This window comes from Balaenoptera physalus, assembly GCF_965194825.1.
Source record: "Balaenoptera physalus genome assembly, chromosome: 3".
Taxonomy (NCBI): Eukaryota; Metazoa; Chordata; class Mammalia; order Artiodactyla; family Balaenopteridae; genus Balaenoptera; species Balaenoptera physalus.
Genome location: NC_138890.1, coordinates 109780344 through 109852432, shown reverse-complemented (window position 1 = coordinate 109852432; position 72089 = coordinate 109780344). Strand labels below are relative to the sequence as shown.

The following is a 72089-nucleotide window of genomic DNA, read 5'->3' as shown; positions in this document are numbered from 1 at the left end:
ACAGAAGGGGAGCTTTGTGGGCTCAGAGGAGAGCACAGCAACTGGTATGTGGCAGGCAGGACAGAGTGAGACCTACAAAGATGGTCTGTGCCACAGCACTGCACACCCCAGCCTGAGATGGGTGACCACCGGTGCGCACAGGGGCTGGGTGTTGGAACATAGGGTTTGGAGAGCAGACCCAGAGAGGGGACTGCTGTTGGCTGTGAGGAGACAGCCTGAAGGGATGGGAGTGAGGAGCTCCACAACCAGGAATGGTCCTGGAGGAAGCCTGAACCACCACAGAAGTGAAGCGTCACTGCTGAGTGAAGCTCAAAGGGCAGGCCGCCATTGCAGCCTCTCTCCTCACATGCCAGCCCTTGCCTCCAAGGGCAATGGGGAGGGCTCCTGCCGAAGTCGGCTCACACACCCCCATAATTGCCCCCACCACACCCCTGTGACCCGCTGCTGCCTTGGCTCCCTCCTGCTTGACAGGCTCATGCATTCCAATTGCTACCCTGCACCCTCCCACCTGGGTGGCCCACTTGCCCCAATCACCACCTCAGCTCGTTCCCACCTGATGGGCTCACATATCCAGATAGTCACCCCGGGACCCTACCGCCTGGGCAGCCTGCTTGCTCTGATTGAAGCCTTAGCCTCCTCCCACCTGATGGGCTCGTGTGCTCCGGCAACCTCTGGAGCAGACTCCAGTAGGAGGTACACACACAGAGGTGGGGCTAAAACCAAAGCCGAGCCCCAGGGGCCATGTGACTAAGGAAGAAGAGCTGAAATCTCTCCTCATGGTCGTGTGAACCACAGAGTTACACATCCACTGACGGCTTCAGAACATCTGAACAGACTACAAGTGCACCTGCAGCTGAGATGGGTCTGACTTTAGCAGCTGTGAGCTTTGTGGTCGTGTACACATGGGGGTTGGGACAGGGAGAGTCTGAGCTGCCTCCATAGCTCCCAGAGCAGGTCCAGGGATACAACTACTGCAGACCTGGGACCTGACTTCAGTGGATCTGTGCTGGTGGCCTGGTGAAAATAACGCCTAAGAGTCACCAGGGCCAACTGCCAGCATACTCACAGTTAAGATGGGACCAAGAGCAGTGCCAACAACAGTGTACTATGTGAGCCTGCACGATGGTGAAAGGGAACAAAAAGAGAACATTCACAAGTAACAGCTCCAGAGGAGGAATACTCAGTGGCTTCTCCACCAGTGGAAGTGCTCCATTCCCACCTACCCTGCACCACAGATCATAAACACACCTAAGAAAAGATCTGGGGACCTCTACTCCAGCAACTAGGGAGCAGACCCTGTCCCTGACAGGGCAGTGACAACCAGAGAGCAAAGGGAAGGCCCTGCTCAATATCCAGGGTAGGCTTTGGTCACCACACCACCAGTCAAACCACCTATCAAGGGGATAACAGAACAAGCCTCTGGACCAAACTCACCCACCAGGGGGCAGACACCAGAAGCAAGAGGAACTATGATCCCTCAGCCTACAGAAAGGAGACCACAAAAACAGTAAGCTAGACAAAATGAGAAAACAGAGAAATCAGCTGCAGACGAAGGAGCAAGATAAAATCCTACAAGAACAATTAAATGAAGAGGAGATAGGCAATCTATCTGAAAAAGAATTCACAGTAATGACAGTAAACACGATCTAAGATCTTGGAAAAAGAATGGAGGCGTGGTTCCAGAATAGATAAGAAATATTTAACAAAAACCTAGAAGAACTGAAGAACAAACAATGATGAACAGTATAATAACTGAAATGAAAAATACACTGGAAGGAATCAATAGCAGAATAACTGAGGCAGAAAAACAGATAAGTGATCTGGAAAACAGAATAGTGGAAATCACTGCCATGGAACAGAATAAAGAAAAAAGAATGAAAAGAAATGAGGACAGTCTCAGAGACCTCTGGGACAACATTAAACACACCAACATTTGCATTATAGGAGTCCTAGAAGGAGAAGAGAGAGAGAAAGGGCCTGAAAAAATATTTGAAGGAATTATAGTTGAAAGCTTCCCTAACATGTAAAAGGAAATAGTCACCCAAGTCCAGAAAGTTCAGAGAGTCCCATACAGGAAAAACCCAAGGAGAAATATGCCAAAACACATATTAATCAAACTAACAAAAATTAAACACAAAGAAAAAATATTACAAGCAGGAAAGGAAAAGCAATGAATAACATACAAGGGAATCCCCATAAGGTGATCAGCTGATTTTCCAGCAGAAACTTTGCAGGCCAGAAGGGAGTGGCAGGATATGTTTAAAGGGATGAAAAGGGAATACCTACAACCAAAAATACTCTACCTAGCAAGGCTCTCATTCACATTCAATGGAGAAATGAAAAGCTTTACAGACAAGCAAAAGCTCAGAGAATTCAGTACCACCAAACCAGCTTTACAGCAAATGCTAAAGGAACTTCTCTAGGTAGGGGGGGAAAATAAAAGAGAAGACACAATTAGAAACAAGAAAATCACAAATGGGAAAGCTTACTGTTAAAGGCAAACATACAGTAAAAGCAAGAAATCATTCATACACAAACATGATATTGAAACCAGCAACCATGAGAAGAGGAGAGTACAAATGCAGGAAATGGGAATTGTATTTGATATTAAGAGACCAGAAACTTAAAACAACCTTGTGTATATATAGACTGCTTTATCAAAAACTCATGGGAAATGCAAACCAAAAAACAGTAGATACACACACAGAAAAGAAAAAGCAACCCACACAACACTAAAGATGATCATCAAAACGCAAGAGAAGAGAACAAAAAAGGAAGGGAAGAAAAAAGACCTACAAAATAAACCCAAAACAATTAAGAAAATGGCAATAGAAACACATATCAATAATTACCTTAAATGTAAATGGACTAAATGCTCCAACCAAAAGACACAGATTGTCTGAATGTATACAAAGACAAGACCCATATATATGCTGTCTACAAGAGATCCATTTCAAACCTAGGGACACATACAGACTGAAAATGAGGGGATGGAAAAAGATATTCCATGCAAATGGAAATCAAAAGAAACCTGGAGTAGCAATACTCATATCAGACAATACAGACTTTAAAATAAAGACTGTTATAAGAGACAAGGAAGGGCACTAAATAATGATCAAGGGATCAATCCAAGAAGATATAACAATTGTAAATATATATGCACCAACACAGGAGCACCTCAATACATAAGGCAAACGCTAACAGTCATAAAAAGGGAAATCAACAGTAACACAAAAGTGGAGGACTTAAACATGCCACTTAAATCAATGGAAAGATCATTCAGACAGAAAATTAATAAGGAAACACAAGCCTTAAGTGACACATTAGACCAGATGGACTTAATTGATATTTATAGGACATTCCATCTGAAAGCAGTGGAATACGCTTTCTTTTCAAGTGTACACAGAACATTCTCCATGATAGATCACATATTGGGACATAAATAAAACCTCGGTAAATTTAAGAAAACTGAAATCATATCAAGCACTTTTTCCAACCACAAAGCTGCGAGATTAAAAATCAATTACAGGAAAAAACTAAAAAACACAAACACATGGAGGCTAAACAATACATTACTAAATAACCAATGGATCAGTAAAGAAATCAAAGAGGAAATCAAAAAATTCCTAGAGACAAATGACAACGAAAACATGACAATCCAAAACCTATGGGACACAGCAAAAGCAGTTCTAAGAAGGACGTTTTATAGCAATAAAATCTTACCTCAAGAAACAAGAAAAATCTCAAATAAAAAACCTAACCTTACACCTAAAGCAATTAGAGAAAGAAGAACAAACAAAACCCAAAGTTAGTAGAAGAAAAGAAATCATAAAGATCAGGGCAGAAATAAATAAAATAGAGACGAACAAAACAATAGCGAAGATTAATGAAACTAACAGCTGGTTCTTTGAGAAGATAAATGAAATTGATAAACCTTTAGCCAGACTCATGAAGAAAAAAGGGAAAGGCTTCAAATCAAGAAAATGAGAAATGAAAAAGGAGAAGTTAGAATGGACACCACAGATATACAAAGGATCATAAGAGACTACTACAAGCAAATATACACTAATAAAATGGAAAACCTAGAAGAAGTGGACAAATTCTTAGAGAGGTACAAACTTGCAAGACTTAACCAGGAAGAAATAAAAAATATGAACAGACAAATCACAAGTACCAAAATTGAAACTGTGATTAAAAGTCTTCCAACAAACAAAAGTCCAGGACCACATGGCTTCAAAGGAAAATTCTATCAAACATTTAGAGAAGAAACTCTTCCTTCTGAAACTCTTCCAAAAAACTGCAGAGGAAGGAACACTTCCAAGCTCATTCTATGAGTCCACCATCATCCTGATACCAAAACCAGACAAAGGTAACACAAAAAAAGAAAATTACAGGCCACTATCACTGATGAACATAGACCCAAAAATCCTCAACAAAATACTATCAAACCAAATCCAACAACACATTAAAAGGGTCATACACCACAATCAAGTGGGATTTATCCCAGGGATGCAAGGATTCTTCAATATAGGCAAATCAATCAATGTGATACACGATATTAACAAACTGAAGAATAAAAATCATATGATCATCTCAATAGATGCAGAAAACGCTTTTAACAAAATTCAGCACCCATTTATGATAAAAACTCTCCAGAAAGTGGGCACAGAGGGAACCTACCTCAAAATAATGAAGACCATATATGACAAACCCACAGCAAACATCATTCTCAATGATAAAGACCTGAAAGAATTTCCTCTAAGATAAGGAACAAAACAAGGATGTCCACTCTCACCACTATTATTCAACATAGTTTCAGAAGTCCTAGCCACAGCAATCAGAGAAGAAAAATAAATAAAAGAAATCCAAATTGGAAAAGAAGAAGTAAAACTGTCCGTTTGCAGATGACGTACTATACACAGAAAATCCTAAAGATGCAATGAGAAAACTACTAGAGCTCATCAATGAATTTGGTAAAGTTGCAGGATACAAAATGCACAGAAATCGCTTGCATTCCTATACACTAACAACAAAAGATCAGAAAGAGAAATTAAGGCAACAACCCCATTTACCACTGCATCAAAAAGAATAAAATACCTAGTAATAAACCTACCTAAGGAGGCAAAAGACCTGTGCTCAGAAAACTATAAAACACTAATGAAAGAAATCAAAGATGACACAAACAGATGGAGAGATATACCATGTTTTTGGATTGGAAAAATAAATACTGTGAAAATGACTACACTTCCCAAAGCAATCTACAGATTCAATGCAATCCCTATCAAATTGCCAATGGCATTATACAATGGAGAAAAGATAGTCTCTTCAATAAGTGGTACTGGGAAAAGTGGACAGCTGCATGTAAAAGAATGAAATTAGAACATTCTCTAACACCATACACAAAAATAAACTCAAAATGGATTAAAGACCTATCGATAAATGTAAGGCTGGGTACTATAAAACTCTTAGAGGAAAACATAGGCAGAACACTCCTTGACATAAATTGCAGCAAGCTCTTTTTTAATCCACCTCCTAGAGTAATGAAAATAAAAACAAAAATAAACAAATGGGACCTAGTTAAACTTAAAAACTTTTGCACAGCAAAGGAAACCATAAACAAAATGAAAAGACAACCCTCAGAACAGGAGAAAATATTTGCACATGAAGCAACCAACAGGGGATTAATCTCCAAAATTTACAAACAGCTCATACAGCTCAGTATCAAAAAATAAATAACCCAATTGAAAAATGGGTGGAAGATCTAAATAAACATTTCTCCAAAGAAGACATATGGATGGCCAAAAAGCACATGGAAAGATGCTCAACATCACTAATTATTAAAAAAATGCAAATCAAAACTAAAATGAGATATCACCTTACACTGGTCAGAATGGCCATCATCAGAAAAATCTACAAACAATAAATCCTGGAGAGGGTGTGGGAAAAAGGGAATCCTCCTACACTGTTGGTGGGAATGTAAATTGGTAGAGCCACTATGGAGAACAGTATGGAAGTTCCTTAAAAAACTAAAAATAGAGCTACCAAATGACCCAGCATTTCCACTCCTGGGCATATATCTGGAGAAACAATAATTCAAAAAGATACATGCACCACAATGTTCACTGTAGCACTATTTACAATAGCCAGGACAGGGAAGCAACCTAAATGTCCATCAACAGAGGAATGGATAAAGAAGATGTGGTACATATATACCATGGAATATTATTCAGCCATAAAAAAGAATGAAATAATGCCATTTGCAGCAACATGGATGGACATAGAGATTCTCATACTGAGTGAAGTAAGTCAGACAGAGAAAGACAAACATCATATGATATTGCTTACATGCGGAATATAAAAAAAGGGTACAAATGAACTCATCTACAAAAGAGAAATAGAGTTACAGATGTAGAAAACAAACTTATGGTTGCCAGAGTGTAAGGGGAGGCAGGGGGATAAATTGGGAGATTGGAATTGACATATACACACTACTATGTATAAAATAGATAACTAATAAGGATCTACAGTATCGAACAGTGAACTGTACTCAATACTCTGTAATGACCTATATGGGGAAAGAATCTAAAAAGAAAAAGAATTGATATATGTATATGTATAACTGATTCACTTTGCTCTACAGCAGAAACTAACACAACATTGTAAATCAACTCATTCCAATAAAAAAATTTTTTTTTAATGAAATTTTCTTTTTCTACAAGCTTTTCTATTCTTTCACTTTTTCTTTTTTTTGATAAGCATCATATTTATTATACATTTTTCCAGATTTATTGATATAATTGACCTGTAACACTGCTTAAGTTTGTGTACAAAGTGTTGATTTGATACCTTATGTATTGCAAAATGACTACTACCATACTGTTAGCTTACACCTCCATCTCATCACATAATTACCATTGTGCGTGTGTGTGTGTGTGTGGTAGGAACATATAAGTCTCTTAGCAACTTTCAGGTTCATAATACAGTCTTATTATATAATCACCATGGTGTATATTAAATCACCAGAACTTATTCATCTTATAACTAGATGTTTATATTCTTTAACCAACATCTCCCCATTACTCTAAACCCTAAGCCCCTAAAAACCAACATTCTAGTTTCCATTTCTACAATTTCAGCTTTTTCAGATACCACATATAAGGGATATCATATGGTATTTGTCTTTATCTGTCCAACCTATTTCACTGAGCATAATGCCTTCAAGGTCCACCCATGTTGATACAAACAGCAGGATGGTTTTCTTTCTCATGGCTGAATAATATTCCATCGTGTATTTATACCCATCTTCTCTATCCATTTATCTGTTAATGGACATTTAGGTTGTTTCCATATCTTGACTATTGCAAATAATGCTGCAATGAACATGGGAGTGTACCTATCTATTTGAGATCCTGTTTTCATTTCCTTTAGGTATATACCCAAAGTAGGTTTGGTAAAACATATGGTAGTTCTATTTTTATATTTTGAGGAAACTCCATACTGTTTTCAATAGTAGCTGTACCAATTTACATTCCCATAACGGTGCACAAAGATTTCCCCCTCCACATCCTTGCCAGCATTCGTTATCTCTTGTCTCTTTCATAATAGACAACATCACAAATTTTGAAGTTTTGTGGTTGTGATCTGAATTTCCCTGATGATTACTGATGTTGAGCATCTTTTCATGCACCTGTTGGCCCTCTGTATGTCTTACTTAGAAAAATGTCCATTCAGTTCCTATGCTCATTTTTAAAATTGGACTGTTTGTAATTTTTCCTAGTGAGTTGAGGTTTTTTTTTTTAATACATTTTGAATGTTAACCCCTTATCAGATGTATGATTTGCAAATATTTTCTTCCATTCTTCAGTTAACTTTCATTTTGTTGCTTTTTTTCTTTTGCTGTGCAAAAGCTTTTTAGTTTGATGTAGTTTGACTTACTACTTTTTGGTTTTGTTGTTTAAGCTTAAAAATATTTGCAAATCATACATCTGATTTCCAAAAATCTTTGCCAAGACCAATGTCAAGGAACTACTTCCCTATGTTTTCTTCTAGTTTTATGTTTTCTTCTAGGAGTTTTATGTTTTCAGGCCTTATGTTTAAGTCTTTAATCCATTTTGAGTTAATTTATGTGAGTTGTATAAGGTAAGAGTCCAATTTCATTCTTCTCCATGTAGTTATCCAGTTTTCCAAACACAACTTTTTGAAGAGACTATCCTTTTCCATTGAGCATTCTTAGCTCCCTAGTGAAGTAATAGTTGACCATAAATGGGAGCATTTATTTCTGGGCTCTCAATTCTGTTCCATTGATCTATGCACCTATTTTTAATAACAGTCCATACTGTTTTGATTACTATAGCTTTGTAGCATAGTTTGAAATCATAAATGTGATGCTTCTAGCTTTGTTTTCTTTCTCAAGATTGCTTTGGATATTCAAAAACTTTCATGGTTCCATATAAATTTTAGGGTTATTTTTTTCTATTTCTGTGAAAAAGCTGTTAGATTTTCACAGGGATTGCACTGAATCCATTGATAGCTTTGGGCAGTGTGAACAGTTTAATAATATTCTACCAATCCATAAACATGGAATATCTTTCAATTTATTTGTGCCTTCCTCAATTTCTTTCATTAAATCTTGGTTTTCAGTGTACAGTTCTTTCACCTACTTGGTTAAAAATGTATTCCTAAGAATTTTACTGTTTTTGATTCTATTGCAAATGGGATTATTTTATTTGTCAGATAGCTCATTGTTAGTGTATCAAAACACAAGTGACTGTTGGCTGATTTTGTATCTGACAACTTTACTGAATTTGTTGATTACTTTTAACAGTTTTTTTTTTAATGGAGCCTTTAGGATTTTAAATATATAAGATCATGCCATCTACAAACAAAGACAATTTTGTATCTTAATTTCTGATTTGGGCCTCTTATTTCTTTTCCTTACCTGATTACTCTGGCTAGGACTTTCAGTACCACAGTGAATAAGGAAAAGCTTTCTTTCACTACTGAGTATGATGTTAGCTGTGGGTTTGTCATACATGGCCTTATTATGTTGAGACATGTTCCTTCTATACCAGATTTTTGATCATTTTTATCATGAAACAATATTATATTTTGTCAAATGCTTTCTCTGCATATACTGAGATAATCATGATTTTTTTACCTTATATCCTAGGAAAGTAGTGTGTCACATTTATTGATTTTGTATGTTGAACAACCCTTGAATGCCAGGGTTAAACCCTGCTTTATTATGGTATATGATCCTTTCAATGTGCTTTTGAATTTGGTTTGTTAATACTGTGTTGAGAAGTTTTATTGATACATCTATATTCATCTGAATATTGGTCTATACTTTTCATTTTTCTCTGTGTCATTATCTAGCTTTGGTGTCAACATAATTCTGGTCTCATAAAATGAATTTGGAAGTGCTCTTCAATTTTTTGGAAGAGGTTGAGAAAGACTGGCATTAATTTTTCTTTAATTGTTTGGTAGAATTCACCAGAGAAACATCTGGCCCTGGGATTTTCTTTGCTGATATAATTTTGACTACTGATTCAATCTCCCTACTAGTTACTGGTCTATTCAGATTTTCTTTTCCTTTACGATTCAATCTTGGTAGGTTCTATGTTTCTAGGAACTTATGCATTATTTTAGGTTATCTAAACTGTTGGCATATAACTGCTCTTAGTAGTCTCTTATGATCCTTTGTATTTCTGTGGTATCATTTGTAATGTCTACTCTTTCATTTTTATTTGAGTCTTCTTTCTGTTTTTCTTAGTTAAAGGTTTGTCAATTTTGTTTATCTTTTCAAAACTGTTGCGCTTTTCTGATATCTATTTCATTTATTTCTGCTCTGATCTTTGTTATTTCCCTTTTCTGCTAATTTTGGGCTTAATTTATTTCTCTTTTTCTAGTTCCTTGAGGTATAAAGTTAGGCTGTTTTAGTCTGTTTGAGATCTTTTTTCCTTTGTAATATAGGAATTTATCACTATAAAACTTCTTGTTCTAAGAATGCTGCTTTTGCAGCATCCCATAGGTGTTGGTATGTTACGTTTCCATTTTCATTTGTTTCAAGATATTTTTTGATTTCCCTTTTTGTTTTCTTTAACCCATTTTTTCTTCAGGTGTGTGTTGTTTAATTTTCATATAATTTTAAATATTCCAGCCTTCCACCTGTTTTGCTTTCTAGTTTCATAACACTGTTATTGGTAAAGATACTTGGTATGATTTCAATCTTCTTAAATTTGCTTAGAGTTGTTTTGTGACCTACTGTCCTAAGATCTATTCTACAGAATATTCCGAGTGCACTTGAGAAGAATGTGTATTATGCTGCTGTCAGATGGAATTTTCTGTATGTATCTGTTAGGTCCATTTAGTCTAGCTCATTTCCAACATTTCCTTATTGATTTTCTGTCTGGATAATCTATCCATTGTTGAAAGTGGGATATTGAAGTTCCCTACTATTATTCTAGTGTTGTCTATTTCTCCCTTCATCATTGTATTCTTCAGCTCCACAATTTCTGTTTAGTTCTTTTTATTATGACTTCTCTTTCTTAAACTTCTCATTCCATTCATGTACTGTTTTCCTGACTTTGCTGAATTGTCTTTCTATGTTTTCTTGTAGTTCACTGATTTTCCTTAAAACAGCTGTTTTGAATTCTTTATTGGGTAAACTGAAGATCTCCATGTCTTTGGTTCAGTTACTGGAAGATTATTATAACCCTTTGGTGGTATCATGTTGAATTTTCACATGAACCAGATTTTTGTAATGCTGTCTTCACATCTGAAGTAGCAGATACCTTCCATCAGCCCTAGTAGATATTCTGAGACTATATCAGACCTTCTGTAGGTACACCTGCCCCACAATTCTCGCTCCTTCTTGTTGAAGAATTCTCAAGTTTTTATGACTTGTCTGGATCCTGCTATACATCATGCTGAGTGCTGACAGTATCTCTTTTGTTCCCAAAGATGATACTGATGCTCAAGTCTTTGGTCTTTCCCTGGCCTATAGATTTGGGTCAGTTTTCTGCTCATGCTCACTAGCCATGTGTCAAAGTTTGTTCTCATTTTCACTGTCTGGTGCATGCACAGGGAGCCAGTCAGAGGGTGGGTGTGTATGTGGGCGAGGCACATGGAGCACTGGACCAGTTGCAGTGATTTGCAGGTAAAGCATTCCTAGTGGTTTGTGTGCAGACTTCTTGATGGAGTTCACAACATAGTAGTATCCACATGTTTAATACCCTCTGAGAGTCCTATCTGTCGCTCCCCTAGCCGCTTCCTGACCCCACTCATGATGCTCATGATTCAATACTCTTAATGGATCAACAGAGAAATGAGCCCCTTTGGCAGTGTCCCACACAACTGGAGAAGCTGGGTGCTCACTCACATGCTCTTCCTTTCCCCTTTGAGAGAAATCACATGCTGAGGAGTATCTCTCATGGCCCTAAGTTGTGCTGTCTTGTGGGAGGGATAATGTTGGTAAAATCCACCTGTTTCTCTCACCCACTCCAATGCATCTAACTCATACTTTATTTTGGCCAGGGTACTGGCACTTCTTTGGAAACCTGGACATCCTCAAAGGCTCCCTCATCCATGGGTAATTATCTAAGACAGTGTTTTCCAGTGGCTCCTGGACTGCAGCTGAAAAGGCCCATAACTGTTTCAGACGCCACTACAGTTTCCACAGCCGGGATCAAGGTCTGTCTACCTATTACCTGAATCATGGGAAGACAAGACTTCTCCTGGTCCCTTGGTGTATCGAACTGATCACGTGGTTTCCTCAAAGGCACTTTTGTTCATGGAAGGATACTGATTTTTGTTGTTGAGGGGGGAACAAAATGAAGATAGTCTTATGCCACCATGATGCTGACATTATCGTCCCTGCTTTTCCTTTACTCTTGAAAAATCATGATCATTAAAACCTGCCATTCCATTATAAAATGCAAAATTTATATTCCTTAAACATTTTCCCTAAACATTGTAACAATAAACTCAATTATCTGGGTCTTTCTCCTAAATGATAGGGAAGCTTATTACAATCTGTTGGTTCATAATTTAGAAATTAATTTTGGTTCCACATGGCTAAGAACAATTGCGTCTTATAGTGAACACAATGATTATGTTTGTTAGAAATGTAGAATCATAGTTATCTCTGCTTCTATCAGGTCAGGGGAAATGTTCTTGTCAAGGCTGTGGTTTCCTACCTCTTGTTTTTATTTCCTTGGCAATTCGTAAACTGGTCTATTGTTAACCAGTCCATCTGGTTCAAGTCCTTTTCCCCTGCTTTGCATGTCCTTTTCACAGATCATCGAATAGACTGTTTCTAGTTTATGTGAATATTCAGACAGAATTACATAAACAGCAGTATCCACAAGGGATCATTTTATTCCTACTGCTACTCAGGACTATATATACATAAATTATCATAGCAAAACTGTTCTAAATATTTTTAAAAATTGAGAAACTACAATATGCACCTTTTAAATATTTGAGCTTAAGCTGCATTCTTTACATGCTCTACAGAAACTACTTTAATCCTTTTGTTATTTTATAATCTCAACTTCGAATTGGTCCATGTACCCAGCACTTGTGTGTTTTGTCTTGAATACTACTGCTACATAGCTTTACCTCTGATTTGTCCCGCTATAAGTATTCTTCTAATGTTCCCTGTACTATACTGTCTTCTGGTTAAAAATAAAACATCGATTCCCTGCTAATGCTGGTACTCAGTAAGCCACTCAGATAAGACAACTCACTCTATCCCACATCACCTGGTAACCTGTTTTATAGGAATAAGTGGTTTTATGGAAAATGACTTGACTATAAAAAGAAAAATACAAAAAGTTGAGATATTAAACTGGGTTATTATTGAATATTTTAAAAAATCAAGTAAAATAAAATTAATAGGAAAAAGTAATCTGAAATTATTTTTTTACTTGCTTAATTATGTATATAACTGATTCATCTCTAGCTTCCTATTCATGTTTATTTATTTAATTTCAAGGTTTAATCCCAATAAATAATTCATATCCTTAACATTGCAGGATTATTCTTTTCTTATAAGAAAGGGAGATTTCCATTGGAGTTTTTAAAAACATATGCTCTGACCCTTACCAGTTTCAAACATATTTTTAACATTTAATATAACATGTTTTATAGTCTTTAAAAAAAAAACTGTAAACTTGAAGCTTCTGCTTATACTATTTTGTTAAAAGGAGTCAATTATTAAGTAAAACCATGAGGTCTTACTATGTGACAGTGACTGTGATAATAAATTGACAATATATAATCTTTTTATTCCAGCTTTACTGAGTTACAAATGACAAGTAAAATTTTAAGATACTTAGTGTGCAACATGATGATTTATGTATGTACTGTGAAAGGATTCCCACCACCAAGTTAATAAACACATCCATCACTTCATGTATTTGCCTCCTTTTTTAATGTGAGAACACTAAGTTCTATTCACATAGCAAGTTTGAATTATACAATACAGTATTATTAACTACACTCATAAGGTTATACATTAGATCGTCAGACCTTATTCATCTTACAACTGAAAGTCTGTACCCTTTTAACAGCCTCTACCTATTTCTCACATCTTCCAGACCTGTCAACCACCATTCCACTATGTTCATAGGAGTCTGACTTTTTTTGGTTCCATGTATAAGTAATACCATGAAAGTATTTGTCTTTACCTGTTTATCATATTTCACTTAGCATAATGCCTTCCAGGTTCATCTATGTCATCACAAATGGCAGGATTTCCTTCTTTTTAAGGCTTAATAATATATGGAATATGTGTGTGTATATATATATTCACATATATACAAGATATATATGTGATATATCATATATTCTTATCCACTGATCCATTGATGGACACTTAGGCTGTTTCTTGAGACTGGCTATTGTGAATAATGATGCAATGCTGCAATAAACATGGGAGTGCAGATATATCTTTGATGTCCTATTTTTATTTCCTGTGGATATATTCCCAGAACTGGGATTACTGGATCATATGGTAGTTCTATTTTTAATTTCTTTAGCAAACACCAATGCTGCTTTCCAAAGTGGCTATACCAGTTTACATTCCCATCAACAGTGCTCAAGAGGTTCCTTTTCTCTACATTCTTGCCAGCACTTGCTTTCTCTGGTCTTTTTAATAATAGACAACCTAACAAGTGGGAAGTGCTATCTCACTGTGGTTTTGATATGCCTTTTCATGACGATTAGAGACATCTAGCAACTTTTAATGTACATGTTGTCCATTTGTATGTGTTACTTGGAAAAATGTTTATTCAGGTTCTTTGACTATTTTTAACTGGGTTATTTATTTCCTATGAAGTTACTTGTATATTTTGGATAATAACCTCTTATCAGACATGTGGTTTGCAAATGTTTTCCCCCATTCCATAGGTTGCCTTTTCTTTGTGTTGATGGTTACCTTTGATGCACAGAAACGTTTCAATTTGATATAGTCTCACTTGCTTATTTTTGTTGCCTTTGTTTTCATTGTCAAATCCAAAAATAACTGCTAAGACCATTGTCAAGAGGCTTACCCCTATATTTTCTTCTAAAAAATTATGGTTGTGGGTCATAGGTTCAAGTCTTCAAACCATTTTGAGTTGACTTTTGTGTACGGTGTAAGATTGGGATCCACTCTGATTGTTTTATACATAGCTGTTTTCCAAACACGATTTGTTAAAGAGCCTGTCTTTTCCATATTGTATTCTTTTGACTCCTTTGTTGAAAATTAATTGAACATATAGGCATGGATTTATTTTTGGGTTCTCTTCTGTTCCATCGATCTATATATGTGTTTTTAGGCCAAGTGTTTTTGATTACTGTAGCTTTACAATACAGTTTGAAATCAAGTGTGTGATGTTCACAGCTTTGTTGTTTTTTCTCAAAATTACTTTGGCTATTTGAGGTCTTTTGTGGACCTACATGAATTTTAAGACTTTTTTTCAAATTTCTGTTTAAAATGCCACTAGAATTTTGATATGCACTGCATTGAATCTGTAGATCACTTTGGGGAATACTGACATTTTATCAATATTAATACTTCCAATTCATGAACACAGAATGTCTTTCCATTTATTTTTGTCTTTTTCAATTTCTTTCATCAATATTTTATACTTTTCTGTCTACAGTTCTGTCACCTCAATGATTAAATTTACTCCTATGTATATTATTCTTTTTTGATGCTAAGTGGAAGTTTTTCTTATTTTCTCTTTATGACAGTTCATTGTTAGTGTATAGAAATACAAGTGATTTTGGTTTATTGATTTTTATATCCTGCAACTTTACTGAATTCTTTATTAGTTCTAACACTTTTTTCATGGAGTTTTTAGGGACTTCTCTATATAATTGACATCTACAAACAGACATGTTTATTTCTTTTTGGTTTTGATGTCTTTTATACCTTTTCTTCTTGACTACTTGCTGTATTTAAAACTTTTAGTACTATGTTGAATAAAAATGTCAAGAATGGGCATCCTTGTCTTGTTCCTGATTTTAGAAGGAAAGTTTTCAGCTTTTTACCACTGACTATGATTTTAGCTGTGGATTTGTCATATTGTGCCTTTATTATGTTGATGTACTTTCTTTCTATACACAGTTTGCTGAGAAAAATTTTTGACAGATAGATGAATCAATTAATAAATTTATTTATTTATTTTTGTGGTTGAAAAGCTTTATCATGAAAAGATGTTGAATTTTGTCAAATGCTTTTTCTCCATCTACTGAGATGATTATAGGATTTTTATTCTTCACTTTGTTAATGCGGTTTATCATACTTACTGACTTGTTGATGTTGAACCATCTTTACATTCCTTAAATAAGTCCCACTTCATCATATCACATGATCCCTTCATTGTGCTGTCGAATATGGTTTGTTAATATTTTGTTGGGTATTTCTTCATTAGGGATATTGGCCTCAAATTTTCTTTTCATGTATTGTCCTTCTCTGACTTTGGAATGACAGTAATACTGGCCTTGTAAAATGAGTTTGGAAGCATTTCCTCTTCTTCAATTTTTTGAAGAGTTTGAGAAGAACTGGCAAATTCCTCTTTAAATGTTTGGTAGAATTCATCAATGAAGCCATCTGCTCTTGGACTTTTCTTTATTTGGAAGTTTTTGAGTTCTGATTCAATTAGCTTATTCATAATTCATATGCTGAGATTTTCTATTTCTTCATGATTCAGTCTTGTTAGGAATAGTTTTAGGAATTTATACCTTTATTCTGAGTTATTGAATTTGTTGGTGTATAACTGTTTATAGTACTTTGATATGCTTATAAGTATTTCTGTGTTATTAGTTATAATGTCTCCTCTTCCATTTCTGATTTTATTTATTTGGATCACTCTCTTGTTTTATTAGTTAATCTAGCATAAGACTTGTCAATTTTGTTTATATTTTCAAAAAACTGTTAGTTTCACTGATCTTTTCGACTGTCCTTTTAGTTTTAAATTCATTTATTTCTACTCTGATCTTTGTTTATCACTGCAGGGAGGGTGCTCCTCTGCTCCTGTTTAAAAACTGCTCCTCTGTTTGCTATACCCACAGTGGTCTCATGAATGAAAGCTCTGTTGGCTATCAGAGCTTTGTAATATGGGGACCCATACCTTAGGTGGCAGCTATAAAAGTTAGGGCACTAGATATGAACCAGCTCCTTCCACAGAGATACTGGTGAGTTAGTTTTGTTTGGAGCAAGATGCAGTGAGAACACGAAGGAAGTGCTTATCCAGCTTCTCTGGGAAGGATCACAACCAACCCCTAGATGTGGACAATAAATAATCATGAAAGTATGAAATGTGGCGGTACTTTTCATTGTAATATAGGTATAAATTGAATTAATGAATAAAATAAGAAAATGAGAACTCTATTAAGAAACTGAGGCTAAGAAAGCAAGAGTATATTTTTTTAGGTCACAAGACTAATAAGTAGAAGTCAAAACTGTATATATATATGTATATATGTATATATATACATATATATGTGTGTATGTATATTTATATTTGTGTGTGTGTTATTGTTCCAGCTTTGGGGAAGTTGGGAATACACCATTATTAAAATCTTATGTAATAGTATACAGAACTGATAAGCTGTAAGCTATTTGCAGAAAGTAAAAATAGCCTATAACTTTTCTATAGTTTTCTCCCCTTGTGGATTTCTGTAAAAATAAGATTTTAACTTTAATATGTAGAAATATCTTATGATATTTTCCATTTTTTTCATCTTATTTCTACTATCATCATTGTTTTGTTTGATGTTTCAAATACTGGTTAGATCACTTCTGTTTCACAAAATAAGAGAAAGAAAGAAAGAAATATTTCCGTAACACTGTGGTAGTCTTTCACAATGACACCTGTATTTTTAAGAAACTACTGCACTTTCACTGGGTCTCCAGGAAGCGAATTAGTAAACTTTATGCCTAGTTTTGTAATTACTTATAAATAAGTTTTAATTCCTGATTTGTTAAGTAAGTTTTTGTTGGATTTATGCAATATTAATTGAGGATGACTTCAAATACTTTACCTTCTATACCAAATAGACTGTAAGCACAATAGACAATTCCTCTAAGAATATTTTATAAGAGTAAAGTATAATCCTCATTCCTCTTTTAGGCATGATTTTATAATTTATGTATTTCTTGGTCCATGCTTTCAAGAATATATTTTTAAAAAGGGATAAAACACTTCTAGAAGAAAACGTAGGCAGTAAGCTCTTTGGAATCAGTCTTAGAAATCTTTTATATAAATCTCTTCAGGCAAGGGAAAGAAAAGCAGAAATTACAAAATAGGCCTACATCAAAATAAAAAAGCTTTCACACGGTGAGGAAAACTATCAATAAAATGCAATGACACCTTTTGAATGGGAGAAGATATTTGTAAATGTTATAATCAACAAGGGGTTAATAGCCAAAATATGCAAAGAACTCATACAACTCAACATCATAAAAAACAAACCACCTGATTAAAAAATGGGCAGAAGACCTTAACAGACATTTTTTTAAAGAAGACATATAAATGGCCAACAGGCATATGAAAAGGTGCTCAACATCACAAATCATCAGAGAAATACAAATCTAAACCATAATGAAATATCACCTCACACCTGTTATATATAATGGCTATTATTAAAAAGAAAATAAATAGCAAGTGTTGGTGAGCAAGAGGAGAAAACAGAACCCTCATGCACTGCTGGTGGGAATGTAAATTGGTGCAGCCAAGTAAATGTAAATACATTATGTAGCATAATGTAAAATATTATGTAGATTCCTCAAAAATTTAAAACAGAACTACCATATAATACAGCAATTTCAATCCTGGCTATTTATCTGAAGAAAATGAAAACCCTAATAAGAAAAGATAATGTATCCCTATGTTCACTGCAGCATTATTTACAATAGCCAAGATAAGGAAGCAATCTAGTAGATGAATGGATAAAGATGAAAGGTGCGTGTGTATGTGTGTGTGTGTGTACACACACATATATACCAGAATATTACTCAGCCATAAAAAAGAATTAAATCTTCTCATTTGCTTCAACATGGAAAGACCTAGAGGGTATTATACTAAGTGAAATAATTCAGACAGAGAAAGACAAATATCATACGATATCGCTTACATGTGTAATCCAAAAACTAAACAAATGAACGATATAATAAAACAGAAACTAAGTTATGGATATAGAGAACAAACAGGTGGTTTCCAGAGGGGAGGGGGTGGAGGGAGGAATGAAATAGTTCAGAGACATTAAGAGGTACAAACTTCTAGTCGCAAAAAAAAACGAGTCACAGACACGAAAAGTACAGTGTGGGGAATACAGTCAATAACTACATAATATCTTTGTATGGTGACATATCATAACTAGACTTATTGTGGTGATCATTTTGAAATGTACAGAAATACTGAATCACTATGTTGCTGAACAGGAGCTAACAAAGTACTGTAGGTCAATTATACTTCAAAAACTAACAAACAGGACTTCCCTGGTGGCACGGTGATTAAGAATCCGCCTGCCCGCAGTGGTTGAGAATCTGCCTGCCAATGCAGGGGACACGGGTTCGAGCCCTGGTCTGGGAAGATCCCACATGCCGCGGAGCAACTAGGCCCGTGAGCCACAACTACTGAGCCTGCGCGTCTGGAGCCTGTGCTCTGCAACAAGAGAGGCCGCGATAGTGAGAGGCCCGTGCACCGCGATGAAGAGTGGCCCCCGCTTGCCACAACTGGAGAAAGCCCTTGCACAGAAACGAAGACCCAACACAACCATAAATAAATAAAAACTAAAAAAAAAAAAAAAAAATTTAAAAAAAAAAAAAAAAAAAGAATCCGCCTGCCAAGGCAGGGGTCACGGGTTCGATCCCTGGTCCAGGAAGATCCGACATGCCGCGGAGCAACTAAGCCCATGTGCCACAGCTACTGAGCCTGCGCTCTAGAGCCCACAAGCCACAACTACTGAGCCCACATGCTGCAACTACTGAAGCCCGCGTGCCTAGAGCCCGTGCTCCACAACAAGAGAAGCCACCACAATGAGAGGCCCACTCACTGTAACAAAGAGTAGCCCTCACTCGCCGCAACCAGAGAAAGCCCACATGCAGCAACAAAGACCCAACGCAGCCGAAATTTTTAAATAAATAAATAAATCATCAATTTTAAAAAAAACACTCATTAAAAAAGAAATAAGATTTTTGGTTGCCAGAGGCAGGGAGTGGGGGAAGGAATTCAACAAAGGCAGTCAAAAGGTACAAACTTCAAGTTATAAGTTAAATTAAGTACTAAGGATGTAATGTACCACATGATAAACATAATAAACACTGCTATATATTATACGTGGAAGTTGTTAACACAGAAAATCCTAAGAGCTCTCATCACAAGGAAAGAAATTTTCTTTCTTTTTCTTTAATTTGTATCTATATGAGATGACGGATAATCACTAAACTTATTGTGATAATCAATTCATGATGTATGTAGGTCAAATCATTATGCTGTATACCAATTATAGCTCAATAAAACTGGAAGAAAAAATTTTTAAGTAAAAGAGGGATAAACCATCCCTATCGTACTCTTTCATTTTCAAACCTTCTTTATGAAAATTTTCAATATACGGACAAATTGAAAGAATTTTTCAATGGGTACTCAAACACAGCTTAGATTCTATCATTAAAAGTTTTCCTTTATCCGCATTATCACGTCTATCACTAACCTACTTCTAGATCCTTCCAATTATCCATGTTAATTTTGATGTTTTTTAAATTACTGTAGCATTCATATTATTTAGAGGTGACTATTTCTTTAGATATTTTTGTCTTTTGTGGTGAAATTTATATGAATGAAATTGAGTGAAATGTGACTAGGAATAAAGAAAATGTAAATAATCAATATTAATAAATTTGGTCATATGCCATTATGGTGATATGCTATTCTTGATATAAATACTGTATTCTTTTTTCCATCTTATATGTCCATTTTATATTCTGAAGTCTTTATCACTCATTTAAGAAACACTTTTGGAAAAAAAGATATACTTTTGTCTATTTATTCCTACAAAAAATTTTTAAAAATCACTTAACATATGCTTGTGTTTCTATAAAAATGGCCTATTGGTGATCAGTATCTCCAAAAATTGAGATCATGATTAACTGAAATATATGAATTAAAGAACTATTCCCCTCAACAGATAATAATGGCTTTATGTTTCCAGCATTACACAAAATCACTGAGGCTTAGACTAGATGGTCAAAAGCTCTATTGACTAATCAGGTATAGACAAGCAGGTATAGCTAAGAATGGAAAATATATATATAAACTTTAGAAAATGATTTGATTTGCACTAAGAGCAGTGCTTTACTCATCAATTAATTAATTTGGATCGCAGACTACCCTGAAAAGTCTCCAGGTCTTCCAAATATCCATATACATATGATTTCTGGTATAGGTTCAACAGCTGTATATAGTCACCCAAGATTGCCCTTTTCTAGGTTAAATATCCATGCTAAGATTCTCCCAATTTCCTTTCCTTAATCTATGTGCTACACCCTGATGCTGCATACCCAGTGCTAACAGTTCTTTCCTTGGGTCATGCAGTAGTGAGAAAATAAAAAGATATCAGGATGAACATTTAGAAGAACACTGTACTGAAACCTGAAAAAAGGAGTCAAATACTGACCCTGCTATTTACTAACACGTGATCTTGGTTGAGATACATAACATTTCAGTTATTTTTTCCTAAATGGAAGTGAAAGAACTTTCCTCATATAATATTTTAAAGATTACATGAAACAATGCATGTGAAAGTCCCTAGGTCAAAAATAATGAAGAACACAGTAATTCTTTTCTCACTGATATTTCTATTACTTTAGACTTTTATTCTCTAGCTCAAATTTTGAAAGCCTTTCTATCACTGTCCCAGATAACCATTTATGTGAGCATTTTGCAACTTACCAAAACAAACTCTGCCACTGACACATATCATTTTCTGAGAAGTAGAGAAACAACCTTCCACAGCACAAGGTTGACACTAGTTAATTTATTTGTTCTTTGGCCTTTACAAATTCACTTTACTACAGAAATTCATGTAACTCTAATAACTTCAAAGAGTTAATGCTTCCCCCCAAAATGGTAAGACAGAGTCACTTAAAATCTGAAAAGCATGGACATTTTACTTATCTTTCCATTGCTCTTACTAAGTAAAAAAGCACTAAATATATGTCACCATAAATAAAAGGAGGAACTTATTGAAATATATATATATATAATCACTAGATTTCACTTTATGTGTTTATATACTCCAAAAAGGTCCTCTTCTATTATTTATATGTGTGTGTGTGTGTGTGTGTGTGTGTGTGTGTGTGTATATATATATATATATATATGCAAATGTAGAGATATTGGTATAAAATATACCCTGCAAAAAGAAAATGACATTTTAGGAAGTATGTCATATTATGATTTACGCTTATAACCTATAAATATTCCTGTGCATACAAATTGAACAATAAAAATGATACTCATGAATCGTCTCTTATATCCAGTGAAATTATTTAATATGTTGATATTTAGGGCAAAATGTTTATGATCCAAGTTTTCTAGTTTTAGAAAATGTTAATTCTAAAAAAAGTTTTTTATATTGAGGAAAAAAAGGGCAAATATTAGGCTTATATACCTTGTGGGTTTCAGTAAGACACTGTGACTGATACTTAGGCAAAATACTCATTTGGATCGAAATAATACGGTAAAATACTTCTTAAGGCAAAAATCATTTAACTTGATAGAAACAAGCACCCATAGTTCAATGTAGTGATTTATTACCCTTAAACACATTTGCTATAGTATTGGCATGACTCCAGTGTTATAATCTTGTGCATAGAATCCTTACCTCAGTTCCAAACAGATAGATATTATTTGTAATATTCCCTTAGATTGCATTGAATACCTTAACTTAATATAACATTAAAACAAACAGTAAACTTGTTTTTAGCAGATATGGTAGATCTATGGAAATGGGAGGGAAACACACTTTTGAAGGAAAGTTTACACTACAAGAGTAAAATTTTTTTTAAAATACATGTAATATGTGGGAATAAGCAACTATGGAAAGAACACACCATAAAGAAACTGGTGACTCAGTATTTGTAAATTCTCCAGTTTGTATGAAGGTTACTAGAGTATAGGGAGGGAAATATGACAGTATTATAAATTTACAGCTAGAGAAGAATCAGGTGTATCATGCCATTATATCATAGATAATGCTCGGTTACGTTGTGATAAACTAATCCTCAAATCTCAGAAGCTTCAAAAAGTATAATTTTTTGTTTTAAAGTGCCTAAACCTAGTTTTATGTCAAGTACAATTTTTTTTTTAATTAATTAATTAATTAATTTATTTATTTTTGGCGGTGTTGGGTCTTCATTTTTGTGCGAGGGCTTTCTCTAGTTCTGGCAAGTGGGGGCCACTCTTCATCGCGGTGCGCGGGCCTCTCACTGTCGCGGCCTCTCTTGTTGCGGAGCACAGGCTCCAGATGCGCAGGCTCAGTAGTTGTGGCTCACGGGCCTAGTTGCTCCGCGGCATGTGGGATCTTCCCAGACCAGGGCTCGAACCCGTGTCCCCTGCATTGGCAGGCAGATTCTCAACCACTGCGCCACCAGGGAAGCCCTCAAGTACAATTTTTGAAAAATGATCTACCTTAATTCTAAGAAAGGACTCTAGTGAATTCTCAAAAAAGTAAAGAAGTATGTTTTTCTGCTAAAAAACAACTTAAAAATTCTGCTAATAGATAAAAATAGAACAGTGCATACAAATAAACTACAGGTATTTATTTAATAATTCACTTAACTTTCAAATAATCAAATTATAGTATGGCTTTAGGAGACGCTGTGGGTAAAAAAATCTATTCTTCCTTTATTTTTTCCTTAAATATTGCTACAGAATTTTTTAAATTTAAAAATGTTCACTTTACTATTTGTATTTTGATTATTTTAAGATAAAAATGATTACAAAATAACCTTAAATATTAAAAAAAAACTTTGAAGATGTGATATGTCAATAAAATAAATAAATATATAATCTCCTAATAGGCTTGAAAACAGTTTATGAAGCAATTTTTGGAAAAAAAGTAAGTAAAATGGGTAAGTCTAGTATGAAAAAATATAAAACCTGCCTTTTACAAAATTAACTCTCCTTGGGTCTACTCTGATATCTCTGACTTAAGGCACTATCTTCCGAACATGCTGGATAATGGACCTGTGTTAAAAGAAATAAGCTGCGTGTCCACCCACTATACTATCATGGAATAATTTAAAAGCAGAGTAATTTTAAAATCTTTAGTTAAGATTTTAAAGTCTATCATTTTAATAATATTTTTACCCATCCATGAACACCTTTCCCTCTATATTTTCATTGCATCCTAATCCTAACTATACCCAAAATGTATATGCTTTTGATGATTAAGCACCCTAGCAGTCAAGGGCTGCTATAGAAATACTCAAATATTAGAGTAGGTTGGTAATACTATAAGCTCATGAACACAATTAAAAATTAGCACACAGCAGGGCCCAGTAACATTGCTACATTTTATGCTCAGTTTAATCCCCATTCTCCACAGCAGTGATTCGCAAAGTGTGGTCCATGTACCATCAACAACTGTATCAACTTGGAACTTATTAAAAATGCACATTTTTGGCCTCACCCAGAGCTACACTAAATCACAAATTCTGGGCCTGGAGCCCAGCAATCTGCTTTAATCCCTCCATGTTTGCTTTCATTTTTATGCCCTTCTAACTCGCTCAGGAAATTTACACCTTTGAATATACCCCCTTGCCACTGTGTATTTGTAATTGGCTTTTGCATATTTTTTCTTTTCTTCTATTAAAAAAGTACTAAGTACTCTCCTATTACTATTATAATTTAGTTTTCTAAATTATCATGTCAATAGTTGCTTTTTCCCTCCCGAAATCATTCTGTGTTTCTTTTTATTTATTTATTTGTTATTTTTGGTGATTTTGAGACAGTTGAAAGCAAACATCAAGAAACAATTGGACATATTTAGGTCATTATCAACAGAGCAGTCCCAAGTTTAACTATAATTCTATGAGTCATTTGCAAGTTTGTGGTTATCGAGGCTATGTATGTGTGAGATTGTCTAAAGAAGAAATAAAGAATGAGACAGAAGATGATTAACTTGAACTATAAATTTGTGACTCATTTGCATGTTTGTGATAATTGCAACTATGTGTATATGAGATTGTACAGAAATTAAACAATGAGATGAAAAGAATCCTAAGGATCCCAAAGTAAAAAAAAAACCAAAAACAAAAACAAAACACTCCTTAATTGAGTAGCTGGGTAGAGAAAAACGAATCTACAATTTTCTTTTGGGGGCTCTTTGTCCTAAACTCAGAGGCTCAATTTTGCAGCTGAACGAGGCAGTTCAAAATCAAAGCAAATTTGTAACCTTATAATCATTCCTTCCAAATTTAGCTCTTTTCTGTTTCATTTCTCTATCTTAGAGCATGGCACTATTCATTCCTTTTCACAAGCCAGACACCTAGTTGTCATCACTTTACCTGGGTGTCCAACGCTCCCAAGAGACAATTCATTACTAACAGTTGAGCTGTATGATTGGAGTATCTCGAAAACCTATCTCCTTTCTCCATATCTACTGCCATCAGTCTGAGGCAAGCTAATGCCATCACTTATGTGGACAACAGCAAAGGCATTCTGTCTGGTTCCCTTTTAAAGACTCTCCAATTATTTCTCTGGAATGCAATGGGTCATGTCTTCCAAATGCATGTCTTATCATATTTGACTGAAACCATTTTAATGGCTTTCTGGTGCTCTTCAAATAAAAGCCAAAATCAATTAATATGATAAAGCCCTATTTCATTATGGTCTAGCTCCTATTTCCCTTTATAGTCCCCTTTTATTCTCTGCTTCTTCCATTCTTTGAATTTCAAAAATGCTTTCCCTATTTCAGCTCATGAACTCATCATTCTACCCCATTACCACAGTCTTCTTTCACAGTCATCTCTGGAACATAACAATACATCCTCTTCTTTAGCTAATCCCTGTATTTCCCTTAGGTCACCGCTCAATCTCAAAATGTTAATGAGTCAAGTGCTAAGAAATATTTACAAAGTAAAATTTTTTCCTTACTGAGACCATTTGAATAATTTGTATATATTTTTAGCTAGTTTTTTTTTTTTTTGGTTTTTAGATTAGACCTGCATCCAACTGTTTTTATTTAGGAATGACACAGAAAATTATGAAGATAGATTATATTTTTACTCCATTTGCTTTATATATTATATAAAAGAAATTTATACGTATTGGATTTTATTAATATGGCTTTTATACATTTATTCACACTAGGGTTAGAATAACATTGCTTGTATTTTATTTTCATATATTTCTAGGCATAACTTTTATAAAGTAATTGCTGTAAAATTTTGTTTCTAACATATTGTTTGTCATAGATGAACACTTTTAACATCCTATAGCATTAGCAAATATATATTTGGCAAAGGATTCGCAAAATACAAGGTGCTAAATATTTGGTGTTTTGACTTTTCTTTTAACCACAAAATATCTGTATTCTAAGCTTAATAAAACAATATTTTTGAAGAGGTTTGTCCTTAAAAATAGGTAGCATTATCACACAATGGAATAATTTCCAAACAAAATCAAAATGCATCATTTAAAGTAAAATCATTTACTGAGTAACTCCTTAGAATATGGGAACTAGGAATATGTAACATTCAAGCAGAAAAAAATGGATGTCAGAGCTCTTGCAACAAAAAAGATGTATTCATCTACCTTGGAGACTACTGTTTTCACACAGAGTATGAATTAATATTGTTAATGTTGCTATATGGTCCTTTTATCTGCAAAGATCTTAATGTCTAGAAAAGATGCGAATTCTAGAATCCAACACATTGAGGTCACTCTTATGTGTCCATTGGTATGAGAAAAGATTTTTTTTAAAAAGAAAAGTTGTAAAGATCTTCCCAAATACCAGAAGGACAAAAGACAATGCTGTAAAAATCTGCTAGGCAACAGTAGATCTCATTTATCTCCATTCCATATACTTTCTCCAGATGATCTCCCGTATCTTTAAACACAACTGCTTAAGTTACAGATCTTGATTTCATGTTTCCTGTGCTTCTGATGCATATTTCCACTTACCCTTGAAGGTGGCCTCTAGGATATCTCAATATGCTCAAAATAGTACAACAAAAATGTTCCCTTCCTATTGAATATCTTACCTTATTCACTGTTATTGCTATTATTTAAGGTTGCCCTAGTATAATCTGGGCATCATACTTAAAGTTTTTCTCACCCTCTTTCAACATTTCATTGTTCATAAATCCTATAAATATTTATCCCAGACACGTGTAGAAAACCTCCACTCACCTCCAATACCATTACCACCTTTCTAACTAAGCCCTACTTAATGTTCCTCCTGATATATTCCAATTTTTCAAATAAAATTTTTGTCTTCTAACCAATGGGGTCTTAGATCATCCATTATCCTTTTTATCATTAGCTTCTCAAAAGAAAAATTCATCACATTCTCTTACAAGGAACTTCTGCTAACTTCTCATTTGTTAAATTCAAACTTATAGCATAATGTCAAAGAAAAGAAAAGCATAGAGGTATTTAATCTTTCCTAAACCACATAAGCTTGACTGAGAACACCACCTTGGAAACTTGCACCCATACATTTTATGCTCATTTGATGCTATAAATCTGAGAGAGTCTCACTGATTTAATAAACACTCTATTACCTTCATTAAACATGTGGGTATTTTTCTTTGTTCTAAATAATGAACAAGTTGGTTACCTATCCAATTCTCTCCCAATCTTCCTTTCTTAAAAGCAAACCAAAACCAAAACCAAACCACACAATTTCACTTAACTGTTCATTCGTGACCCACCAGAGAAAGTGACTGCCATCAAAATTTTAGGTTATCTTCTCTGATTATCTCAATCAGTCTGGTGGTCCCATTCTTTTCTCTGGATTTACTAGTGGCATGTGATCAAATTATAGCCAATGAATTGGGAGACCTGCTAAGAAATCATTGAGATGGATTCTCTACTGCTAAGAAAGATACTAAAGCAGAAAAGACCTCTTTATCTATGGATGTGACTGTGTTTTCACTTCAATTACTTTATATATTACATATTTATTTACTTATTTCATATACATATTTATTTATATATATATTCCCACAGTGGGGTTAGAACGATACTCTTTAGTTTCATTTTTATATACTTCTAGGTATATGCTTTATCTTTTAAATACATTTTATTCATTGTTTCCACATGTCAGCTATCTTAGAGGAATACCACAAATATTCTCTATTTTCCTCTCTATATACTCTGTTGTTGTATCTGGAAGTGATGCTGCAAACCTCCTGGTGATGACACTGATGCTTGAAGACATGCTTTTATTTCTGAAACTGAATTTCTTTTATGTAGTACAAGAAATGTACTGGGGTTTTGGGGGGTTTTTTTGGGGTTTTTGTTTGTTTGTTTTTTATGGCTGTGTTGGGTCTTCGTTTCTGTGCGAGGGCTTTCTCTAGTTGTGGCAAGCGGGGGCCACTCTTCATCGTGGTGCGTGGGCCTCTCATTATCGCGGCCTCTCTTGTTGCGGAGCACAGGCTCCAGACGCGCAGGCTCAGTAATTGTGGCTCACGGGCCTAGTTGCTCTGCGGCATGTGGGATCTTCCCAGACCAGGGCTCGAACCCGTGGTCCCCTGCATTGGCAGGCAGATTCTCAACCACTGCGCCACCAGGGAAGCCCAAATGTACTGTTTTTAAAGGAAGTTTGAATTGGGATTTTCTGTTATTTACAGCTGAATATTCGGTTATCTTCTCTTAATAAACAAAACTTTATTTAATCATATGTCCTGGTTTCCCTTCTCCCAAATGACACTATTATCGAATTTTGCCCAGGGTTTCTCACTGGTCTGTAAGTCTTCTTTGAAATTTTACACATTGACCTTTTGCCCAGAATATGGTTTTCTCTTTATACACGTCATGATTCTCGCTCACTTTTCAAGATTTATTTCAGATATTTCTTTATATACACCTATGACACTTTACCCACTTCTCAGGCAGTTTTCTTTCCTTTCACTGTGATTCAGCTGCAAATATTCTATACTTCTTTATTCACAATGTGTTCTATTTTCATTTCTTTGTATTTCTAGGACATTTATTTTAATCTGTCTCTATAATGCCAGCATCTAGCACTCTGAAGATATATCAGATATTCAAGCAATATTTGTAAAATTATTAATTACAAGGAAAGCAGCTATTTAAAATTATTAAACATCTACTAATGGGAGTGTTATGTGTAACAATTACTCTAAAAATATTTCTGCTCTATCTCAAACTAAATACTCTAAAAGAATGACTGTAGCTTTAAAAATATCATCTCCACAAAACTGGGGAAAACTCCTAATAAAAAAATGCTTTCACAATTGCTGACTTTTTGAAAGAGGACAAGAACTACTATTTGAGAATAGGGCTATAAAGGGACGAGTTAATGTTCCAATGAAAATTCCTAGGAGGCCGATACAGTCCATTAAAACGAGGAGTATTTGGTCACTTTACTGAATTACTTTAGAGAAAACCTCAGGTCTTGAGGAGCTCCTTCTGAAAACTAGAAAATCTCAAGCCATACAATGCTGTTTAAGAATGACTTCAAACGTTTTTTTATAAAGCTATATGTACTTTTTATTACATATAAGAGATTGTTGATATTCACATACTCATTCCTGTTACCTAAAAATCCCAAATAGAAAGAAAAGCCTCCTATGATGGGAAACCTTCCATAAAAAGGTAGCATGATGACAGGCTATATCATATTTGGTTTTGAGTTTTCTTTTTTATACTTTACTGTGAAGTCCAATAGTAATTATTATCTTTAATATTTTATACTTAAAATTCAGCTATCTTAATTCCAATAACTAAAAGCTTATACAATTTTAAATACCAAAAGACTGGTAGTGTATCCATTTCACTGCCAAAGAAATATACACAATAAGTGTAGGAAATGTACCGAATATGTCTAAAAAAAGTCACTACACCGAGTGCTACTACAGCAGGCAAATATTTATGAAACATAGTCTCCATTATTACAAACATTTGACTGGGAAGATAAAATAAATACAAAGTTAATTTTATTCTAAACACTATGATAAATGTGAAACAACATATATAGAGTCAGAGTTTTAAAGTTGTAAATACCTTAGGGATTTTTTTTTCCTTCAATCAATGTGGTTTTCTACACAAATCTGACTACAGTAAATGACACAATATTCTTATTATTTCAGACAGAAGTTGAGCTGATTAACTGTATTCTACAGTAACTGTCATGCAAGTGACAATACATCTCTGGTATTAAGTTAATTATATACCTTTTTTCAATTTAGTTTCTAAGTGTATGGGTATTATTTAAGATAATTTTTATGGATGTTTTGTTTTATTTTATTCTTCTATCACCTTTATTTCCCCCCTTTCTCCCGTAGATAACAAATTACTCTGTAATTTGTTAATACAGGGCAAGGTTATAGCAGAGATAAAAGTATACACACATACACTAATGTATGTAATGATATGTAATGTGCATATATATATACTATATAATGATTATATTACATATACGTAATGTGTGCAGATAATACATATGTATAATATATATGCAATGGTTGTGCTTTTTTGGTTAGAACTGTTCTTTCCAAATACAGTGTACAGTCCTTAAGGGAAGAATCTGTGGATTTTATTGTTTATATATATTGGATATCATTGGAGAGGGAAGGCCTTGTGAGGTTTTAGTCAAACGGTGTATATCCACAAGCCAGGAAGACATCCCTTAACCAGAAACTGAATCAGTGGGGACCTTGATCTGAGACTTCTAGCCTCTAGAAGTGGGAGAAAATAAATTTCTGTTTTTCATAGCAGAGGTACAGTTTAGCTACATTATGCATTAAGTATTTCAAATATATGCATTAAATATTTTTAAATATAATTTGCTTCGTGACTACCAATTTTAACATTTCTCCCCTTATGGAAAATGTGTTCTGAGTTCAAACAATGGATTTGAAATATACTTTTGAAATGCATTCCAGTCATATGTTGGAGATTATCCACTACATTATCGTTTCTCTAAAGCTGTAACTGACATAGCAGTTCTCAATTTATATGAATGAAAGAAATAATAGCAGATGGCAAATGGAAACTGTGGACATGATAAGCTGATAATAAACCTATGAAGAAAACTAATAAAGTATTTAGGCCTGTATCTTTTTGTACTAAAACTGATACTATTCACTTAGGTGACTGACTTCAATATAAATATAAATATGTTAATGTAAAGATTTTATATGTATATTCATTATTTTTCAAATAAATTATAAGTTTACAGAAGTGGTAAAATATTTGAAATTAGGACTGTCTGGAAAACTCTATGTATCACTCTTTTCTCCTGTCCTTGTAAAAGAGTACTCTACTCACCATTAGACAACTTCTTATACAAGAAATATGACTTTTAGTAAATATACACCTATTAATCCATGGATCCACTCTTTCAGTTCCCTGCTGTCTCCATAAAGTCACACTGAGAATTTCCTTCTAGAGTGCAAGCTAAATGGGACAGGGATTTTTGGCTGTTTTGTTTACTGTGATAGTCTTAGCTTCTAATAAGTCCTGGGTCATTAAGTATTTGTTGAATACGTAAAAATTTACAAACAAAACAAAACTAACTAACCAAAGGCACAAATATGTTTCTTTCCTCAAGTATTTTAATATCTTCTGGAGCAAATAAAGTTTCAAATCCTTTTATTGCCTGTAGAAGACTCATTGTTAAGGAGTTAGGTTTTTCTCTTATAGTAGACTTATTCCCTTGCCCTCTATTTCCTGTGGGCAAACATTCTTGTCAGTTAAACAAGAGAAGATTTATTACTTTTAATTAAAAGAACACATGTTACAAGATAACCAATAGGTAAAGCAAAGATAAGATACCAGTGGGCTTGATAGATTACCAGGGTCTCACGGAGCAGCCCCTCTTCTTATCTCACTTGCACATTTATCAAGGGTTTAGCATCTAGCCTTGAAGTATGGCCGTGAGGGAATCTCATAGGCTGGTTAGATGACATACAGATCTTGACCCTGAAAACACCAATAGTTTTCCTGGCTTGTGTAAATTTTGTAGTTCTTGAAGAATTTGAAATATGCCATTCAAAATTACTCCTACTTTTAATTTTTTCAGTCAAAACAAAGGATATAATGACTTTGATAAATACATTGTATCAAACTTGTTTTCAGCTAGAATTGTAGGCAACAGGCCAAGTGTGGGTTTGGCTGATTCCATTTTAACATTGTTTGGGTTACAAGAATAAAGAGAGATAACAGGGAATTTAATGAGCCACCCAGAGAAAAGCAAGCAATCCTGAAAACTTTACATTCTTATTCATTACTTTTTACTCAGCAGTCTCTCCTCAATTTCTTTGGGCTATAAAGAGCCATTTCCTTGACATAATGGCCTACTTGCTAGTAGGAAACCCTGATTGGACAGGGTGTATCAGATATATAAAATGTCAAATGGCAAGCATTTTGTGAGAAGAAGGGTATGTTTCTGCAGTTTTTGAAACAGATCATTTAAAAAATAGTAAACAAATAATATATTATGAAGCAATAATCTTCAAATTAGGGTACATGCAACTTGGGGTTACATAAATATTTCCTGAGGGAACAAAACAATCGTCAGACCCTTGATTCTCATATGTGTACTTTCATAAGCTTAACCTTCCTGAGAACAAGCCAGTGTTTCTTCTTTCCCTTCTCCCCTTGAGGAGTCTCCCTCACCCATTTTTCTAAATAAATATTAAACCTTATTCTTAATATTACAATTGCAAATTGCCCTATTGTATACAGCTTATTGAGAGCAGAAATAAAGGGATGATTCAAAATTTCAGTTTAGTGTCCAGAAAGTGAATGACAGTAATGACTGGTAACAAATATTTTTATATATCATGTGATTTCCAGATGGTTTGCTTTCAACAAATTGAAAGAGTACCTCATAGGCTTTCCAATTGATAGATAATTCAAAATATGTGATAATATGTCACAATGTGATTTTTTGACATATAACTCAGGTGTCCAAGAATTAGGGACGTTGCTTTTTAACAACATTCTTCCCACCCTCAACTATATTTTTGTTAAATTGGCTTATAATTATAAATATATATAAACATATATACACAATGCAAAAATAGGAATTATATTGATGCTGAATTGTCTCAATTGAACAAAAAGTGATATTAACACAGAGATAATTTTTAAAAGGAAAATAACCCCAAGCATCTGAGACATTGTGAAACCTTTTTTATAACTAATAATTATAGAAATGTATAACTTTATTATACACTTATAATAATAACCAGGATACAACAGGAAAAAATTAAACTTCAAACCATATGAGCACAGAATATTCAAATTTTGTATATAGTTTTTTTTCATAATAAACTCTAAATGATGATTATTAAAAGGCTTGAAAATATATATTATAATACAATTCTATGGTAAAAGTAGAATAGAAATACAAATACAAAGAGAAAAAATATTACATATTTGATTGTTAAGGGATAATTTTTTAGTGTATTTCTTTTTCCAGTTCTTAAATTTTATTAGTGCATCATATACTGTATTTGTAGACAACCATGAAAATGATCAAATATCACAAGTGTTTTATGTCCATTTTGTATATTAGGTAGATTTTTAACATGAGAAAACATTTAGCTAAATTTTTGTGCATTTTTATCAGAAAAGCAGTCATTCTACATTGAGTATTGTGAAAGTCATCTAGATCTAACAAGAGCTACTGGTAAACTTAATACGTTTTAATTTAAATTATTCTTGAAAAGCATATTGCCCCCCCATACCTGCCATGCTTATACTTTGTGCTTGTTGTTCCTCTACCTGAATGCCCTTTCTCTTCCCAAGTCCTTCTTTCTCTTTAATTGTTCAAAGCATATCAGTTCTTAAAGAACTATCCAAATCTCTCTTTTTGTAGGAAGCTTTTCTAGACTATTTGAAGATTCACTATTATGTTTGTTCCCTGTTTTTCTTTGCTTCATAATTTACATTGTAAATTCTACTATTTTATTCTATGCTTTCAGACAGGCATTATACATATACAGACTAGCCAGCAAGACAATGCCCCAGTGATTTTAGGATTTCAAAACGTCTCCTTCTTTGCAAGTGGTTGCCTATGGTGTCTGAAGTTCCACCAGGAACAATTATTCCATTGGTGTAAACAGTGTTTTCTCTGGTTGGTTCAGCTGAACCTCATATATACTGCTAGAAAGTGTAGCATATTAAACGTTCCACTGTATTAATTCATTTCCTCTCTCACAATGAGAAAGACGGAGAGTTTTGATCAGCATTGTTATTTGGTAGTCTGAAGATTATTATGCATAGTGAAGAGAGAGAAAATAATTTGAGGAAATTGGGAAATAGTACCAAAAGGAAATTTAAAGATATTAATGATGAGCTTTATCAATTTCAAAATTTCCTAATGCCAAACCTATCTAACTTTTATGTATAGTTCTACAATGTGTTGTTTTTTTTTTCTTTTCTCTGTATAAATTGGAACACTCCTTATGGAAAGAAATATATCCAAAGATTATACCTAGTATGGTATCTCATATAGTTTTTTTTTAAATTTTAACATCTTTATTGGAGTATAATTGCTTAACAATGTTGTTAGTTTCTGCTGTATAACAAAGTGAATCAGCTATACGTATACATATATCTCCATATCCCCTCTCTCGTGTCTCCCTCCCACCCTCCCTATCCCACCCCTCTAGGCGGTCACAAAGCACCGAGCTGATCTCCCTGTGGTACGCGGCTGCTTCCCACTAGCTATCTATTTTACATTTGGTAGCGTATATATGTCAGTACTACTCTCTCACTTTGTCCCAGCTTACCCTTCTCCCGCCCCGTGTCCTCAAGTCCATTCTCTACGTCTGCATCTTTATTCCTGTCCTGCCCCTAGGTTCTTCAGAACCATTTTTTTTTTTGATTCCATATACATGTGTTACTATATGGTTTTTGTTTTTCTCTTTCTTACTTCACTCTGTATGACAGACTCTAGATCCATCCACCTCACTACAAATAAGTGAATTTCGTTTCTTTCTATGGCTGAGTAATATTCCATTGTATACATGTGCCACATCTTCTTTATCCATTCATCTGTCAATGGACACTTGCTTCCATGTCCTGGCTATTGTAAATAGAGCGGCAATGAACATTTTGGTACATGACTCTTTTTGAATTATGGTTTTCTCAGGGTATATGCCCAATAGTGGGATTACTGGGTCATATGGTAGTTCTGTTTTTAGTTTTTTAAGGAAACTCCACACTGTTCTCCATAGTGGCTGTATCAATTTACATTCCCACCAACAATGCAAGAGGGATCCCTTTTCTCCACACCCTCTCCAGCATTTACTGTTTGTAGACTTTTTGATGATGGCTATTCTGACCTGTGTGAGATGATACCTCATTGTAGTTTTGATTTGCATTTCTCTAATGATTAGTGATGTTGAGCATCCTTTCATGTGTTTGTTAGCAATCTGTATATCTTCTTTGGAGAAATGTCTATTTAGGTCTTCCATCAATTTTTGGATTGGGTTGCTTGTTTTTTGATACTGAGCTGCATGAGCTGCTTGTATATTTTGGAGATTAATCCTGTCAGTTGCTTCGTTTGCAAATATTTTCTCCCATTCTGAGGGTTGTCTTTTCATCTTCTTTATGGTTTCCTTTGCTGTGCAAAAGCTTTTAACTTTCATTAGGTCCCATTTGTTTATTTTTGTTTTTATTTCCATTTCTCTAGGAAGTGGGTCAAAACGGATCTTGCTGTGATTTATGTCATACAGTGTTCTATGTTTTCCTCTCAGAGTTTTATAGTGTTTGGCCTTACATTTAGGTCTTTAATCCATTTTGAGTTATTTTGTGTGTATGGTATTAGAAAGTGTTCTAATTTCATTCTTTTACATGTAGCTGTCCAGTTTTCCCAGCACCGCTTATTGAAGAGGCTGTCTTTCCTCCATTGTATATTCTTTCCTCCTTTATCAAAGATAAGGTGACCATATGTGGGTGGGTTTATCTCTGGGCTTTCTATCCTGTTCCATTGATCTATATTTCTGTTTTTGTGCCAGTACCATACTCTCTGGATTACTGTAGCTTTGTAGTATAGTCTGAAGTCAGGGAGCCTGATTCCTCCAGCTCCATTTTTCTTTCTCAAAATTGCTTGGCTATTCAGGGTCTTTGGTGTTTCCATACAAATTGTGAATTTTTTGTTCTGCTTCTGTGAAAAATGCCATTGGTAGTTTGATAGGGATTGCACTGAATCTGTAGATTGCTTTGGGTAGTATAGTCATTTTCACAATGTTGATTCTTCCAATCAAAGAACATGGTATATCTCTCCATCTGTTTCTATCATCTTTAATTTCTTTCATCAGTGTCTTACAGTTTTCTGCATACAGGTCTTTCGTCTCCTTGGGTAGGTTTATTCCTAGGTATTTTATTCTTTTTGTTTCAATGGTAAATGGGAGTGTTTCCTTAATTTCTCTTTCAGAGTTTTCATCATTAGTGTATAGAAATGCAAGAGATTTCTGTGCATTAATTTTTTATCTTGCTACTTTACCACATTCACTGACTAGCTCTAGTAGTTTTGATAGCATCTTTAGGATTCTCTACGTATAGTATCATGTCATCTGCAAACAATGACAGTTTTACCTCTTTTTATTTTATTTTTAAATAGACGATACTGGATATCAAAACATAATTTAAAATATCAATATATGTAATGTGCTGGGATTTATAACCTTTGTAACTATGTAAATTTATGATGTAGTTTTCTATGCTAACAGCGATATGATAAAGGAACTTTTTTTCAAGATTCTTTAGGGTTTGCCAGAAAAACAGATGGTAGGTCCTCATATAAAGTATTCTGTGACAGACACCACAAATTATTTGTCACTTTGCATTCTTCACTTCGTTCATGATATAATTCCTGATTTTATGAAGAATCAATCACCCAGCTGGAGATTCTACTTGTCCCTTCTCATGCTTCTAGCTGTGACCATGAAACCAACAGAATATGTGACAAAGTGATGTGTGCAACTTGTGCATGGTCACCCTAAAGGAAATTGCTTTCTTGTCACTCATCTTCACCCTTTCACACTCTTTGGGCTATGGCAAAGGCTGAACAGTCATCTTGGACTCCAAAATGGAAACCATATATGAGGGAGGATGGGGGCATCAGCCAACAAGTGCCAGAAAGCTCAACTCTGATTTGAAACATGAGTGAAATAAATAGCTCTTATTTAAGTCACCATTTGGAGCATTTCTTATTTACAACATCAAATTCTGTATTCTAAATAATGTACATGGCTAAGTAGAAAAATAAATAGAAAAACAAATGGCTATATTATTTCAGAAGATGTAAAAAATGTCAATATAGTGTAGTGAGTGAATACTGAATTGTAAGGGAACATGAACTTCTATCCCAGTCCTAGCTTTGACATGATATGGCTGTTTTCCTTTAGACAAGTAATATTATTACTTCTCTAACTACTTCCTAAATAAAGGGAATGGATTATATATCTTGAAGGCCTTATTACTTAAATTACCATGTTTTTCTTTTTTTTGCAGAGAAGACCAGGGGAGGTTTGAAGAGAAGTTGTTATTTAAATTGCAACTTGAAAGATAATTTAATGGATGTCTCTGTGAGATATGAATCATAGAATAAAAGTGCAAATCTCCTGGTGTCCTCTAATAACCTACATAGGGTAAAATAAATTGAGTTCATAGGACAATAATATTCTTATTACAGAAATATGTTTATTGAATACAGCAGCTCAGATGTAAATGCAATGGTTGCTTAACACATTACTAACAATATCTAACCCTTTCTTATATTTATGATCTTATAATTCCAATTCTTAGCAGTCTCCAATATATGAGACAAATAGTACAAGCCACTGGAACTGATCATGGCAGTGACCAAGGTGGCTAAGCACATTTCATTCTTTTAGAAACAATTAAGATCTTGGCAGTTGAATATGAGGAAATCAGGAACAAGACTGCTAGAAGATGAGAGGAATGATTTGCAAGCTCATTTAAACACAGATAAAATGTTGGTAGGGTTTATAATGAAAGTACGTAAGCCCTTTTAATTTTTAAATGATTTAAATTATGTAAAACTATAAATTATTAAGCAAATTGATATCTGAAATCATTCACAATTTGTGTCAACAACCCAATTAAAAAAAAAAAGAAGGCAAGTTTCACAAAAATGTTATAACAACCTATAATATACATGATTTTTTGTTAGGCATTTTAACATGTTTTTATTTAAACATCAAAACAACACTTGTCAGAATATTTTTCTGTGTTATTAGAGATGATTAAGCTGAAAATCAGAGAGTTAAATAAGTCCTCTACAATTTCAAAGCTAGTAAGTTCTAGTGACAAGTTTTGTACCCAGGCCTGCTGGATTCTAAAGTTCATGCTTTTCAAACTACAGCAAATTCTTTTGCCCAGAATTACAACCATATACCATCAAGATACAGACTTTTCCATCTTCTTCAAAAGATTCTTCATAGTCCTTTGAAGTTCATAATTCCCTCCTCACTCCAGCAGCAAGAAATATTGATCTGTTTCTATCACTATATATTAGTTTTTTTTATATAAATGGAATCTTACAATATGTACTTCTGTGTTTCTGTGTCTTCTTTCAGTCGGCATAATGATTTTGAGATTCATCCATGTTGTTGTATCATAGCTGTTTCCTTTTTATTGCTGAGGAGTATTCAGTTGCATGAATTTATCATTTTTTATTTGTCCATTGAATTGTTGATAGACATTCGGATTGTTTTCCGTTTTGTCTTTATGAATAAAGGTTCTGTACACATTTTTTTGTACAACTATTTGTGTAGATATATGTTATTTCTCTTGGGGAAATATCTAGAAAGGGAAATGGCTGGGTCCTATGGTAGGTACAAGTTTATCTTTTTTAGAAACTGACAAAGGGTTTTCCAAAGTAGTTGTACCATTTTACATTTTCACCAGCAGTGTATTAGAGTCCAGCTCCACTACATCTCATCAACACTTGCCATGGTCACTCTCGTTAATGTAAGCCATTCTAATAGATGTGAGTAGTATGTAATTGTAGCTCTAATTTTTAACTCCATGAAAGTTAAATGAGGTTGAGCATATTTTTTGTGTAAGTACTGGCCATATTATATGTCTTTTGATCAAATATTTTACTATTTTAATTGGCTTTTGATTTATTAAGTATTTATCTTATATCATTTGCCAGGTATATATATTGTAAATATGTTCTACCAATCTGAGACTTACCTTGTTGATTTCTTAATGGTGACTACCAAAGAGAAAACATTTCTAATTTGGATAAATTTGAATTTTGTTATTTTTTTTGTCCTTTTATGTTTCATGTTTTTGTTGTGTTCTATGAAATCTTTGCCTATCCAAATATGTAAAGATTTTCCTTTATGCCTTCTTCTAAGAGTTTTCACCTTTTTTTATTTTATATTTAATTCTCTGATACATTTCAAATTAACTTTTTTATAGATGGTTGCATTAATTTTCTATTGCTGTCATAATAAAATATCACATACACTGTGGCTTGAACAACACAAATTCATTATCTTAAAGTTCTGGATGTCAGAAATCTGACATGGATCTCACTGGGTAGAAACCAAGGTTTTGGAGGACTGCATTCCTTTTTGGAGGCTCTAGGGGAGAATCTATTTCCTGACTCACCTCAGTTGTTGGCAAAATTCAGTTTCTTGGAGTTACAGGATGGAAGTCCCTGTTTCCTTGCTGGTTGTCAGCTGAGGACCACCCAGGACTTCTAGAGGATGTCCACATTCCTTGGCTTGTGGCCCTTTATCCCCAACTTTCAATGCCAGCAATAGCTAGTAGAGTCCCTTTCATGTGACACCTTTTTCTGACTCAGGCAGGAAAAATTCTTCACTTTTGAAGATTCATGTGATTAGCCTGAGCCACTTGGATAATTCAGAATTATTTTCTCATTTCAAAATCCTTAACCTAGATCACACCTATAAAGTCTCTTTTGCCATAGGTAACATACTGACAGGTACAGGGGATTAGTATTTGGACATCTTTGGGAGACCATAATTCTGCCTACAACAATGAGCAATAATATATTTTTTTCTATAATGAGTGTCATTATTTTAACATTATATGTTTAAAAATATTTTCTTTCCCCATGGAATTGCCTTAGCAACCTTGTCAAGAATCACTTGACCACATGTTTGCATTTATTTCTGAAATATTCATTTTGCTTTGTTTATCTACATGCTTATTCTTTCATCAACACTACGCTGTATTGATTACTATATATTTACAGTAGGTCTTAAAATTAGGTAAAATAAATCTTTCAGTTTTTTTTTTTTTGAAAATTGATTTGGCTATTCTAATTTACACACACATTTTTCACATTATTTCTTAGGTTTCTGACAACTTATCTCAGTACTGTTCTGTAATTTTTAGTATAAAGGTCCTAAAAACTTTATCAAATTTATTCCTAATTATTTTATGTTTTTTGATAATATTGCAAATATTTTAAAATTATGTTTTCTCACTAAAAGTAGAATTACCATATGATCCAGCAATCCCACTCCTGGGTATATTTCCAGACAAAGCTATAATTCAAAAAGATACATGCACCCCTATGTTCACAGCAGCACTAGTCACAATAGCCAAGACATGGAAACAACTTAAATGTCCATCGACAGATGAATGGATAAAGAAGATGTGGTACATGTATACAATGGAATACTACTCTGCCATAAGAAAGAACAAAATAATGTCATTTGCAGCAACATGGATGCAACTAGAGATTATCATACTAAGTAAAGTAAGTCAGAGAGAGAAAGACAAATACCATATGATATCACTAATATGTGGACTCTAAAATATGACACAAATGAACCTATCTACGAAACAGAAACAGAATCACAGACATAGACAACAGACTGGTGGTTGCCAAGGGGGAGGGGGGAAGGGAGAGGGATGGACTGGGAATTTGGGGTTGGTAGATGCAAACTATTACATTTAGAATGGATAAACAACAAGGTCCTACTGTATAGCACAGGGAACTATGTTTAATATCCTATGATAAACCATAATGAAAAAGAACAGTAAAAAAAGAAAGTATATATATGTATAACTGAATCACTTTGCTGTACAGTGGAAATTAACACAATATTGTTAATCACCTATACGTCAATAAAAAAATAAAAGTATGTTTTCTAATGGTTTGCTGATAGTATATAAAAACACAATTGATCTATTTTATATTAACCTTGTATCCTTTGACTTGCTAAATTCATATATTAGTTCTTGTTCTAGTTTTGTACATTCCTAAGGATATTCTATGCAAACAATCATGCCAATAATTATAAAGACAGTGTTGATTAGTCTTTTTTGATTTTAATCCTTTTCTTTCTTTCTTTATTACAATGACTAGGATCTCTACTACAATGTTGAATAGAAGTAGTGAGAGTAGATATCCTTGTCTTATTCCTAATCAAAGGGGGAAGTGTTCAATATTTCACCATTAAATAAGATGCCAACTGTTAAGTTTTTACAGCTGCTCTTTTTCAGGTTAAAGTTGTTTCTTTAAAATCCTAATTTGCTGACAGTTTTTCTCACAAATGTGTGTTGAATTTTTAAGTTGTTGTTGTTTTTCACCTAATGTGGCAATCACACGGTTTTAGTGTTAGTCCAGGTTTTCTGAGAAGCAAATGATAAGATAGGATCAAGTATGCAAAGACTTATTAGGAGACCCAATAGTGAGAGAAAATTTAGAGAGGGCTTTGATCTAGGGAGCCATCAGGCAACACATGTCTGACACTGTGTGAAGAAGAGATGGATAGAAGATTGAATAGAAGTATCTTAGAATGTAGTGGAGTTTACAGAAAGTTGAGTTAGGCCATCAGGGAATTCTCAGAACAAAATTTCCCATTAGAAGAGTCCCATATCTCCTATAAACAAGCCTGCTTAGTATTCCCCTACTATGACCAGTCACTGTCTGGGAGCAAATGAGCAATGGATTTCAGGGTGCATAAGCTGGGGCCCATGGTCAACTCTGCTCCCTGAAGATGGAAGAATTCAAGACACATCTTAAAACTGACACAGTTCAGTCTTGGCTCTGCACAGATCTACTTTTTTCTTTTAAATAAACTTAATTTTTAGAATAGTTTTGTATTTACAGAAAAATTAAGAAGATAGGGTACCATAGAAAGAGTTGCCATATACCCCACACTTAGTTTCCTCTACTGTTAACATCGTACATTAGTATGGTACATTGGTTACAATTAATAGGCCAGTACTGATACATTAGTATTACAGAAAGTCCGTATTTTATTTAGATTTCCTTAGTTTTCACCTAATGTCCTTTTCTGTTCCAAGATCCCATATAGGATAGCATATTATATTTACTCATTTTCTTATCCACCTCTTCTCATATCTGTTTTTCAAAACTAAATCAGAGAAGCTCCTCCATGGTTCCTATGGTAAATTACTCTCCCCTGCCTCCATTCTTGGCTTTCTGGACCCATGCACAACTAAAAGTTTAATATTTAAGGCATTCTTCCTGATGCTGGCCTTTATAAGGTCAGGAAATAATAGGAAAGAATAATATTCTAACACTCAAAAATCCATAGCACCAGTGTAGGTGCTGCATACATACTTCACCAAGTTTGTATAAGGATCCAGTGAGGTGACATGTATGAAGCCTTCCAAAGCCCCTGTCTCTTGTGTTTTCATTGGTGATAGAAGCGGGGATGCTCCCTCGCTGTCCTGGTCTTCCAATTTTCTTTTACAACTATGAGTGGCTTTGTACTCAAGTTTAGCCAATATGATATAAGAGAAAGATATTAGGTAAGGTAACCAGGAAAGTTTATATAATGCACAACTAACCTAGCATCTCATTTCGCCCTTTATCCTTTGACCTACTCCATGATTCCTATGTAGATTATCAAAAAATGATTTTGATTAACAGAAGTGCAGCAGTTATCATCCTGTGATGGAAGCCAAAAGCTAAATTGGAATAAGAAGACAGAAGGAACAATGTCCCCTTTGAAACATTTTTGCAGTTTACACAAGCCCCAAACAGCCTATCTCCAGAATTTTTGTGTTGAACAATTTTCTTATTTATGTCAGTACTAGTCAATTATTTGCTTGTTGCCATTAAATACAATCCCAGTTGATACTGTAGGTCAAATATTTAACACACAGCCTGGTACAGGTACTCTGATTATTTTTTAATAGATATTATTATGAACATATATACCAGTTCAGAAAATTAAAACTACCAAACAAAATATAAATACCTAGAATACGTTAAAATTTAGTTTTCCTTAATGACACATATTTATGTTAAATATTTTTGTACAAAATGAATGAAGTGGGTCCTTAGCTCTTTCCCAATACACATCACCAAAAGAGAAAAGCTGCTATACAGGAGAATAGGAGCTCACAGGCCAGAATACAAAATAACTGAAGAACAGAAAAATTTCAAAAGAAAAACAGAAACTGAACAGTATATATCATCTGAAGAATTATTGAAGCAGTGAACAACTAATTAAAATAAGCATGATAAGTATATTTAACCAAGAAAAGGAAACTATTACCATGTTGGATGCTAATGAGATAAATAACACAACAGAATGGAAAACTATGGAATGTAAATAGCTGAAAATGAATTTGTGAGGTGAATGATCATATGGGGTAAATTTCACAGATGTTGGGAGAAAGTAAAGAGATATAGAAAACAAAATAAAAATTAAGAAATAAAGAGAAAAGAAGTATGAATATCCAAATAATATGGATATAATAAAGAGAAAAATAAAAAGAGAAAGAAGGAAAGAGTAAAAGTTTCCCAGATTCAGATACATTTGCAAGACCTCAGACTAAATGGTTCATTGAGTCTCTGTGATGTGAGAGAAGGAAATTGATTCTGGAACTTAAAATGCACTAAGCAAGCAGATGTCAAATGTTCTTAGGCAAAACTCTACAAGAGAGAAAGCTATCTCCTCAACATGCCTCACACTCCCTTTGGGAATTTCCTTCTCCTGCTGCATCTATACATATCTACACATATCATTCTCTTTCTAAAGCCAGCCCTAACTTGACACAGTATTTTTTAAAATAATGTTCTCAAAGTGTAATCCTAAAAAATCTTGATTTGTTAAAAAATGCAGATCCTGATCTCCATAAGAGACCTTATAATAAATCTTAATCCCATTCTGTATGAGCTGAATTCATTTTTAAAAAACATCTCAGCTGATATTATATAGACTACATTGAGACTCTGCTCTAAGCAGTTAGGGCTTGTGACTGTGAAATTTCCTCAATTCCATAAAGATCCCAAGGCACAAAGGAACAAAATGCACCCAACTTTAAAAGTTAATTAGAAGAACTTAAAGAGTCACCATATTACTATTAAAGAACAAAAGCTAATACTGTCTACTGAAGAATAAAACTAACAATCATGAAAGGTTAAACATATTTAACATACTGTCAGAGTACCTGAATTTACACTTGTTCAACTGAAGATAAACTTAATTGAGCAGTTAATAATAAGTTTACTGTATCCCCAACAGCAAAGGAATCTTGCCCTCAGCAAGAATAAAGTGGTCCCGTACAGAATCCATGTATAAAATGAATCTCTATCTCAAAATAAAATCTATCCTCCTAGACAATGACTGAGTAAATAAGTACTCAGAGAAGCAGGAACTACATTCCTGGACTTTCTATGGAAGAGAGCTGAAAGTGGGATATTCTTGGGTACATTTTATCTTAATTGGTAGAGAGAAAGAAGCTGCCTCAGATTTACAAAGATCAGAAATTTCAACTTTTAATGAATTTTTTGTTAACTTTGAATTTTGTTTATAATAAATCCATTATAAGTTGTGATTTTATGTCAACTGACCACTTGTTCTGACTACCTCATTTCAATTTGACAAGCTGTCTTCTCCACCACGTTTTACTCATAAAATCTGTCCTGAATCTTACTAAACTTCTGGGTGAAAATAAGCAAATTGTAAAACAAAATAATACAACAGACACTATGAGTTAGTCAAATAAAACTCAAATATGTGGTATATGCCCACCTGTGTGTGTGGAATACTATTATAATGTATCAACTTGGCTAGGATGAACTACATTTCCCAGAATTCACTTTCTTTTATGTTTCTGGTAAGGGGAGGCTGCAAGGAGGATTCTTGGGAGATTTGGAAGCAGCAGCCATTTCTTACCAAAAGTGCACATTGTTGCTGCTCAGCTGATTCACCTCACTGGTGTGAAGCAGCAGCTGAGCCTGCAATTGCTCTCCCTCCTCAGGATCACCCATCAGCTGCTCGCACTGCTGGACCAGGTGTGTGTGTTTATCTCTGTGACAAAGGGCCCCAGCACATGCAGGATACACATGCCACTAAGACCAGGAGCAATAAGACCAGACTCAGGCCCCCAGTGGTGCTGCACCCAGCTCAAGCTTATAGGTTCCAGCCTGCCCTTGATCTTTCCCACCTTGCATCTATCTTCCTTTCCTGACTGCCTGTCCTGTGGATTCTGAGCTCTGGCGTCAGATCTGGAAACAACAGTCTTATGGGGACTGCTTAATTAATTCCTACAATTATATAAGACCAATTCCCTGTAACAAATGCATTTAATATATATGTATGCTTTTATCTCCTACTGGTTCTGCTTCTCTGATTGAGGCCTAAGTGATAAAATGTATGTGTTGTATGTTCTCATAATGGTCTTATGAAATAACTTTCTGTATTATCCCCATTTTGGAGATGAGGAAATGGAATTGGTGGTTAAAAACTTGCCCAAGGTCACATGGCAAGCAAGTAATATAATCAGGATCAGAACCAGTCAGATAAGCCTTATTAAAAAAAAAAAAAAAAGGAAGAAAGAATTGATATAACTGATGTTTGGCACAGTAACCCATATAAGTATATAAAGCTGCTGATACATAGTAGGTACTCTCAAGATGTCATTTTTCTTGTCTGGGTGCTTTAACACGCCAAACATCCCAGCTGACAATGAAAGAATCCTTATGAACTGTATAGCGCATGCATCTGCTGAACTTGCACAGAATGGACTGGAAACACAGGCAATGTTTTGTTTTTCTTATCATTGTACTGTTCTCTCAAGGTGAACCAGAAATGAATGATTACTCACCTACTTACATTTGGCTTTATTTATGAAATCTCACACAATCAATAATTGATTGCTCTCTGGAAGAAGCAACACACAGGCACTGAAAATGGCATGTTCCTTCCTTCCAGAAAAGAAGAGGACATGTGCTTGATTTTTTTTGGAGATAACGGGGTGGGACTGGGAGTGGGGGAGGGGAGTTGACACTGACTATGGAGACCACCTGATTTTAAGCGGCAGGACAGTAGTGACTTTCTGGGCGTTTTTGGTTTTTTCCCCAAAGACAAAATTTTCATTTCTGGCTAACATATGAAATAATTTTCAATAGAACAAAATGACATTCATTAACTAGCAGTGACAGTACTATTTTTTGTTTGTTCTGCTTTTCTTTTTCATTTTTTTTTCAAATTAGAATTTAACTTCAGCCAGAGTTGCCTGGAAACACTGGATATGAAGAATATGGAATTTTTAATATGGTCATTTGACTCCAGTTGCTTTCATGTTCCACCATGTTAATTTTTTTTCTTTGGCCAATTTTGAGCATTTTTCACTCGTTTCTTTTTTGTTTCTTATTTCATTGTTAGAGAAGCTCCTAAAATAAGGGAGAAATGGGTATTTTCCCCTGATGAGGGCAAGTGAGTAGTGTCATACTTAGCATGAGTACAAAAGGAAAGCTGAGAGATTACACAGAATGCAAGGAATATAATCTAAATTTCTAATAACAATAGGCAATACCAAAAGGTTTCAGACACTGGGACAGTTAAGTTAAATAGGGTTCCATGATCTCTGTCCAGGGAACCTCTGCCAGGGGCAAGATACTGCTGGTCATGCTATATTTTCCCAGAAATTTCTCCCCATGTGCTAATGGCAGAGAGTCCCAGGAAAGAGGGTTTAGACAAAGAAGGAAAAGGATGGTAGTGGGGGATAGTGAAAAGGGCAGATTTTTGGAGCCTTAGCCTCTATGCAGGCCCTTTATTTTTGTGTCAGACTGCTAGCCATAGTGAGACCTAAACCCAACACTGAAGTTAACTATAGAGCAAGACCAGGACAATGGACCCTTATAAGATACTGTATCCCCAGGGCCTGGCACATGGAAGGAATAATTATTTATTTAATGAATAAATTCATTAGTTGATCAAAGGAACAAGAAGAGAGTTTATCTTATTTTGTTTATTTTGTTGCTTGTTTGTTTTATAAAGGGTTGACCTACATTTAACTTTGCATGTGACTTCATTTTTTTCAAGTTAAATGCCTGGTTTCACATTTTCATGATAATCCTAAAAAGAGACATCTTAAAATTTGTTTACATCTGGTGATAACCACTGTGGTTAACACTAAGCAGTGGCAAAAGTCCAAACAGCTACATCAAAATGATGTGTAAAGGTGGAACAAAATGTGGTCTATTTTAGTACTAGTGATGGTATACTCTAACCTTATAAAGGGAAAAAAAAAGAGAACATCACTGCATTAACAAATATGCTGGATTTCACATTAAACTATTTAATAGTGCAACAATAATGTGGGTGGAAAGAATAGTGATTTCTTTCCAATGATTTTGGGAGGTGAAGGTGGTCTTAAATATACACTATTTTCCATTTTGTGCCTTGTGAGCTTTGGATATTTTGACTGTAATCTTTCCAAGTTAACTTTTGTCCCCAGATTTGTGTCGGCAAGTCTGTGACAATGATGCCGTAATGACGATATATCTCAGAATAGCACTGCCTAAACGCCACCTGTAAAAACAGCAGGAAAGCAATATAGCGAGGAACAGAACAGCAGGTAAGATGATGTCTGTGTAAGTGCCAGCTACGTATTTGTTAAAGCTAATGAAGTGTAAAAGGAAATGCAACTTATCCTCATCTTGTCCAGAATTTGGAGGCATTCTGAGGAGTAAATCCCAAAAGAGAAGGATGGAAAATTGCCTAGATTGAGTAAAATCAATGGCCAACAGGAAAGAATGACATTTATTTCTTGAGTCTACAATAACCAGATGTCAAGTTAGTAAAAGAGAATGTGTTGGTTTATAGGTCCTCGGAAATGTCAACTGCCATATGTGATAAGGGGGCAGTTTATTCTTTTAATTTTTATTTTAGCGCCCACCAATTCTGAAGAGAGATCTAGATGAATGTGTAAAGTTTCTCTTTGAAGCTGAGTGGTGAGGAATGCATCTTGATGAGCCCCATTTTCAGGCATTAAAGTGCCAAAGTAAAATGAGGTCTCTATTTCATTTCTTACCATCAGCTAAATCAGGATGTCAAGTCATAAATATATTTATCCTCTGTTGGTAACATTAGAAATTATCCCTTCTCCTGCACCAATAAGATGCATCTCTGCTTATTCCTCATTACATCAAACTCTATTAATATGTATTAAAGTAATAGAGATTTAATATTGAAACAGAACAGTGTGAACCCTGTATGCAAGTCTATAATTCCCTAAACGACACCTAGTCATTATTGGGGATTTACTAAAAGTTATCTTAAAGGCAAAATGGTTTGAAAATTCAAACCTCTGTCAAAAGACATTCTTAAAAATTCTTTTCTAGCTCATGATTCTTAAATTTCAACATTCACTTAAATTATGTATACAAAATCATTTATACTTTGTACTATTTGAAAATGCTTGACTTTGGCCAGTATGCAGACTTTTTAGCCTAACTCTATCTAAAACACAGTCTAGACTTTGTGAACCTGGAAACAAAAATGTAAGAATTTTATAAAATCTCTAAAGCTTTATAATGATTCCTCACTTTTTCAATCCTAGAAATTATGGAATTGGATTATGGAATTGTAAGAGATGGCTAGGAAACTCCAAAATCCACATGGCGGGCCATCTAGAAGTGCAGCTAGAATTCTGTGGCATGAGCTGAAGGAGCACACAGGCAGAATTTCTCTCTTTGAGGGAAGCCTCAGTTCTGCTTTTAAGGTTTTTCAACTGATAGAATCAACTCTCCTCCCCAGATTATCTAATGTAATCTTGTTTATTAAGTAAAATAATTATAGATATTAATCACATCTACAAAATACCTTCACAAAAACATCTAGGTAAGTGTTTTACTGAGGACTATAGCCTAGCCAAGGTGACACATAAACATCCCAACTGTTATTTCCTTCAACAATAGAACAGATTATATTTTTTTCTAAGGAGCAAACTAAATGATTTGGATAACTTTTACAGATAGGGTGAAAAACAGTTTTGTTTTTCCCCAGATTTTTTGTAATGATCATTTATTCTTTGGAGGATCATGTAAGTGTACATACATTTTTATTTTAAGTTTTAATTTGTATATGGAAAACTTCAAACATATATGATAATGCAGAGAATAATACAATGAAGGTCAATGTATCCAACATCCAGCATCAACAATCATCAACATTTTGCCAACCTAAAATATGCATATATATATATATATATATATATATATATATATATATATATATATATATATATATATTTAATCACTAGGATGCACTTCTGCCTGGATTTGAATCTCGGTCTCTGAAAGGCATAAGGGAACATAGCCAAAGGAGTAGCAGAATTATGTTTTTCATTTCAACCTAGAAGATAAACCTAGTAAGTAAAAACTTGGCCAGAATACCCTGCACTACTGTTTTCTTTCTCCTTTAATTTTTTCCCCTAGTGAATATAGTTGAATTTTATGAAACCATCATTTATTGAATTATGTAACTTTGCTACTGATAATAATATATTAAGGAAATGCTAGAGAAGGATAATAGTGAGTAATAAAAATCATGGATAGATAGTAGGATAAAGATATAGCTTAATATTTTTAGAAAATAATATAATTTAAAAGGATATGGGAATAATCATTTTAACAGTATAACAAAAACAAGGTTAGCATTCGACTTGGGATTGGAAAGTAAGGTGAGAGAAAAGACAAGGAATTTATTTATCTATCCTTTAAAGTTTCCAGGCTACAGCACAGTTGATGAAATGGTGGAATGCCACATTGCTTTTAGTCAGTGCAACACTGCTTTAATGTAAAACTCATGCTCAATTTCCATTTTCCCTCTGAAGGTTTAAATGAGCCGATGGATTCTGAAAAATGCACTGGCAGCAAAATTCTAACAGAGTTATGGTGTTAACAGCAGTCTACATCTCTCTACTTTGTACCAGAAATAGGTATGTTAGAGTCCATGCGGAGGGGAGGGAAGGCTCCTTAAAATTATTTAGTAACATAAGTGAATGCCACATGATTATTACCCTTGTCTTAGGGAAATATGCATGATAATGTATTCATTATTGATTCTTTCTCTGTAGGACTCCTGCTTTGGCTCATTGCTCATTTTAAATGGCTCAGTTAGTCACAAGAGTTGTCAGTGTTTCCTCACTTAGCTTTACAGCATTTGTTTACAACATCTGCTCAACAACAGCCTGCTTTATGGATGAGCTCCTATAGATTGTGACGATTTAATGCATAATGCAGGTGTATATTAAATCTGTTACACATACATCATGAACACAATGGAATTGTTTGGAGACAACTGTGGATAAGTGTGCATTATTTTATTCTGTACCCCAAAGGCTTAGCATGATGCCTGGAACCTGGTATGCACTCTATGAATGCTTGTTGAATAGATGGGTGTGTAAATGAATGAATGAAATTAAAATTTTTTAAAAATCAGCTGACTTTCATATAAAACTCTGCACAGTGGCATACAATGTGGTCTTCTGCCTGAAATTCTAAATAATTCTTTCTTTGCCTATCTAAACCCTCCTCTTCAAGGACTACCTTCATCCTCATATTCTCCATAAGCTTACTTGATCACCTCATCAAATGTTGTTTTATCCCTTGACTAATCAGTTGGCACTTTACAATTACTTAGTTGGAGAAAGAAGATAAACAAATGATGCATTAAATAATCACGTATAAATGGAAAAATAAGATCAATATAATAACAGATATGTACTGTGTTTTCTTAAAAAAGACAATATTAATGTTTGAATTCAGGTTCTGTGCATTAAAAGTAAATAAATCACTACTCACCAGAAGTCCTGCCCTAAGGATACACAGCAGATTCTCATCATGATGCAAATCTGTTTGAGATACATTTTAGTGTTAAAAGACCCCACTTAATTTTTTTTTGTTTTAGAAAGACTCTTATTTCAATTAATTATTTTTCTATATAATAAACATATACTTGAAAGGGGATAAATACTTAGCAGAAGGAAGTTGTCGCTTTATCACTCAATATCTTCTAGCACAGTCTGAGGCACTAATAACTTTTTTCATTAGAAAGCTAACATTGGAATAATAGCAGGTTTTGCAAGAACAAAACGAAAGTTATAAGAAAGTCATATCAATGTAAATATTTAAATTTCTTCTTTTAAATAAATTGTAGCAATTATTAGTTCTCTCACTATTCCTCTAACATTATGTACATTTAAGGACTGTCTACTTCTCTGATAAGCCTAAAACACGTCGTCTGAATTAATCCAAGAAATTCTTGGTGGAAGTGTAAACAATGCAACATTCATCCATTTATCCATTCAATCCACAAATATTTATTGCCACGCTAGTTTTTCTGGGGGGGTGTGGGGCGGAGAGTAGCTTTTCTTTCTTGTCCGCCCCTGCACCGCCTTTGGGCCAGAGCCCTTTTCCCAACCTTACCTGGCCTTTCCTGGGGCAAAAACGGCTGCTCTGCGACTCTAAGTGGGGGAGGGGGTAGTGAGGCCTCTACAAACATCGGGGTTTGCTTGACAGGTGACACGAGCTAGACCCCCCTTAGGGACAGGTCTGAGACCTGCACCCTTGGCGTCCACGGCACCCTGTGTTTCTCATCCCAGGATTCCCCCGTCAGCCCCGTGGAACTCCCGAAATCGCGCGAGATCAGGTTTCCTCGCGGCAATCTTGTGCTGCAGCGGTAGCGTCTCGGGCAGGATTTCGCTGTTTTCGGATCTGACCCTGATCCTTAGCTCATCCTAGTCTATCGGCTTACTCCCCTCCATCAGGACCTACTCTTACTCTTAACCCCGCCCCCGCCACCTCCAACACACACCTGAAGCCCCATAAGCCTAACTTGCGGCCTCCAACTGTGCCCTGTTTGCCTTCCTTGGAAATCCCACACTCCACCTGGGCCACACCCAGGCCAAGCAGAAGGGTTCCTCGTGGTGTTTTAAAAAAAGAGAGAGAGAGTGAGAGAAAAAGAGAAAGAAAAAGGACAGGGTTAAGCCCCAGACAGGGTCCCAGACAGGGCAAGAAATCAGAACACTGCCGTGTGGTGATAGTGGACCTTCATGCTGGGGCAAGGCTGGCAGCTCTAGGCCTGGGTCTAAGGCATCATCCTTCACCATTTGAAGGCCAAGGGTGCTCGGTGGATATTGGCACAGATGCAGAAGTTTCCGATGTTGGTTAGTAGACTTATGTCACTGAGTAATTAATGAAGGTGCATTTGAAGCCCACGGGCTCCAGCAAGTGGCAGATCTTTTCTTCCAGGCAGCAGGTACCCTTAATGTTTCCACTAGTAAATAAGGTAAACCATTCGGAATTATAGGTTGTATAGTAAAATCTTAGAGTGATTTCCATGATTGCACTAAACAAAGTTGCAAGTTTAAAAATATTCATTTAATGAGATGACTTAAAAGAGGAATCACTAGTGAGGCTTTCATGAGATCACAGCTGAGGTGCTGGAGATTTCCGAAGAGATGCTTTAAATTATCATGAGTTTGAATTGGATTGTTCACTGAGCAATCACAAATGTTATCTGCTTTGTGAAAGCAATGAGATCATAAAAATACAAGGCTTCTAAACTTGTTCCATCTCTAACTCCTCCCTTTAGGATTCACCATCATCACCACGGTTTCCGTTTTTTATTTGACTCATGATTCTGACTCACCTTCCTTTTAGCCACTTGTTCTAGCTTTCAGGCAATTGTTTAATTCATATTCTCAACTACATGGATCTGGTCATAGAGATGTGGGAGTGAGATGAAAATGTAGCTTTTCCTGCAATATAGACCCTGTAGTCTTTAGGAGGAAGAAAAGCAACATGAGAGAATGAAAGTCTCCAGGACTAACACACTCTTCTGTTAATTCTGGCATTGTCCATCCTTCATAACACCCATTCTGTATGACTACAGAACCTCTGACATTTTGCTTTGCTTTCCCAAACTTGGTATTGACCAGGGCTAAGGAGGTGGAATGCTAAGATATCCTTCCTAAGGAAGGAAATGGAAGAAGAGGCAGAGGAAAAAAAAAAAAAACAATCCCAACCTGCTAAAGATAGAGGAAACCTTTCAAAGTTATTTTCAGAAGAGACCTCTGGGATAGTTGGTAGCTAATTACAGTAACTTATTATACTCTTTAAAAGAGTAGATGGACTGAGGAAGTTGCAAGTAGGCCACTATAATCTGTTTCCATCCTTCAGTTATAGAAGTATGTTTTGAAGGAAGTGCCTAATCTCTACAGAGGAGCAATGCAGTTGAGCCATTGTAAAAGTGTCTATGCTTTTATACAGGTTGGTGATCTGGTTGGGAATCATTGGCTGAATCTACAGGGTAGCTCTCTCAGGCCCACTTGCAGGGCTCAGGGAGTCAAAGATTCAGAGATTAGATCATGCTATGCAAATAGTCTCCAGCTAAATGTTTCCACTGGGCTTGGTGTCAGATTGGGCTTTATGACTTCCTAAAGGATCATGGCCCTATCATAATGAACAATTTAAATAAGGAAACTTGGTTTTCCTTATATACAGAGAAACAATTGACAATTTATTTTTGTTATGATAACTGTGCTCAGCTTCTAGGTGAGTTTTATAAGGACTTCTGAAGCATAGCAAGATAGCCTACAAGTGGATAATATTGAGAAAAAGTAAATATGCTTTTCCCCTTTTTTGCTGAATGCTTATGTAAGTCAGGTGGAATAAAGTAAGGTTGGGGTGGGGTGTGGAGATTAGTGAAGTCCCTAATACCAGTAGTAAGCCTTTTAGACCATATAGAAAATTTTGCATTCTCCTTATTGACTAAATGACCCAGACTTTGGGGGTAAAACAGAAGTTTGAGAGAAAGTCTAGATGTTGATGAATAAGAAAGCTGTCTGAAATGGATAACAGATTTCATTTGGAAGTGAGTTTTATCTTTATCTGTTAGAATTAATTGCAGAATGCCTTGCAAGAAATATAAAGAGGTATTAGTTATAGTGAATTTACATCCTATCTCTTAATCAAGGGAATTTAAACAAAAGGAGTAGATAAAATAGGTTGACTTTTTTCTGCTAGATTGCAGATAGAGTTGAGTGAAAGGAAAAGAAACAGGTGAAAGCACAAGCAAAAGAAATACATTGTGTCATATCTAATTAATGTAAGTAACTAATTGAAAACTGAACAAGTGCTAGAATAAATTAAATCCAGCACCTTTTTTGTATATTGGTAAAACACTATAATAAAAATAGCTCTTGGGAGAATTAATAATTAAAAATTTAATGGAATATAGTATTTAAAATATCTCCATTTGGAAAAGTCATTTTTACAGTAATCAGCAAGGATCAAAAGATGTTTATTTCTAATTATTAACACTGTGTTAGTTCTGAAAATAATGATAAAGTTAATTCACATATTAACAGAGACAGAGGTGACTTTTGTAGATAAGAATTTAGGTTGACACCAAAATTCAAAAGATATAAAATTTTAGTATTCAACTTCATGGAATAGGAAGAATCATCATTATGAATTTCTTTCAATAATTTGATTATTTCTCTTAATGGTATGCAAGGTAAAGACACATTATTGTTGTTGTTTTATTAGAAATCATGTTGGATAATACTTAAAAAATTTAAGATTGCCTCTGGACTGCAAATCCTGGGATTGGTCCAATTTTTCGATTTTCACTTAAACTGAAAAACACCCAAACAACATTTCACAGTGCTGACTGTGAGAAGTGTGTTCTCTTTCTTTTATCACTTTGAAACAGAAATTATAGAATAGCTGTATTTGGAATAGAAATTATAAAAATCAAACCTAAAAATTATGTTTATATAAATTACAGTTTATGTCAGCATCTTTTGAGCAGTCACAAAAGTGGTCTTTTACAATGATTTTTATTGTTTATTTTTCATAGTGTGATACAGAGTTTTATTTGCTAAATATTTTTCCAAGTTTGCTTCTAGGGAATAACGAAACTTTTGTTTAGAAGTAAGCTAGGAACAGATGTTCGTTCTTCTTTCTTTATTGTAGTTGTGTTGCAGGAGTTTTTTGTAAAGGTGAGATTTGCAGTACCTACAAGCATGAAAATGATTTTACTCTCTTTCTGTGTGTTCTCAGAGAAAATAAGAGGCTCTTTTAATTGTGCCAATAGCAAGAAAACAAGGATAAAAAAGGAAAATAATTAGAAAGGCTGAATCAACAAGAAAATAAAAACAGAAAACAAAAACTAAAGAAAATCAACATGGTTATAATAAAAGTTAGTTTCTTGGAAAAAATCCTTGTTTAATGAAATCTTCATAGGATGTTTAGGATGAATGAGAACTATTTGGTAAGTCTAACTCAACCCATTTGTTTTTCAAATATACAAGCCCAAATTTTAATAACTTCCCTAATTTTAAGAAATTTTTTTATAACATAGTTTGACTTCAAGTGAAATAATATATTTGAAATATATGATTGTTTCTTTCCTTGTCCATAGGAATTACTAAAATTATTGCCTTAGCTAATTTATTTAACCCAAGTCAATAAAACTTTCTGATTTTCAAAATAGGGACCATGTTATTTATCTCATGGTGTTATGATTAAAATTCAATAAGAAATCAGGAATGGCATCACCAAAATGAAAGAGTAGGCAATTCCAAACATCCATCTCCCCATAGAAACATTGAAAAACAAGGGGGTGGAGTCAAGATGGCAGAGTAGGAGGATGTGGAGTTCACATCTCCTCACAAGTAGGGTATCTACTAGGCACTAGTGGGGGACCTTGGATACCTAAGGGGATGAGAGGAATCCCCACGCAACCAGGTAGGACATGGGAGGGAAGGAGTGGAGATGAAAAGAGGAGGTGGGACAGGACCAGCACCCCTGATGGGGAGCCAGGATAGGGGAGAGGTTCCCACACTCGGGGGGGGGACCCACAAACGGCACAGGGATTGGTGGGGACAGAAGAGGACCTTTGGGCAATGAGGGGATCAGAGGGGAATGCAGCCAGCATCTCCCCTGCCCCCTAGGACCCCAGTGAGCCTGCTGGGGTCCTGGGCATGAACGCCCCCCCACCCCTGGGGCTCCCTCTGGCCATGCAGGACCCAGGCCTGAGCCCCACTGCCCCCACCAAGGCCTTTTCCAGCTGAGCAGGTCCTGGGCCTAAGCTCCCCCTCCAAATGCCTCTTCTGGCCTTCTTTATTTTTTTTTATTCTTATCTTTTAATTTTATTTTTTATTTTAATTTTATTTTTTATTTTATTTTTGTTTTTTATTTTATTTTATTATTGTTATTTATTTGCTATTGTGTTTCTGTTTTGATCTGTTGTGGCTTCATATTTATTTTTATTGTTTCTAATATATTTTTTATTTTTTAATTTTATTTTATTTTTCATTCTTTGCTATTGTTCTGCTCTTTTTTGCTTGTTGCCTTTTTTTTTTTTCTTTCACCACAGGGCTTGCGGCATCTTGGTTTCCAGGCTGGGGATTGGGCCTGAGCTCCTGTGGTGGGAGTGCCTAGTCCAAACTGCTGCATTAACAGAGAACTTCAAACCCCAGGAAACATTAATTGGTGGGATCTCTCCCGGAGGTCCTCATCATGGCACCAAGACTCAGCTCCACCCAACTGCCTGCAAAGTTCACTGCTGGACGCTTCAGGCAAAACAACCAGCAAGACGGGAACATAGCCCCACCCATCAAAAAAATGAGATGACAAAAAATTATGTTACAGATGAAGGAGCAAGGTAATAACCTACAAGACCAAATAAATGAAGCAGAAATAGGCGACCTACCTGAAAAAGTATTCAGAGTAAGAATAGTAAAGATGATCCAAAATCTCAGAAATAGAATGGAGGCATGGATCAAGAAAATACAAAAAAATGTTTAACAAGGACCTAGAACAACTAAAGAAAAAACAGTGATGAACAACACAATAACTGACATGAGAAATACACTAGAAGGAATCAATAACAGAATAACTGAGTCAGAAGGATGAATAAGTGAGCTGGAAGATAGAATGGGGGAAATAACTGCCAAGGAGTAGAATAAAGAAAAAAGAATAAAAAGAAATGAGGACAGTCTCAGAGACCCCAGGACAACATTAAACACACCACCTTTGAAATATAGGGGTCGCAGAAGAAGAAGAGAAAGAGAAAGGGTCAGAGAAAATATGTGAAGAGATTATAGATGAAAACTTCCCTAACATGGGAAAGGAAATAGCCACCCAAGTCTAGGAAGCATAGAGAGTCCCACACAGGATAAACCCAAGTAGAAACATGCCGAGACACATATTAATCAAACTAACAAAAATTAAATACAAAGAAAAACTATTACAAGCAGCAAGGGAAAAGCAACAAGTAACATACAAGGGAATCCCCATAAGGTTATCAGCTGATTTTTCAGCAGGAACTCTGCAGGCCAGAAGGGAGTGGCAGGATATATTTAAAGTGATGAAAGGGAAAACCCTAGAGTATTCTACAACCAAGAAAGCTCTGCATGGCAAGGCACTCATTCAGATTCAATGGAGAAATGAAAAGCTTTACAGAAAAGCAAAAGCTCAGATAATTAAGCATCACCAAACCAGCTTTACAACAAATGCTAAAGGAACTTCTCTAGGCAAAAAACACAAGAGAAGAAAAAGACCCACAAAAAATCCCAAAACAATTAAGAAAATGGTAATAGAACATACATATCAATAATTACCTTGAATATAAATGGATTAAATGCTCCAACCAAAAGCCACAGACTGGATGAATGGATACAAAAATAAGATCCATGTATATGCTGTCTACAAGAGACCCACTTCAGACCTAGGGATACATACAGACTGAAAGTGAGGGGATGGAAAATGATACTCCATGCAAATGGAAATCAAAAGAAAGCTGGAGTAGCAATACTCATATCAGATAAAATAGAGTTTAAAATAAAGACTGTTACAAGGTATAAGGAGGGACACTACATAATGATCAAGGGATCAATCCAAGAAGAAGATATAACAATTATAAATATTTATGTGCACAACATAGGGGCACCTCAATAAATAAGGCAAATGCTAACAGCCATAAAAGGGGAACTCAACAGTAACACAATAATACTGGGGGATCTGTACACCCCACTTACACCAATGGGCAAATCATCCAGACAGAAAATTAATAAGGAAACACAAGTTTTAAATTACACAATAGACAAGATAGAATTAATTGATGTTTATAGGACATTCCAGCTGAAAGCAGCAAAATACATTTTCTTCTCAAGTGCACACGGAACATTCTCCAGGATAGATCACATCCTGGGTCACAAATCAAGCCTCGGTAAATTTAAGAAAATTGAAATCATACAAAGCATCTTTTCTGACCACAACACTGTGAGATTAGTAAACAATTACAGGGAAAAAACTGTAAACAAACACGTGGAGACTAAACAATATGCTACTAAATAACCAAGAGATTAGTGAGGAAATCAAAGAGTAAATGAAAAAATACATAGAAACAAATGACAATGAAAACACGATGATCCAAAACCTATGGGATGCATCAAAAGCAGTTCTAAGAGGGAGGTTTATAGCAATTCATTCTCACCTCAAGAGAAGAGAAAAGTCTCAAATAAACATTCTAACCTTGGGACTTCCCTGGTGGTCCAGAGGTTAAGAATCTGTCTGCAATGCAGGGGATGCCATTTCAATCCCTGGTAGGGGAACAAAGATCCCACATGCTGTGCGGCAACTAAGCCGACATGCCTCTACTACTGAACCCCTGTGCCAAAACTAGAGAGCCCATGTGCTACAACTAATAAGCCTGAATGATCTGGAGCCCACAGGCCACAACTAGAGAGAAGCCTATGCAGTGCAATGAAGAGCCCACATGCTGAAATGAAAGATCCTGCGTGCTGCAACTGAGACCCGACACAGCCAATAAATAAATAAATAAATAAATAAATAAATAAATAAATAAATAAAATCTAACTTTACACCTAAAGCAACTAAAGAAAGAATAAAAAAAAACCAAAAAACAAAATAAGTAGAAGGAAAGAAATCATAAAGATCAGAACAGAAATAAATGAAATAGAAATAAAGAAAACAATAGCAAAGATCAATTAAACTAAAAGTTGGTGCTTTAAGGAGATAAACAAAATTGATATACCTTTAGCCGGACTCATCAAGAAAAATAGAGGATTCAAATCAATAAAATTAGAAATGAAAATGGAGAAGTTACAATTGACACCACAGATATACAAAGGATCATAAGAGACTACTACAAGCAACTATATGTCAATAAAATGGACAACCTGGAAGAAATGGACAAATTCTTAGAAAGGTACAACCTTCCAAGACTGAACCAGGAAGAAATAGAAAATATAAACAGACCAATCACAAGTACTGAAATTGAAACTGTGATTAAAAATCTTCCAACAAACAAAAGTCCAGGACCAGATGGCTTCACAGGTGAATTCTATCAAACATTTAGAGAAGAGCTAACACCTATCCTTCTCAAACTCTTCCCAAAAACTGCATAGGGAAGAACACTCCCAAACTCACTCTATGAGGCCACCATCACCCTGATACCAAAACCAGACGAAGATATCACAAAAAAAGAAAATTTACAGACCAATATCACTGATGAAAATAGACACAAAAATCCTCAACAAAATACTAGCACAAAAAGTCCAACAACACATTAGAAGGATCATGAACCACGATCAAGTGGGATTTATCCCAGGGATGCAAGGATTATTCAATATACAGAAATAAATCAGTGTGATACACCATATTAACAATTAAAGAAAAAAAACCATATGATCATCTTAATAGATGCAGAAAAAGCTTTTAACAAAATTCAACACCCATTTATGATAAAAACTCTCCAGAAAGTGGGCATAGAGGGAACCTACCTCAACATAATAAAGGCCATACACAACAAACCCATAGCAAACATCATTCTCAATGGTGAAAAGCTGAAAGCATTTCCCCCAAGATCAGGAAGAAGACAAGGGTGTCCACTCTCACCACTATTATTCAACATAGTCTTGGAAGTCCAACCACAGCAATCAGAGGAGACAAAGAAATAAAAGGAATCCAAATTGGAATCCAAAAGTATTCCTTGGAAAAGGAATCATTTGCAGATGACATGATACTACACATAGAAAACCCTAAAAATGCCACAAGAAAACTACTAGAGCTCATCAATGAATCTGGTAAAGTTGCAGGATACAAAATTAAGGCACAGAAAATCTCTTTCATTCCTATACACTAATGAAAGTTTAATTAAGAGAAATTAAGGAAACAATCCCATTTACCGCTGCAGCAATTAGAATAAAACCTACCTAAGTAGGCAAAAGACCTGTATTCAGAAAACACTGATTTAAGAAATCAAGATGACACAAACAGATGGAGAGATATACCATGTTCTTGGACTAGAAGAATCAATAATGTGAAAATGACTATACTACCCAAAGCAATCTCCAGATTCAATGTAATCCCTATCAAACTACCAATGGCATTTTTCACAGAAGTAGATCAAAAAAACTTTACAATTTGTATGGAAACACAAAAGACCCTGAATAGCAAAAGCCACCTTGAGAAAAAAAAAAAATGGAGTTGGAGGAATCAGACTCCTTGACATCAGACTATACTACAGGCTACAGTAATCAACACAGTATGGTACTGGAACAAAAACAGAAATATAGATCAATGGAACAGGATAGAAAGCCCAGAGATAAACCCACACACCTATGGTCACCTAATCTACGACAAAGGAAGCAAGAATATACAAGAGAGAAAAGAAAGTCTCTTCAACAAGTGGTGCTGGGAAAACTGGACAGCTACATGCAAAAGAATGAAATTAGAGCATTCCCTAACACCATACACAAACATAAACTCAAAATGGATTAAGGACCTTAATGTAAGACTGGACACTATAAAACTTTAGAGGAAAACATAGGAAAAACACTCTTTGACATAAATCACAGCAAGATCTTTTTTGACCCACCTCCTAGAGTAGTGAAAATGAAAACAAAAATTAAAAAATGGGACCTAATGAAACTTAAAAGCTTTTGCACAGCAAAGGAAACCATAAATAAGACAAAAAGACAACCCTCAGAATGGGAGAAAATATTTGCACATAAAGCAACCGACAAGGGATTAATCTCCAAAATATACAAGAGCTCATACAACTCAATATCAAAACAAAAAAAAAAAAAAAAATCAAAAAATGGGCAGAAGACCTAAATAGATATTTCTCCAAAGAAGACATACAGGTGGCCAAGAGGCACATGAAAAATGCTTAACATCACTAATTATTAGAAAAATGCAAATCAAAACTACAATGAGTTATCACCTCACACCAGTCAGAATGGCCATCATTAAAAAATCTACAAACAATATATGCTGGAGAAGGTGTGGAGAAAAGGGAACCCTCCTACACTGTTGGGGGGAATGTAAAGTGGTACAGCCACTATGGAGAACATTATGGAGGTTCCTTAAAAAACTAAAAATAGAACTACCATATGACCCAGCTATCCCACTACAGGGCATATACCCTGAGAAAACCATAATTCAAAAAGACACATGTACCCCAATATTCATTGCAGCACTATTTACAATAACCAGGTCATGTAGGCAACCTAAATGTCCATCATCAGATGAATGGATAAAGAAGATGTGGTACATGCATACAATGGAATATTACTCAGCCATAAAAAGGAACGAAACTGGGTTATTTGTAGAGATGTGGATGGACGTAGAGTCTGTCATACAGAGTGAAGTAAGCCAGAGGGAGAAAAACAAATATCATATATTAATGCATATATGTTGAATCCAGAAGAATGGTACAGATGAACCTATATGCAGGGCAGGAATAGAGATGCAGATGTAGAGAACAGATGTGTGGACACAGGGTGGGGGAAGGGGGGGTTAAATTGGGAGATTAGGATTGACATATTTATACTACCATGTGTAAAATAGATAGCTAGTGGGAACCTCCTGTATAGCACAGGAATCTCAGCTCGGTGGTCTGTGATGACCTAGATGGGTGGGATATGGGGGGATGGGAGGGAGGTCCAAGAGGGAGGAGATATATGTATACAAATAGCTGATTCACTTCGTTGTACAGCAGAAACTAACACAACATTGTAAAGCAATTATATTCCAATTAAATAAAAAGAATAAATAGAAAACATAGCACTAGAATAAAAGGTAGGCTGGAAAGACAAGTTTAATCTGTAGCAATGAGGCCTTGAATACAAGGAATGAGGAGATTGGTTTGACGAGAGGATGAGGCTGCAGACCCAACCATCACTCAGATGCAGCTGTGAGCAACAATGTGGGAATTTTCCCCAAGAGCAGTTTGGTGAAGCCCTGGTTGGTATCTGGTAAAATCTGGGTGGTTTAACTTTACTAGCAAAAAAGAGCAGCCGAGAGTGTGGTGGTTTTAAAATATGTCAAGAATCTTTTATGACACTCCTCCCTTCTAAAAATGAAATCCCTCCTCCCCTCCACTCATGTGGGGCCCGACTTAGTGACTTGCTTCTAACAACAAAAGTGTGACAGAAGTGACAGTGTGACTTCTGATACTAGGCCATAAAGGACCCTGCAGTTTCCTCCTTGCTCTCCCTTGGATCACTCACTCTGGCGACAGCCATGCTGTGAGTACACTAAAGTGGTCCTATGGGGAGGACCACAAGCAAGGAATGAGGTATGTGAGTGCACCATCTTGGAAGTGGCTCCTCCACCCACAGTCAGGCCTTCAGGTGATGCAGCCCCGGCATGAAGGACAATCTTGGCTGCAGCCTCATAAGAGACCTGGAACCAAAACCATCCAGTTAAGCCACTCCTGAGTTCCTGACCCACAGAAAGTGTATGAGATAATAAATCTGTATAAGCTGAAAAAAAAAAGAAAGAAAGAAAGAAAGGAAGGAAGGAAGAAAGAAGGAAAGAAAGACAAGCAGAAACTGTCAGAACCAACTTTTTCAGTACTCTAAAAAATAGTCAAAGATACAGCAACCAAGCAAACGCTAAAGAAGAAAAAGGCAATATAAAAATGTTAAAACAAACAAACAAACAAAAACTTTGAGGCACTTTTACTTGTCTTTGCCCCACCACTCCCCAGACTCAAAGGTGGTCTTGAAGATAGTGGCTTGTCCCTTCAAAGGAAGCAGAGCAGATCTTATTCACAAAGCATTATGTTACTTTGTTCTAAGTTGTCTGATGGCTCTCTGAAGACTCGATGCCAGGTGCTCATTTCTGTTTTACCGAACTCAGAACTTGTTAAAGACAGAAGAGTGATGGGCATTGTTACAAACACTGTAACATTGTAAAGTGAATGAAAAACTTCTAGCTAACAGGAACAAAAGATTACAGTTGGAACATAAAATACACTGCCTAAATATGGTAGGAAAAGCCAGAAAGAGAATTTCTTTGGGAAATTAGGACATTCAAAATTGCCCATGTCCTGGGTGCCCATGTCCTGCACCCAGGACAGGGTGCATTAGCTCAGAGAAGACTTGAGAACATTCTAAACTTACACCTCTGCCTGATCTCTAGACTCAGTGCAAGAAGTGTATAGTAACTGAAAGGAAAAATTCATAGAGGGACTCAACAGCAGAACTGAGCAGGTGAAAGAATTAGTGAACTCAAAGACAGCACAATTGAAATTAACTAAAGTTTTATAATGAATATCCTTACCTGTCACATTTCCTTAATAAATATATTTAAATAAAATTTTTAATGTCTTAAAAGAATAAATTAAGGATGACATGAATATTTGAATGTAATTGAGACTAATTAATTGTCTAAACATTTTTAATTTGCCTACTTTGATTGCCTCTATGAAGTTCTGGAGATTCCTCAAACCACTCTCACTTCTCACACCAAATGCAAATCTGGGAGTCCTCAAGACCACAGTCAGATTCAATCATTTGCTGCAAGTACTTGTAAAACTAAGAAAAGCCATTATACTCATGGTTACGGTTGATTACAACAAAATAAGTTAATATCAGAGAGGAAATATGTACATAGGGCACAGTCCTGGGGATACCAAGGCTTGGAGCTTCCAGTTGTCCTCTCCCAGTGGAACTGTGCAGGCAGCACCTGTTTTTACCAGCAGTGATGTGTAACCATATGCATAGAGTATTGCCAATCAGGGATGCTCACCTAAGCCTTGGTGTCCACAGTTTTATTGGAACTGGGTCACATAGAAATGTTTCACCCCCTATGTGGCTAAAGTTAGACTCCATTCCCTCCAGATGTTGAGCTGATTCTTTGTGGCCAAAGACCCCCAACCATAAATCATACCATTAGCATAGACTACCTGGCATGGCCAAAGCCTCCAGGTAAACAAGGACTCACTTTCAGGCAGAGCATTCCAAGGGCTTAGAGGTTACCTCCCAAGAGCTGAAGCCAAAGCCCAAACCTCTTTTGAGTAAGTTACGCACCCTTTGTGTATTTATGCAGAAGAAACATTGGGTGTTACCATTTATTGTTTTCTGCTCTTCTGGTATGTGATTGCTTACAAAAGTATTGCAGATTGAACTATAGAATCCTTTGTGCACCTGACATTAAAGAAGGTTAATATACAATAAATTAATTAGAACATAAAGTATATAAATACAAATATATGTATAATTAAATGTTATATATATCAAAACAAAGTAAACAGCATATAATTAAAATTTTGAACTCTCAAATTGAAAATAATCTAAATTCTCAATAAATAAATATAAATTTGAATATCAGGGGAAGTTTTTCACCTCTATGGACATTTTTTTTCAAAAAGTAATAAATGAAAGCTGAAAAAAAAATCTAGTTTCATGCTTGTCTGCCTTCCGTAGAATAGGGCCTCTTATAATAGTAGCATTTTGCAGACAGTAGTTCAACTTAGATTTTACTGGAGAATGTTAAGAACCTCATTTAACTTGTGTGTATTGGTATATTGGAAAATGAAGAAATGTGGTTACAACTTCACAGTCCATTGCTCAAGTTTTCTGGGACTGTGGAATTGGAAAAACAAAACTGACTTCTAGAATATTTTGCAAAAGTAAGGATGATTAAAGCAAACTTGTAATTTTTTTTTTCAAAACAGTTTGATAAATCCTAATGCTGTGCTACTTGTTAGAGATTTCAATTGTCACACCTCGTACTACTCTCTTAATATAGGTAAAAGCAATATTACCCTTCAATCTTATGGGAATAAGCATAAAAATAAAAGAATGGAAGCTATACTCATAAACAAACAAACAAACAAAAAACCCTTTGGACTTTAAATTATTCCAAATAGAAAAATAATTCAAAATATATTTTGTCAGTCTCTTTTATAACATAATCTAAATAGTCACATGATTTTACTATTTTTTATTTATAAAAATAAACTCACTGGTGAGTACATTAGAAATGTCTATTAGGGGAAATTGATCAAGATGGTAAAGTAAGAGGACATGCAGCTCACCTCTCCCCATGAACACATCAAAAATACATCTGCTTGTGGTACAATTCTCACTGAAAACTAAACTGTAAACTAGCAGAAGGACTTCTGCACAGCCAAAGCTGTAAGAAAGATACGCACATAATTGGGTAGGAAGGAAAGAAAAGCAATAGGGTCAGGACTTGTGTTACTGGGAGGGGACACAGAGGAAAAGGGAGACTATATGAGGGGACACCCACCCTGGGGAGTGAGCAATGAGAGCCACAGATTGGGCACCACAGTTCTGGGGTCCTATGTTGGGGAGATGAGCCTCCATGGCTGTTTGGAGAAACTCTGGGACTAACGGGAGGGTGGTAGGAAGCCTGGCTTGCCCCTGAGCAAGGTGAAGAGAGGTCTGATCTATGGGCTGCTGGATCTCCCAAGACCTTGCGACAACCCCAGCTGGAGCCAAGCAAACACTCCTGCCCCATTCACTCCGCGTCACAGTGTAGCACTGGATCTGGGGTGGACACAGCCTGGGAGAAGATTAGACTGTGGGACACAGAGGCAACCCCGACCAAGGGCAGAGCCTGGATGGGGTGGCAGCAACCATTGCTGGCCTTTACTAAAGCAGCCCACACCTCTGATGGTGGCTGCTCCACCACAGCTCACCCCTCAGTACCCACCAGGAGTCTGCGTGCGCACCACCTGCCCCACAGTGTGGCTCCATAACAGGGTGGAAGTGGCGGGGGCTGGGGGCAGTGATCAGCTGTGAGGGACAAAAGGGACTTGGCACCCGGGGCTGCATCTAAAAGAAGCAAGGAAAACAAATGTGGGTGCCTGCGCAGGCAGCACCTCTGAGACAGCTCAGATATTTGTCTACAGTGGACATGAGCCAAGAGCTCGCATGGGCCTCACTTGCTTCAGCATTCCCCTTCTCTGGGGCAAGGGTCCTGGTGCAGGGAGAGGGGAAAACACACACTTAAAGGGAACAGAGCCAGCTCAGGTCCAACCCTCAAGGCTTCTGCTCTAGCAACTTGGGATCAGACCTACAAGTCTACAAATAAAAAATGTTGGAGAGGATATGGAGAAAAGGGAACACTTGTACCCTGTTGGTGGGAATGTAAACTGGTGCAGCCACTATGGTAAACTGTATGGAGATCCCTCAGCTCGGTGCTTTGTGACCACCTAGAGGGGTGGGATAGGGAGGGTGGGAGGGAGGGAGATGCAAGAGGGAAGAGATATGGGAACATATGTATATGTATAACTGATTCACTTTGTTATAAAGCAGAAACTAACACACCACTGTAAAGCAATTATACTCCAATAAAGATGTTAAAAAAAAAAAATACATGGTCCATCCACACAATGGAATATTACGCAGCCTCAAAAAGGAAGGACACTGACACCTGCTATGACATGGATGAACCTCGAGGTCATTATGCTCAGTGACGTAAGCCAGTCACAGAAGGACAAATACTATCTGATCCACTTACGTGAGGTCCCTGGAGGAACCAGATTCATAGGGACAGAAAGCAGGATGGTGGGGGCCAGGGGCTGGGGGAGGGGATGGGGAATGAGTGTTTCATGGGGACGCTTCAGTTTGAGGAGATGGAAATTCTGGAGATGGATGGTGGTGATAGTTGCACAATAATGTGAATCTAGCTAGTGACCCTGAGCTGTGCACTTAAAAATGGTTAAAATGGTACATTTCATATTATGCATATTTTACCACAATAAAAAAGTAATAATAATTAAAAAAAAAAAAGGAACTACCATATGATCCAGCAATTCTACTCCTGGGAATATATCAAAAAAAAAGAAAACACTAATTTGAAAAGATACGTGCACCCCAATGTTCATAGCAGCATTATTTACAATAGCCAAGATATGGAAGCAACCCAAGAGTCCATCAACAGACAAATGGTTAAAGAAGATATGGTATGTGTAGGCAACGGAATAATATTCAGCCATAAAAAAGAATGGAATTCTGCCACTTGCAGCAATGTAGATGGACCTAGAGAATATTATGCTTGGTGAAATGTCGGATAGAGAAAGACAAATACTGTATGATATCATTTTTATGTGGAATCTAAAAAAAAATGAACGTATAAAGCAAAACAGAAACATACTCACAGATACAGATAACTAGTGGTTACCAGTGAGGAGACGGGCGTTGGGAGGAGGTGCAAGATAGGGGTATGGGATTAAGAGATACAGATTACTAGGTATAAAATAGATAAGCAACAAGAATATATTTTATAGCACAGGGAATTATAGCCACTATTTTATAATAAATTTTAATGGAGTATAATCTGTAAAAATAATCACTATGCTGTATAAGTGAATTTAATATTGTAAATCAACTATACTTCGTTGTTTTAAAACGTCTATTAGAACAGAATGGAGATGCTGTGCATCATAGAATAGGAGAAAGAGAGAGAGAGAGACTGTCCCTAGGTGTTGTTCATCGGTAGTAATAATAGAAGTCATTTTCTCTAAGAACAACTTTGCTGCTTAAAAAACCCCCAAATCATCAAGTTTTTAAACAGCCATTCCCCAGATAAATAAGAAAATATAAAACATACAACAAATAGTTTCTTCTAATTTGCCCTTCTTTGGGAAAATAATAAATAAAATAAACAAACTTATTTTCTATCAAGCTACAGAAATTTAGCCAAATTACAAAGACTAGAACTTTTTTCTCCTAAACAGTATCGTTTTAAAAGAAAACCACTTTATTTTTCATGTATTAATTTATGAGTGAAGGGGGCAGATTGAGCCAGCACTCATCAAATAAAATAAATTCATTAATGAGTCAAATTCACTTGAAAAAAACTGAAAAGTGATACTCAACTTACATGTCATTTCGTTGTAAAAAAAAGGAAGAGAGAATATACTTCTAAAAAATATTTAGACACAAGTGCTTGTGATGATTTATACCTTTGATTTCAGCAGGGGTTAGGATCTCAACAGCAACACTGCAATTATTTTTAAAGTTTTGAACATGGCCTTTAGCACATGATTAAAATAAAGACACTTCACAAGTGGGATCTTAGGGATCTCTAGCAGCCAAAGGGAAAAAGAAATGGGGGTTAATTTTGTTTTCTTTGAAATAAAAGTAATTGTATTAATAAAATCTGTGTAATAGCTATCAGCTCAGAAGTTTTACGATTGGGCAAAAACAAAGGGAGAAAAATATAGAACATACAAAGATTAGGAATAGCAATAATATAGATATGGAAAACTAACATTCACTTAAAACTTTTGATTTTACAAGGCGCTTTAACATATACCAGTCACTTTGTTCTCCACAGCAAACTTCTTATTAAGTTCTACCAAAATTCATTAGGTAAGAAAATGTTTTCAATATCCATATTTTACTGCTGTTTATACTGAGGCTCAGAGAGTAAATGACCAGTCCAAGGTCATTACCAAGTAAACATCATACCAGGACTTAAACACACATTCCTCTCAAAATACATCTTTTTCTATTAAACAAAACTGCCTTTATCATACTTTAGTATCACCAAACTACATACCATTCATCAAGAGAAAAAATTGAGACTGGTCTGTGTTAGATATTACTAGTCTTCAGGTCTCTAACTCCTTGGGCCAGGCAAATATTTATTTCAACATTATCCAATTTATTCCAACATATTATTTATCATGACAAAGAAACCAATAGAAAAATGAATGCCAACTGAAATTTTAAATTATAAATGGTATATTCTATGCATTAAAACTTTGATATATGGTTATAGAAAATTTTAAAATAAATTTTATAGAACCTAAAATACTGAAACAGAAGTTTCCCTTTAGCTTTCAAATCCAAAAAGGTTTCTTGAATTACTTTTATTTTCTCCTTATCGTGAGAAACAGAATATATTCTTAAATAATGTTAAGGAGCATCTCTATCTTTTCATGATAGCTAAAGTAATGTAAATTTTGTATTCCTACATGACAAAACAAACTTAATCATTCCTAATTTTCAAGAAGCTGCCATGTGCCAGAGGATTTCCTTATCATAGTTACTCGTAACTCTTGAAGAGACATTCAGGATGTTACTTATCAGCCTTTTCAATTTTCCCAGATTCTAACATTTCATTTTAATTTAATATGAATGACAGTTTCTCAGCTTGGTCAGCAAAAGAGGTATAATCAGTTAGCAATGCAGGGATGGATAATGACACTAGGTTAGTCATTCATTTTTACTGATGGCATAAGTCTATCAGACATTAACCAATCTTGTTAATAGAAACCAATCTAAAGATTGGTTTTGGATATAGAAAAAGTATAGAGTTAACACAGTTGGAATTTGATAGCATTTAATAATCTGTTCAATTAATCATCACTTGGAGCAGGGCTAGGAAACTAATACTAGTCTAAGCATTAAAGAAATATAATCATCTGATGAAAAGGTGTCTTAATTATAGAAAAATTAGAAAAATCCTTAAAAATATACAATCTCATTATTATTATTATTATTATTATTATTATTATTATTATTATTATTATTATTATTATTTTGGTTATTTCTCCCACAGCCATTACTTCTAAATATCCACTTATTTCATGTGTAAAGTGATAAAAAATAATTGACATATATGTTGTTATGTCTGGGAGTCAAATGATTTAAGTGATTCAAGGTAAAATTTCCAATTTTCCTATTTATGGTTCTGGGACCAGGATATTTATGGTTCGTTATCCCAGGATAATGTCATTGCAAACTGTCACATGCTGGTATGGAACTGAGAAGCTGAATAATCATATTCAATCATTATAGAGTGATGTTTATATAGGTCATCCATTGAATCCTTATTAATTTTTTAATTTTTCAATTCAAGTTGTTAAGGTTATGCGTTGGATTTTCTTCATTGGGCTTGTTATAATAACAACTATTACCACAATGAAAGTAAAAAACCAAGACTCCAAAGAGACACAAATTTTGTCTGTCCATGAAGGGATGAAGGGATCATAGTGCAACTTCTTTAAGCTAAGATTTTATTATTGGTGAAGTGTTTGATATTTTTAGTTTCTTGATTAAATTAGAAAACACACCGTATTCTTGCATTTTAAAAATTTGAAGACACCTGCATTTAACATTTACTGAATTACTAATTCACAAAGAAATATCTTGTGTCATAAAACAATGTAGGTATTGTACTTGTTCCCTGATATTAACTCTAGCAGAAAATATAATACAAGGTCAGTTACAAAGTGTTCTAGAAATTCAAACCCTAAGGGATTAGTTCTAATGGGCAGATGTTATAGATTGTATGTCAGATGGCTGCAATTATTTTTTTCTCTCTATCCATGTCCCTTTACAATGTGATTTTGTAGCTTTTCCCATAAACAGGTAGTTTATTTTTCTACCCCTCAAATATGTACTGGCTTAGTGATTTCTTTGGCCAGTAGAACGTTGCAGAAGTGATGTGCCAGTTTGAGCCTGACCACGCAACCATGAGAACAAGACTAGTTTAGCCTTCTGAAAAGTAGGATTACACAGGAGAAAAATCAAAGCGGCCAAAACCAACCTGACTTCCAGAGCAGAACCATTTAGCTGATCCTCAGCAGATTATGAGGGAGCCCAAGCATGACCAAAAGAACCACATAGCTGGAATATAGATTCAAGAATAATAATAAATGGTCATTGTTTTAAGCCACTAAATTTTGGAGTGGATTGTTAGGAAACAACAGGAAACTAATACAGCAGATAAGTAGGTGGCAGAATGTAAGCTGTTAGAAATTGTAAGTCTGATGTGTAGAGATGAAGAAGATGTGGTAGCTGGAGGACTTAATTTTTCATTAATACTATGGAGTAGACACTCTGAAAAAATAATAGTCTTCATTTTTAATTTCCTGTTGATATTTTTAACAGATTCCTTTTTAAAAAGAGTTTTAGATTTACATTGAAAAGATAGTACAGGGAGTTCCCATATATTCTGCATCTAACTCCCCCCTTTTAAAAAATCTTCTATTATTATGGCATATTTGTTATAATTAATGAAACAATACTGGCCCATTATTATTAACTAAAGTCCATACTTTATTCAGATTCCCTTAGTTTAGCCTAATGTCCTTTTGCTTTTTCTCTATCATATCTAGGATACCACATTACATTTAGTCATCTGATCTTAGGTTCCTCCTGGTTGTGGCAGTATCTCAGATTCTCTTGTTTCGGATGACTTTGACAGTGTTGAGGAGTCCTGGTCATGTATTTTCTACATCTATTGTGCCTATCTATTAGAATTTTTCTGGTGTTTTCTCACAGATTACTAAAGTTATGGGTTTAAGGGAGGGATACCACAGAGATAAAGTGTTACTTACATCATATCATATCCAGTGTACAAGTACGATACCAGGTTATCAACATGATTTTTCATTGTTGATATTGATCTTGATCACCTGGATGAGGTAGTGTTTGTCAGGTTTTTCTACTATAAAGTGTAATAATTCTCCCCCTTTCCATTCTGTACTCAATAGAAGGCAGTCATTAAGCACAGCCCACACTAACGAGGAGGGAATTGTGTTCCCCCTTCTTTAGGGCACTGTATCTACATAAATTATTTGGAATTCTTCTGCATGGGAAACTTGCCACTTCTCCAATTAATTTATTTATTCAGTATTTTATTTATAGCACTATAGACTCATGGATATTTATTCTATATTTAGGGTTATAATCCAATGCTACGTTATTTTGTGGCTCATGTTTTTCCTGTCTTACCCATTAGAAGATATTTCATTTTGGCTCCTGTTTCCCTTTGCCATATCCTCTTCA

At 35.2% G+C, this 72089-nt stretch overlaps 1 long non-coding RNA gene across 1 annotated transcript; it reads right to left on the bottom strand.

Annotated features, from left to right (window-relative positions):
• Nucleotides 1–34117: 34117 nt before the first annotated feature.
• Nucleotides 34118–61971, bottom strand: LOC309659050. Its single transcript, XR_014262545.1, has 2 exons — nucleotides 50791–61971; nucleotides 34118–47515 (listed from the first exon to the last, which is right to left on the bottom strand). It is a non-coding gene; the product is annotated as an uncharacterized lncRNA (long non-coding RNA).
• Nucleotides 61972–72089: the final 10118 nt, after the last annotated feature.